The 67,730-nt window shown below is 41.6% G+C and overlaps 2 protein-coding genes across 4 annotated transcripts; one reads left to right on the forward strand and one right to left on the reverse strand.

Annotated features, from left to right (window-relative positions):
• Positions 1-327: 327 nt before the first annotated feature.
• Positions 328-26,863, forward strand: ACE2 (angiotensin I converting enzyme 2). Of its 3 annotated transcripts, none has more exons than XM_037377745.1 (19): positions 328-651; positions 3,638-3,796; positions 6,240-6,333; positions 6,956-7,099; positions 8,449-8,561; positions 9,103-9,211; positions 9,939-10,036; positions 11,552-11,721; positions 13,349-13,575; positions 14,379-14,523; positions 16,104-16,202; positions 16,869-16,991; positions 17,354-17,526; positions 18,491-18,549; positions 22,774-22,874; positions 23,826-23,942; positions 25,168-25,362; positions 26,002-26,136; positions 26,541-26,863. In XM_037377745.1, the coding sequence occupies exons 1-18, from the start codon at positions 457-459 to the stop codon at positions 26,120-26,122; spliced, it is 2,442 nt and encodes an 813-aa protein (XP_037233642.1). In that variant the 5' UTR covers positions 328-456; the 3' UTR covers positions 26,123-26,136; positions 26,541-26,863. The 3 variants fall into 3 exon arrangements, with proteins under 3 accessions (XP_037233642.1, XP_037233643.1, XP_037233641.1); XM_037377746.1 differs by having other exon boundaries at positions 26,002-26,125; XM_037377744.1 differs by having other exon boundaries at positions 26,002-26,863.
• Positions 26,864-29,613: 2,750 nt separating this feature from the next.
• Positions 29,614-58,645, reverse strand: BMX (BMX non-receptor tyrosine kinase). The gene is made up of 17 exons (XM_037377935.1): positions 58,508-58,645; positions 57,404-57,508; positions 55,055-55,136; positions 53,283-53,402; positions 49,739-49,800; positions 44,729-44,910; positions 41,607-41,666; positions 40,805-40,859; positions 38,938-39,017; positions 38,172-38,299; positions 37,682-37,756; positions 36,773-36,944; positions 35,641-35,857; positions 33,841-33,905; positions 32,799-32,917; positions 30,692-30,849; positions 29,614-29,688 (listed from the first exon to the last, which is right to left on the reverse strand). The coding sequence occupies exons 1-17, from the start codon at positions 58,643-58,645 to the stop codon at positions 29,614-29,616; spliced, it is 1,893 nt and encodes a 630-aa protein (XP_037233832.1).
• Between the last annotated feature and the right edge of the window lie 9,085 nt (positions 58,646-67,730).

The raw sequence follows: 67,730 nt of genomic DNA on the forward strand, positions 1-67,730 counted from the left end.
CCAACCAGGTACCCTACGTCAGGCTAACCGGGGTTTCTTCCTGCCTGGGAATTAGCATTCATGGCTTGGTGTTTCAGTGAAGTTTCTACATCACTGTTAAAGGATTCACAGATTCTGAGCTACCAAAGACATGGGCAGGCTATAGATAAAGTGACCAGCTGTATCATTGACAGCACATTTGGGAAACATTAACCAAAAGTAAAAGCCTTTTATAAGAAGGCCATAAAATGGCAGGAGTAATTATGTTTTTCCAAAGTTAATCATTGACTTTTGTTTATTTGGCTTTTTATAAAAAACTTTTTCCTTTCTCTCCTACAATGGATAAAACCTATAAAAGGCCCAGCAAACTGGATTCAGCCTTTTTTCTTCCATGCTAGCCATGCTTGAAGGCTGATGAGACAGAGCCTGACAGGGAAGCTTACCTGAGGAAACCTACTTCGTTGGGAGGTTCTCAGCATGGACATGAAGATGTTTGTCCACCTCTGGCTTCTCTGTGGTCTGAGCACTGTTGTGACCCCTCAGGATGTCACACAAGAAGCCCAAATGTTTCTAGAAGAGTTTAACAGGAGGGCAGAAAATATCAGCTATGAGAGCTCCCTCGCCACGTGGAACTATAACACGAACATCACTGAGGAGACTGCCAGGAAAATGGTAAGGGCTCTGTCCTGTGGGTTTTTACTGTTGCTTTAGGAATATGACAGCTACTTTCTGGTTCATTTTGGTTCCACTGAGGTTGGTTGAAATTGGAGTGCTACTTCTTTGGTAGCTGTGGTTTAGTTTCAGGAGGCTAGAGGGGCTCGCTTTAACGTCGCAATGCCTCACTGGAGGTGCCTGGGCCACTACCAGCCTCTACAGCCTAGGGCTGGTGCCCGGGCTGCCCTCGCACCTCACAGGGATGGCTGGAGCCTGGACTTGTCACTTGCCATCACCCTGAGTCACCCTGGTGAGCCGAGGGAAAGGCCAGGTTGTACTGCATGTTCGGCCCCACAATCTGAGCTGGATGGAGAGAGACGCTTTCTTCTGCTCAGACTCCACCACCAGCAGTGCCTCCCGGCATGGCGTTTCTCTGTGGGGCCCCTTTCCTCTTGGAGAGGGCACAGCCCGAAGGGGATGGTCTTCTCCCAGGGCCCAGGCCAGGCGCTGCCCTGCGGCATGAGGGAATGGGATTTGATTCTTGTGCCCACATGAGCTCAGGTCTCCCACTTTTCATGAAACTGAACTAACACCAGGCTTTTTACTGACACAGACAATGCCCTCTCTGTTGCTGGAATTATTTTACTTCTTGCTGGATATGCAACATTTTCTGAATGTAGACTTTCTATTAAATGTTTGCTGATAGCTTTACATAGCAGTCCACACCCTTTACCCAGTGGGATACCTTCCCCGTCATCCCCCATCACTCTTCTCATAGTCAGAGCTGTTGGTAGGCTGCCTGGAGGTATTAAACTGGGAAAAATGAAGTGAGATCACGGAATTCCAAACACCAACAGTGGAGTTCATAGTACAGTGGTCTAATACGTTGGTTTGAAACTCAGTTTCTATTTGCAGGAAGGACCACAACATTTGTACTTACGCTATCTTGCAACACAGTTCTCCCTGCTTCTCCACACCAACCTCTAGCTGTCCCAGCCAGCAGGGTCTCTAGGCAAGTACCATGTTTATCAAGAGCAGTCAGCCATGATCTGGCTGGTTACTGATACTGCCACACCTCAACCTAGCATCTCATAACCTTGAAGCCTTTCAGGGTGAAGAAAAACACCTTGAATTCTGTAGTTGTGTGCATTTTAAAGTTAACTCAAGCTTTAGAGAAAAATGATTCAGAGCATAAAAATTAAGCTGAACAACCTACATCTACTTTTGCATAATGGTTTAAGTCTTCCACTTTGTGATCTTATAGCTTAATTATAACATGGTTTAATTATCATATTTCTTAATTAAAGCAAGGAGACTGGTTGCTGGAAGAAATCCTAATGACTAATCATTGTCAATCTGGACTGTTTTCTGGGGCACCAGGTACTTAAACTGTAATGTTTCCAAACACGTAAAATGAAAGCCCCATATAGTACTTTCAGCATTAATGAGATGATAATAAAATACATGAGGAGATACCAGCAATAAGAGCCAATTAGTCCAGTGCTCAGAGAGAATGTTTTCTCTCGCTTGATCTCTTCAATAGCACTTGTAATAAACCCACTGCTTCCCCTCCTCCCTTTCTGCTGGAGGAGGAGAGTTAATGAATACTGTCCCTTCTGGCTCCTTTCCATCCATTTTTCTTGTAAATTGGGCCACGAACCCCATAACTATTCATCTGACTTAGCAACCAGTTCCTCTAATTGGGGAAAAATGAGACAGCAAGCTAACTTCTTTCCCCTGGCTTTTGCAGCCAAAGAGCCTCTCTTCTGCCCTGCTGCTCCTAAGGCACCTCTCCATCCCTGCTCAGGACAAGGAGTTCAGGAACAGATTTACACAGTGATGCTCTTCCTCTGGGTGTTTATCAAGCTCCTATTCACTGTGCTTTGCAAACTGCTGAGCAGCGTAAGGGCTGTTTGCTCCACTTCTGTAAAGGGAAGAGTTTGGAAAGCCTCCTGGTGATGGCTGCCTTCCCGCAGAGAGGCTGTATGGGCAGGGGGAGACACGGGGATGGAGCTGCCAAGGGCTTATGTCTGCCACTGCTTCTCTTTGCCAGAGCCTAAAGCAGTCACGGAGGGTCCTTTGCATGGGGCTGGACAACCCAGGCCTTGCCATGTGTTTGTACAGGGGTGAAGCGTGCCTGAAGGAGGTCTTCGGGCACAGTATGACACTGGTGTTTCCTGATGCCTCATCAGGGAGGGATGAGCCTTACAGGTGCCATCTCCACAACGCAGGAAGCTCTGGCATGATCACAATTAATTGAACTGTCCCACGGACCCAGGTTAATTAGTACTGTTCTTGTTGTCATTTGGGTGCTGGTGTGCTAAACTATGTACAAATACATTAAAAAAAAGTAAGACGTGCCCAAATCCAAATAATGTTCTTACAGTGCTGCTTTGTTCATGGAAATTTGGGAGTTTCCCGTGTCATGTTATGTAACTGCAGCAACAGTAAAAGCAATCTCATGCAAAATATCGAGGTTTTGCGTGCACACTTTAGGTGCCCATTTAGAGCCTCCTATGCCCAAGTATAATCTTTTATTTTCCAAAACTTCAGGAGAAAGTTATACTCTAATAATGTAAAGACTCAATAACAATATCTTGGCTGATGTCTGTCATTGCTACTGAGGCAGAAATGGGGAGTAACATCTGGTTTCTGTTAGGTACAGGTGGGTGAAGAACAGCACTAAGGGAAGCATACGTGGTGATTTAGAACAGCAGGGAACACAGCTAGGTGATGCTGGATCAATTATAACAAGCATGGTGTGAGAAGACAGTCCTGCTTTTTGCTGTTTCCAAAGAAAAATGGTTATCTGGATGTGTGAATAAAACAAAGCCAAAAAGTTTGCCAGCTGTTTCACCGCGCAGTGCAAGTGCTCAGCCCGCAATCCACAGGTGGTCTCCACAAATGAAGTTATTCCCTGAAGTAATATTTTTGCCCACTGAGTACATTAGGCTGCTACACCCTTTTGGTGGAGTAATTCAGGGTTTGTGTGAACCCCTTTCAGAATGAGGCAAGTGCCAAGTGGTCTGAATTTTACGACGAGGCCTCCAGGAATGCCAGCAGCTTCCCGTTAGCCAGCATCCAGGATGCTCTCACCAGGCTCCAGATCCAGGCTCTCCAGCTCAGAGGATCATCTGTGCTGTCACTGGAAAAATACCGCAGAGTAAGTTGCTGAATGTAGCTCATTTTCATCAGGTGAGTTGGGCTGCCTCCCACAACATCCCCAAGCAAGGGCGCAGTGCTGTTGCTACCCTGCTTGTCTTGGGACGATGCTGTCTCCCAGCATCAGTGTGGGGAATGTACCTGTACGAGGTGCTCATAGCAGTACAGGGCTGGAGGGGTGGTCTGGCTTAGGAAACTGGCTCCCATTTAAGTCAGTGGTTTTGCAATGTGTAATCCATGCCATGAATTTCAGATGCACACATGTGTCTGAGTTGTCTTTTCCTTGCAGAAATGGTCAGATTAGTCATAAAAGGAAAAGAGGACCTGTGGTTAAGTGCTTGGCTAAGTCCAGACATAGGGTAACGAACAGAAAGAGATGGGTGAAAGGACATTCAATGAGTCAAAAGGGTGGAGGTGGAGGAAGTCCTCCTTTTTCTGCACATGTTGCATTATTGAACTGTGAAAAAGAGGGAATGTTTCTATGTAGCAGGCACCCTGGGATGCCTGAAACTGGGCAAGGTTGGTGACCTCCTTCCACAGAAAGCTGCTGAAGGCCAGCAAGATTTAACAAGATTCATAGCGAGATTTGATATTTCCATTGACAAGTTCATGTAAAAGGCATGTGTTGGAAGAAGGGTTAGCCGGAGTCAAGAAGACGCTCAATACGAGTTATGCATCTTGCTCAACTTTATTAGTTTCTAACACTACTTATATAGAACCGATACACATGCATATTCGTAAAGCAGAAGTATAATTGGTTAGTAGTCTCTAAACGCGCGCGGTTCTCACACCCCTAATTATCATGACTAAAATGAGCATTCTATCCATGTAGCCAATTGTGTTGCTGTGCTTCAGCCTTGTAGTTTGTTACTCCCTATTTTCCCATACCGGTCCCCATCTTTCTTGGCCCTGCACCTGCTTTCCCAGCAGCTGTATCTTGTTACAGCCACGGCCTGTTGTCACAACATAATTACTTGGTCTCAGGATTCAAGAATAGCTCAAGGCTACCTTTCTTGTTAACTTCAGCACAGCAACTTCAGTACAATTCTGATTACAGGCCTATTCTAATACCAGGTCTGGATTGTGCAGATCTTCAGAGATTCTAAGGCCACGCTTCTGCAGCCATTCTTCTACAGGCATGTATATGCTAATGGCTATATGTGGAATTGGAGTAAGCAGATACATAGACTCAAAAAGGATTTATAACCCTTGAGGGTTAAATTATTTTTCTTTTGCTGAAGATCAAATTGAAACACAGCATTGAGTTAGGGGATCCTACAGTCCTGATTATAGAAGGATCCTGAGATTTTTCTGCTAATATCAGCAGTGTTAACCACCATGCAAGAAAAGCAGTGGACTGGCTGGACCTCCCATCTGATCCAAATGAGATGTGTTTCTGGAAAGATGAATTACCTTGGTGGGAATGCTGACAGTTCATACAAACATATTTATTTTGGAGCATAGCATTGACTGATGGTAATGTTGTCTCTGTTGAGGAGGTATTTTCTTCAGTACCTTCCCTGTTTAGACACTTGCAATTTCCTAGATAAATGGCCTTTGGGGCTGAAATTGTTGATTCTTGCTTGAAAAGTGACTTTGGGTACAGTCTGATGGGATTTTATAGGAATATTTAAATATTTTTCACTGATACTAAAATTTCCCTGGGCACCACTTATTTTAATGCTGACAGAGATAAAGTTAGAGCTAGTCATTAACTGCCTCTCCCACTGACATCTCTATGTAGTGCTGTTTTAAAGCTTTAAATGAGAAATAGCAAAGTCCTAAAGGAAAAGCTAAAAGTGGTACATGTTTTTCTTGAGGTATGAAAACATGAAAACATAAAAAAAAATAAAATCAGAGCTATATAGCATAGCTTCTGGGATGAAGCTGAATGATTTCAGATGCATTTGGCCTTCAGCTGACCCAAGACACGAACTGTAACTTCTCTGTAATTGAGTATAAGCAGATCTGTGCTATCAGCGTGACGTGATGTTAAAAACAACTACAAGCAACAGTCAGCCTGGCAGCCTCTGCAGCAGGGGCCCTTTTTGCTGCCATTCAAAACCATGACCTACCTGGAAAGTTTAGGTGCGTCCATGCTTATGGAAGTACATTGCTAAATTTCACTGGTTTATTACTGATGTGTATTGATAGCTCTCTCGTGACAGTCTGTGCTCATTAAATCCAGAGCTCTGTCTGACTGGATATTAAGGACCTGTAGATTACACCCTATATTTGGGAGATAATCTGTCTTTTCCAGCTAGGTCCTAGCTCAGTAATACATTTAGGCAAATTCTTTCATTAATCTCTACTGAGCTTAAACATATGCTTAAATGTTAAGCTGGTGGGTGAAGTGTTGAATTGAGGTCTTAAGGAATTAGCATAATTGCTGTTATTTTGCACAGAGTGGGTTTCTAACAGGCTATCTTGCATCTAACTTGCAGCTGGGCACTGTGCTAAATACAATGAGTACCATGTACAGCACCGGGACCGTCTGTAAAATCACTGAACCGTCTGAGTGTTTGGTGCTGGAGCCAGGTACGGTATTAACCACTGCCCCTATTGTGTCCTTTACACTGAAGGTTCAAAAAGAAAAAGCCCAAGGGTGGCTCCTAACTGCAGGAGAACAGGCTGTAATTTCAACAGATATAGCCTGCTATCTAAAGCTTAGTCATAATTGAATTGCACCTTGCATTTCAGGGACCTCCAGCGGGTCCGCTGCCCGTGAGACATACTGTCTCCTATTTGTAGTAGAAAAATTTGGGAATGACTGCTCAGATTGTGTGACAGCCTGCCTGTCACCTGGGGTTCTCCTACATCACAGAAAGTTTATTTTTTTCCCCTGACACCAAAGTCTTGTTGGACCAATGTTGTATTAACATCAGTCCCAAGAATGCTACCAGCTTAAGGGAAGCTAATGCAGAGAGTGCATTTAAGGAACTCATGATCTGCTCCATGTCCCTTAAAGAGAAGAAAGGGAAAACCTTAAATCAGAAAAGGATGCAATAAAATAATGGAATATTTCAGTATATCAAACAGAAAGTGTTTTCTTCTTTGTTCATGAAGTGTCTTTCTCTTTGGCTCATTTGCCTGCTGTGCTAGAAAAATAAAGAGATTCTACTATTTCAAGGGCTAGTACTAATTTTTTTGTTCTGACAAGGTCTGGACATTATTATGGCTTCCAGCACAGATTATCATGAAAGACTGTGGGCCTGGGAAGGCTGGAGAGCTGATGTTGCCAGGATGATGAGACCATTATATGAAGAGTACGTTGAACTTAAAAATGAGGTTGCAAAGCTTAATAGTAAGTCACATTCTTTTTTCTTTTTTTCCGGCTTCAAGAAATTAACATACTGCGTTTTTGCACAATTTGCACAGGAATCCAAACCCATACTTTTTAACGCATTGATGAGTGGCACTTTACGCATAATGTGCTCTTGATGAGCATGTTGCAAAGTGAAAGGCAATGCAGACAGGTGCCATTGACCAGATCAGAGGTTTGCCACCAGCCTGGAACAAATGGGGGAAGACTTTTCTGGCACCTTTCCTAAGTGCCGTAACGTATCAGTGCTCTTCATTACACACTACCTTAACCAGAACTGCGCTGCTTGTGACTTATGGGCAAGCACACTCAATTTAAACAACTGAGTGCTGTTGAGTCATGGCGACATCTCCTCTTTTCTATTGGCCTTGACCTTCTTCCACCAGCCACAAGCAGTGGTACAATTATAAGCATTATGCCCTGACTGGAATGATCAGATTTTGTAGACCTGGTCCAGCAGATACAGGCAGGTGATTAAAAAAGATTTTGCGCTAGCAGGAGTGTGCTTCCAGTCAGAGGTCTCCACAGAAATCATAGGGAACTGTATTTTCAAGGAACAATGGCAGGTGGCTGCTAATTTTCTTTGTTGGTCTTCTGAAATAGCTTCTGATGTAGTTACATGATCTGTCCCTTGGCCAAACTGCAGCTGTATCACCTACTTTCCTATACTCCTTGTTTTGTGAAAATTGTCAGGCTGGAACTAGACACCAGGAATAAGAAATTATATTCCAAATAGTTAGGCAGGAAAACCCCAAACATTAAGATATAGTCATTATGACCTTCCTCCATACCACTAAGGAAGAACCTCATCTATGAGCCATTTCTACTCCAGGCTTGATGGAGCTCAGTGGACTGGAAGACTTAGTGGAACTGGGAGCTGAATTTCAGTCCTGGTGCATACACCTTCCCTGGTGGTTTTCTTGCTGGGGGAGGGGGCTCATATTCAATGTTCACCAGCTTATACCTTCTGTGAAAACCCCTTAGTATCCAGCGTGAGTAGAGGCTGCCCTCCCTCACAGCTGCAGGAGCTCCAGTCAGGAGTGAAGATTTCCTTTGACTTCCATCTCCAGTTGGAATGATCCTAATTAGCAGATAACCACAACTGCAGTTTCTGCATTTCTTGGAAATCTCATGTACCTGCACATGTATAGGATAGAGCCTCGGGGGAGCACTCTCCTTCCCCCTAGACCCAAGAGCACCTCACGCTTTACTGCTTTGCTTTGGGGTAAAGGCTGCAGGTTTGCATGGTGTCAGCAAGGAGCTGCACTGCTCCTGCAGGCCTGAGAAGTGCCATGTGTGATGTCCTGATGTGATGCATCCATGCTTTACAGGTTATTCTGACTATGGGGATTACTGGAGAGCAAATTATGAAGCAGACTATCCAGAAGAATACAAATACAGCCGTGACCAGCTGATCAAAGATGTGGAGAAAACATTTGAGCAGGTAGAGCCAGGAACAAGCTCTCACCAGGGTTGTGTTTTGTGATAGTGGTCTCACATATTGACGTTGTGAAGGAAGATCAGACCTGCTCGAAGCTGGCTAACCTCAGTCTACATGGGGTTAACAGATGCTGGAGGACATATATGACATTTTTACCTCTGCAGCCATTCGAGGACCGGCTTGATCCTCTCAGGCCACACTGTGCCAAAGGCTGGGAAAGAGGGAGCTCTGCAGATCTATGTCTGTCCTCCAGGTAGAGCCCATGTGGGGAGGTATGTTTCCCATGGGGTAGACGGTGTCCTTGATACTCTGCATCCAAAATTAGCAATGCTCCCTCCCTTGTACTTGAGCAGGACTTCTGGGGCTAGGATCTGTACTCAGCGCTTGAGCCCCAAGGCAGGGGGCAAAGCTCAGATGCAGGTTTGGGGTCACTTACCTGCTGGGAGAATTTCATCAGACAGCTTTGAGGCTCTCTGTTTAGGAGGAATGAGTAGCATAGAGCAAAGAGAGAACAATTTGTTTGCTTCTCTTCCTCTGCCCCCAGATAAAACCTCTGTACCAGCAGCTGCATGCCTACGTGAGGCACCGGCTGGAGCAGGTCTATGGCCCCGAGCTCATCAGCTCCACAGGATGCCTCCCTGCTCACTTGCTGGGTATGTCAACATGGCCATGTCGCGCAAACCTGACTTTGTACACAGGACAGTCACCTTCAAGGCACATGGGAAGGGAGTAATCTGCTTGTTTGATCCGGATATTAACAAACAGGTTACAGATAAGAGAAGGGGAGAGGAGAAATGGAGAAGTCCCTGGCAGAGATGACACAGGTGCTTAGCAGCAGAGGCAGGTGGGGAAGGCAGGTGTCCTCATCCTTGCTGGAGCTGGCAACATCCAGCTCAAAGCTCCAGCTCTGGGCTGGGATATTTCCCTTCTCTCTGCAGCACTTGTTTTCCTTAGAAATGAGAGTTTCAGAGACCTGTTTTTTCTTTGAAATCTTATCCTAAGCTCACATATTCCATGACCTTGCTTTCAAAGCATGCAACATCAAGCTGCTGTAGCTTTAATATACACGAACATGGCAGTGGCAATCACATGGACTAATAGTATGGGGTGCTCAGTTGTGAATAGAGCTTTAGGAAGGTGATCAGTCCTGAAACTGTGTTGTACCAGGATAGCTGATCTTGGGGAGTAAAGGGATCTTTGATCTAAGTTTGACATAAGCATGCCTTTCCAGAAGTGCTGCCCTCCACATCTGGAACAGACCTGTTTAGATGTATAGGAGTCCCTATTTATGACACCACACAGTTCATAGAACTGGATGGCACTTTTGAACAATACATATTCAATAATTTAAAGTATTCTATGTTTCTCTCTTTTTTGAAGGTGATATGTGGGGTAGATTTTGGACAAATCTGTATGCCTTGACCGTTCCCTATCCAGCCAAACCAAACATTGACGTAACTTCTGCAATGGTTGAAAAGGTAAGACATGCTTTTATGCAATATGCATTATGCAACAAATCTAGACGATATAAAAAATTATACACTGCATGTCAGCTGCTCTCTAGAAAACCATAGCTGCCCTAAGGTGACACACCACCAGCAAAGCATTGCTTTCTGCATCCTTTTTTGCTCTTCCCCTTAATGTGTTCATTCATTTTCCACTGTACATTTTCCCTTAATTGTTGTCCTTTCTTTCTTCTCCACCCTCTTTGACTGGCTTAATCTTGGCTCCAAGTCAATTTTCCTCAGAGCCACCTATCTGTTAAGAGATGTATTTTGTACATAGAAATATTTCAGGACTCATGGAGTTGGCTGGTATTAAATATGACCTTTGCCAGCCATTACCATAATCAAATAGTTTGTATATTGCAGGGTGGGTTTTTTTGCCAGTCTTGTTTATTTGGATACAGCTAGGAAATTGCAATGCTGCCTGTTATCTTTTGATAACTGCATAGCACCATAAGGTCTGTGTTTGAGATTTGTAGTGCTAACAGCTGTGATAGTACCTTTACCAGACCAAGAACATGGGTGAAGATAACTCTGTAAGTCTTGCCTAAGCTTCATTCCTTTTATAAAATAAAAGGTGATTGGTGGAATTTGATTTTCGAAATGTGATTATTCACCTGAAATCTACCCTCCTCTTGTAGGGAGAACTCCATGCAAATGTTATGCTGGCAAGAGAAAGAATACGTAAATTTGATTGATAAGCAGTTTGCACAAGTCTGCATTAATGTCACCTCTATTTTAGAGTACCAACCCCCTTGTAGTCATACATTTGTGTATATTGAGGTACAGTTGTGCAGAGGGAAGTATTATTTACAGAGCCTCAAGACAAAGGCTGAACTCATCCTTCCTGGTGGATGTGCCCTGTTTAGGATTCTCATCCAGCTGAGCTGTCTGCTACCTAAATCTCTGTGAAAACTCATCCCAGTAAATGCAGAGCTCCTGCTATGTAGAATAATAAAAGTGCTGAACAACAAAAATATTCTGGACATTCACAGGCAGTTACAACCTGATAAGGAACTCCTCTAGACACATTTGCCAGGTTGTAGGGTTCTGGCCAAGATCTCCTTGCGTGCTCACCTGCCGAAAGTGCAGCTCCACTCCCTCAAATGAGTTGTCCCTGACTGAAGTGGCTGAAGGGTCAGATCCCAGATCTGACATGCTGCTGACTGGAATGCCTTTTTTATCTTCACTACATTATCTTTTATTGAGGGTTTCTCTGGTCTGGGTCAGGTGATACCTGTTGAACCTCTGAGTGCAGAAACCTATTTTGCTTGCAGGGAAAACACTTAATTCCAGTTCCCAGCAGAATTTACAGAAGTGCCAAAGGCAGACATTACCGTCTTACCCTCAGTAAGTCAGGTGCTGATCTCTGGGAGATAAATATGTCACTGGGAGATAAATATGAAGTCAGCTGTCCTGCATTAATCCGACCATCGGGTACAGGCTCAGTGCAGAAGCAGCAGTTAATGGTGGCACTGTCTCTCTCAGAAATGGGATGCAGTGAAAATATTCAAAGCTGCTGAAGCCTTCTTCACCTCCATTGGCCTTGAGAAAATGACCGAGGGCTTCTGGAATAACTCCATGCTCACAGAGCCGACTGACAACAGGAAGGTTGCTTGCCATCCTACGGCGTGGGATCTGGGGAAAAATGACTACAGGTACTGTAATTACTATGACCACTTGTCATGGTTTAGCTCCAGCCAGCAACCAAGCCCCACACAGCTGCTCACTCACTCCCACTCACAGTGGATGGGGGAGAGAATCAGAAGAGTAAAAGTGAGAAAACTCATCGGCTGAGATAAAGAGAGTTTAATAGGTAAAGCAAAAGCTGTGCATGCCAGCAAAGCAAAATCAGGAATTCATTCACCACTTCCCAAGGGCAGGCAGGTGTTCAGCCATCCCCAGCAAAGCCGGGCTCCACCACATGTAGCAGTTATGTGGGAAGACAAATGCCATCAGTCCAAACGTCCCCCACTTCCTTCTTTGTCCCCCAGGCTTTCATTGCTGAGCATGATGCCATATGGCATGGGATATCTCTTTAGTCAGTCGGGGTCAGCTGTCCTGGCTCTGCCCCCTCCCAGCTTCTTGTGCACCCCAGGCCTGCTTGCTGGTGGGATGGGGTGAGAAGCAGAAGATGCTTTGGCTCTGTGTAAGCACTGCTCAGCAGTAAATAAAACATCTCTGCATTATCAACACTGTTTTCAGCACAAATTCAAAACATAGCCCCATACTAGGTACTGTGATGAAAAATACCTCTACCCCAGACAAAACCAGCACACTCCTTTTTATACCATCTCCTAGAACATTTATATTTTCACTGAAGGTGCACCATGCTGGTTTAAGTTATAATTTTTCCCCCTTTTTTTTCCTTTTTATTTTCTGGCTGATAAGAGATGAGGACAAGAAAGCAGGGATCCTGTGGGACTGTAAACCTTTCTGTGTAATTTTTTTCTGTGAAGATCTAAGGATTACTCTCAAATTTAATCAGAGAATTGACTTATTTAGATGAATCAGAGAAATAATGACTTATGTTCTCGGGCTTAAGGAATAAGCAGAAATGTGGGTGCTTGTGGATGTCAGTGAGATCTGTGGACACCTGCACATTCTGCAGGAATGGCACAGGGACCCTGGGTAGCAAGTGAAAACCTCCTGAGAGCCCACTGTCTATCTTTAGCAGATATATCCAGTTTCATGAAAATCCATCTCTCTCTTCCATATTTGGGAAAGGAGAGGGACAGCAAGTTCATACACAATGAAGTCTCCTGGGGCAAATTCTGTTCCCTCTTTCAGTCCCTGCAGTTACCTGGGGAGAGAGGGTAGTCCCCAGAAAAGCCCTAGTGAAAGCTACTAGCCTTGCACCTCGCTCCTCAGCAGTCTGGGGAAGGTGAAAGGGAACAGTATTGGGAAGAAATTCCTTTATTAAATAGTACCTACACAAGGGTGAAGGAGCAGGAGTCACTGACATGCAGTTTTTAAAATATTTAATATTAACTATCTGCCTAAGTTTGACAGTGAGTGTCAGATGGCCAAGTGCCAGAGAGCAGCTGCTTCTCACAAAACAGCAATTTTCTGTAACTCCCAGCACAACTTCAACGCGGCTGAAAGTGTTTTTCTAAGTTCCCCTCTGAGTCTGGCTCTTGCAGGAGGAATTGCAAGGATGCGGCCACCCGGGTTTGGCGAGGGGCGAGGGGCTGCTTTGTGCCGCAGTTGTGGCAGGCAGAGCTCAGGCAGCAGCTGGCTGAGCCACCATCTCTCCGACCACAAACACTTTGCTCTGGTGTGCAGGATCATGATGTGCACCAAAGTGACCATGGACGACTTCCTGACCGCGCACCACGAGATGGGCCACATCGAGTACGACATGGCGTACTCTGTGCAGCCCTTCCTGCTGAGAGATGGGGCCAACGAAGGCTTCCACGAAGCAGTGGGTGAAATTATGTCACTTTCTGCAGCCACTCCTCAGCACCTGAAATCTCTTGATCTCCTAGAGCCAACTTTCCAAGAGGATGAAGGTAAATAAATGCATGAATATCATATATTTAAGTGAAAACACTTGCAGGCCTTATTTTGTAGCAGAAGATTGTGTCTGTAAACTGAGTGATCAACCAAGAGGCTTCCGAAAATCTTACCCCACTAACTTATCAGAAATATATTTTTTTTTCCCAGATCACATCATAAAGCAGGATTACTTTATAATGCTGCTACATAATTTAGAAATAAATAGCTAGCACTTCATTACCTTCAGTACTGAACAACTCATCCAAAAATCTTGATAGTTTGTTTAGATAAGCCTCAACAAATCTTCTTGACTTCTGTTGCATGAATCTGTACATATGTCTATCAAGGTATGTATTTAGAAGGTCAAATGAAACTGAAACATTGAGATCTACATCTCCTGCTTAAGTGAATATTGAGTGGACAGTGTAGGTGGGTCCTGATTATAATGCAGTTTGGCTTCTCTGGGTATTACCTTGTAAGGATGGAGATGCATATTTTGTACATTTTGAGATGTCTTCAGCTCAAAATTCCCCAGAACATGGGAAGGTTTTCAGTGGAGGATAGTGAAATGCAAATGCTAAAGGGCTAGATTATTCAAGAGGTATGGAGAAAAGAGAGACAAACCTGTATGTAATACCAAAGCAATCTTTTCTCATGTTTGTTTTTTAAATACTATTCTTCCTTCCACTTTTTCCTTAGTGAAAAATCTGTAATTCAAACCAGATGTAAGCATTAGCTGTAAAAGGAAGCGACTTTAGCTGTCTAATCAGATACTAATTGCTACCATAACCATTACCTTAACTGCTTTTCTCTTCAGAAACTGAAATCAACTTTCTGCTCAAACAAGCACTAACGATTGTTGGAACAATGCCTTTTACTTACATGCTGGAGAAGTGGAGGTGGATGGTGTTTAGGGGTGAGATTACAAAGCAGGAATGGACAAAGCGGTGGTGGGAGATGAAGTAAGTTTGAGAAACAAAGAGGATTTTTTGCAAATGAACCTGCAAAATCAGTCCTTCATAGTTACTCAACATACTGAGGTGCCTGTGCCCCTGTAGGGCAGGATGTGTCTCTCAGAGTGTTTCTACAAAGCCCGGTAGAGTGCCAGCTAGAAACACTCAACATGGTGTGGACAACATCTCACAGACCATGTATCCCCATTAACACTGTGTACAGCCCTGGGCAGTTTACCCTGCTTCTTGGCAGAATTTCTTCTCACTTCTAATGTCAGCTTCTCTGATAAAGACAGCCCATGGCCTTCACATGGGATGTCCAGATCCCAGGGTCAACATTGCCGTCCCTCTGATGCATGCCCCAAGACATCTTCATAATTTACGCACAGTGCTTCCCTAAGTCTCATCGGGTGTATGCTCTGATTCGCTCCCCACCTCCTTAAGGACAAGTGGGAAGTGAAGTTCATCTTACTTGCTAGCCTGAGATGCATACAGATCTCATTCTACAAAATATCTGTGCGCACTGCCCTGCTTTGTGTTTCCTCCCCATTCTGGAGTGGGTTTGGAGGCAAATTGTCTAAAAAACTCCAAACCGTTTCTTTCCTTTATTATGTATTAAGATACCACCTTTCTCGATCAAGAAAATACAGTTCCCTTGAGAAAGTAACATCCAAAGGTGCCTTTTCAGATTATCCCCACCTGCCAATCTATTTTCAGCACCCTGGAGCTCGAGATTAAAAAGCAGTTTGATTCAGATGAGTCTGCCATTTCTTGGGTTGGTTAACATGGGGGCAGAAAGATGCAGAGAAACCAAACAAGTCCCACACTGAGTCTGCACTCAAAGATGAACACAAACAGTGAGCCTCCATCACCAAACAAAATCTATGATAAAACTTGATACAAGCAAACCTCCTGACCCACTGTAAAAATCAACTTTGATTTATGCAAAAGTAGCAGAGATGTCAGAGAAATGGAGAATGACAAATTGTTTAGGGAAGCTTATCACGTCTGTTGTAGCAGCACTGCAATGCTTTCTGCTGGAAAAAGACCTTGAAATACAGGTTCATGGAAAATATTACCATGTAAGCTTATTACCATTTTCAGAATGTAGGGCATGGTTTTTTTTCCATAGTACTGCTCAGGAAACACACTCTCAGGAGAGGAAAGTAAGAGAAACCTCATCTCCAGCCCAGTGGCACAGCAGGGCATACACAGTTTGGGTCACCTAGTCTCTGCATGCACTTACCCAGCACCAACCCACCAAAGGTTAGTCTCCAACCTCAGGGTGGTGCAGGGCATGAGGGGTGTGTGTGAAGCTCATGCCTTGTAGATTATTTCATACCACTAAACTCCCTGCACACCTTGCTATCATGTAAATCCCTTCCTTGCACTATCAGTTTCAAAGCAGCTTCTTTTCTGTGGTCTCCAGCTGTGGAGCAGTACTCCTTTGGGGTTACTGGAAAGCTGTATGTAATTCTGTTTGGAAGTGAGAAAGGTGCCCATATTTATCAGACAGTAGAGAGGAAGAGCAAAGTCAGATTATTTTTCCTTATTATCTAACAGAAATCCTGTGTTTTTCCTTTCCCCAGGAGAGAAATAGTTGGCGTTGTTGAACCAGTGCCTCATGATGAAACCTATTGTGACGCTGCAGCACTGTTTCATGTGGCCAATGATTACTCATTCATAAGGTAGCTCAGTGTTTAATTTAATTAATGACTTAAGTTTTGGGTACAGAACATACCCCGACTACCTAAAACATCTACTGGAGAATCTCAGGACACAATCTTACTTTGTTTAAAATCCTGACTGAAGGTCACTGGTTTCAGTGGAAGTTTTTCTGCGGACATCAGGGGCTGCTCCATAGCAACCTCTGAGCAGCGAAGAGGCTGCCGAGCTTCTGGCTGAGCAGAAAAGCTTCATGCTGCCGTTACACTGTTGGGAGCACATCTGTATGAGGTGCTTGCCTTTTGGGGAGACAGCATGCCCCATATTACTATCACTTGGGCCACGCACATGCAACCCTGAAACAATTAACTCTGGATGTCCCTCCATGTCCCAGCCATCTCATTTTAGAGGACTCAGCTGGAGCGGAGAGCTGGGCCTTAGAAACCTTACTAGCTCCTGGTTTTTGTGGCAGCAAACAGATTTGGGGCTTTTCTGCTGCATTTATTCTTCGCATTTTGTTAAATCTGAGTTAGCATAGCCTATAAATATAAACTGGACTCTCTCCCTGCAGTGCAGCCTCCCAAGCAGGAGTGCCAGCTGATGCAGCAGAACTTTCCAAAGGGCTTACGAGTTTCCTTGCCAGACAACTAACAAAATATATTCCTTCCTTCTCCTTGCCCTGCCTTTAGGTATTACACCAGGACCATCTATCAGTTCCAGTTTCAGGAGGCACTTTGCAAGGCAGCTAACCATACTGGCCCTCTTCACACATGTGACATTACCAACTCCAGTGCAGCTGGTCAGAATTTGAGGTACAAAGCAAATTTTTCACACGTAATAAATCAGAATATAACAAAGCCTCATTCATCTTTGAAAGCTTCTGGACTCAATGAGGTTGCATCAAGAATGAACCTAGCTCAAAAATCTAGCACATATCTACTCAGTTTATTTTGACAAGTAGACTAAATTTATAAACACTGAGGATCTAAACATCAAAGGTTTAATTGCCTGTTAATGGGAAAACAATTTATTTTTGTTAATAGGAATGATGGGAGGAAGGACAAAATCCAGAAGCACAAAAAAGAAAACTTTGATACCAATCACAGATTGTTTTGCTAGATGTCTGGTTTAAACATGGCAATAACATATATTACCTCTCTTTCCACATACACAGACAATTGCTTGAATTAGGCAGATCCAAGCCCTGGACTCAAGCACTGGAAAATGTAACAGGAGAGAAATATATGAATGCGGCACCCTTGCTCCACTACTTCGAACCTTTATATAAATGGCTTCAAAAAAACAATTCTGGCAGATACGTTGGTTGGAAAACACACTGGACTCCATGTACGTATGGCTTGTAGGTGAATTAAGTACACTTGGTAGTCCTCACAAGCCCTATCAGCAAAGTCCCTCTCTCTTGTAGCTGTTGAAGGCTTTTCTCTTCTAAGGAAGCAGGGTTATGGGAGGTGCACACTGACAGTAAGTTTTACTCAGGGGAAGGCAGATTGGCTTCCTTATGGCCAAAGCCGGAGAAGTCAGCACATAGGAAGTTTGTCAGAGCCTTACCCAGTTTTCAGAAATAAGAGTTTATTTTTAATAGTGGCAGCACTAATTGTGTGGAATGGCTGTGCAGAGGGAAAAAAGACCAGAGGTTTGGACTTGCATGGCGTTTGCCTGAGAGTGGCAGCTCTGCAGGGCTGGGAGCCATCAGTCTTGGGATCCAGAGGACTGTGATCTGGGGTCATAGGGGCAAACCAATACAGAAGAGTTACTGCTTCCACCCCACCCCACCCCATCATGTGTTAGTGAAAAAAGGGAGCTCAAGGGGATGAAAAGGAGACCATGGAAAAATGCGTTTTTCAGCCTATTGTGGTGAAACTGAGTGTTGAACCAGCCAGGTTATATATGTGTAATCACTGTCAGTACTGGAGAGCAATGTAACTCTTGCAGTGCTTTGCCAGTCTCTAATGCTGGGATTCACCTAACCAGACACCAACATCCACATCTGAGCCGCTCATTCCCAATGGTGGAAAAAAGGCATTTCCTTCGGGAGATGTCTAAAGAAGACTAGAGGACTGCACTCTAGATGTGCTCGCTCTGTCTACTTCAAAGCCAGACTTGGGTGGCTGATGTCTCTGGTGCAGGTGTCTGCAGTAGAGGTGGCTGAAGGAAAACAAGATCAATCCCACCAAACTGGCCAGGGGGAGCAGGAGAACCTGTAAGGAAACTCTAGCCATCCCAGCATTTCCCAGGGACAGACTTTGTGTCACTGCAGCTCTGACACAGCCTTTGTTCCTTTTTAAACCAGATTCTGACAATGCCATCAAAGTGCGCATCAGCCTGAAGTCAGCACTGGGGGACCAGGCGGTAAGTGTGTTTGTGCTGTGGCACTCTTCCCATTGCTAGGGCAACCAAGATGTCGTGCTAATGGCTCTCAGAAAATAAGGCAGGGTAAAGCTGATCATTGTGTCTGAAGAGTGGCATCAGCTCAGGTGAAGGGTTATCACATAAAAGATGTCTTGTCTTGTGTTTGTGGTTAAGATTCCCTCTACAATGAGTGGAGGGACTGCTCCAAGGAGTGAACCTACCCATTTTAAGAAAGACATCTCAGCTAGATGAGTTGAGTTAATCTGTGGAGAAACCGATCATTTTTTACCTACTACAGGACAAGCCTGGGCGCTAGCATGGGAGAGCCCATGTACCTGTAAACGGCTATATTTTTCCCAGCTATGCTGATGTGTCTATGTAAAGCCTCTACCTAATTTCTTCTAATGTCCATTATCATGGCTGTGCTGGCTACCTTCAGAAGTTATCATTAGAGCAGCTAGTTCACATTTAAATGTAGTGCTGAAACAGGGGTTGAATCCCACTCTGTTCTCAAATGCTCTTGATTTCACACTGAAACAATTCTGTCAGCATTCCTTTACAGATTTTTGTTTGTCTGTTTTCTGTAATCTTTCCAGGCCCTCCTATGTTTGGCTGCCTCCCTGCCCTCCAACCCTTATGCAGAGACAGCTTTGTTATTAAGATTGCAGGGGGCAATGCAGCTGCTTCTGTTTCAGATGAGAAGGGCTTTCATTCCCAAGAGCTTGTCAGCTTTCCCTAGTTATACCAGCTTGTCCAATAAAATGTATTACAGCAACTGCAAAAACTCATCAAAGCCGAAGATGGCTTTTAAGATTTTAAACAGAGCATTGGCTTAGCCCATCTGCTTAACCCAGGCTGAAAATTTGCTCCTTGTTCTAGCTGTGCCTCTTCACGTTAATCTCGCAGAGGCAGCATAGAAGGCTAAGTGCAGACACTTCATTCCTGTTAATAGCCATTTTCACCTTACAGAACATTAGTAATTTTCCAAGAATGAGCATGTCATCAGGCAGGTCATTTAGATCTGCACGTCAGAGCCTATTGGGCTAGCAAGGACACAATACCACAGGCTCATTTTTCATATGAATTGATACTCTTACTTCTATCACTCTCTCACATGTAAGCCCCACTGGAGTTTTATTGCTTCCTAGACTGCTGAGTCGAGTTAGATACAATTCAAAACTGGTATCAACAGCATGAAAAGATTCCATATTACAACACATTTATTAGTCATTATGGTTAATGTTTAGCTTAATACCATTTTTATGTCTGCCTTTTGCCATCAGAGTCTTTTGTTGTGCAATTGAGCAGCTGTAAAACAATCTTATACAGATTACTTAATTTGAATTATTGTATTCCGAAACTCTGAAGAGCGAGCCCTGCATTTTCCTTTCAAAATCAGTCCACATCACCTATTTGCAAGAAACCTTTTCCATTCAGTAGCTTTCTGCCGACCCACAAATTTCCCTTATGGCTGAGCTCCCAGGGGTGTGACTCTGAATGCTGGTATGCCAGCAGTGGGTAATGGTACATGCATGAACTGGCATAAAGAAAAGGCAGGAGGAACCTCGGGCAGGAATCTCAGCCCAGCTATCCAGAACAGTATGTTTTGGCTGCTTTATGTGGCTCACAGCACACAGAAGCTAGGAATCTGGTGCAGCTGTTTGTTTAAGATGTATTTCGAGCTGCTTTGCACTGTTAGGACAGCAGAAAGCATTCTGAGTATGCCAGCAAATTTTTTTGTATTTCGGCTCTTTAATACTGGATAGAGCAGAAAGGGAAAGAATCCACCCCCCCTACACACATACCCCCCCACACTTTCCTGCAGCGGGAGAGCTGCACCGGGGCAGCAGTTGGGGCAGCTGCAGCTCATGCAGGAGCTCCTGCCCCTCTCAACTACACAACCCGGCTGCTACCAGCAGGGAAGTTTCAGTAGCCCAAATATCCTGGCAGATAAAGCACCCAGACAAACTCAGGGATAGGTCTACACCGGCTGTACCAGAGCATGCGCCGCCGCAATTACCCTGCTAATTGTTTTCAGGCTGATGGGATTAAAGCTGCAGCTGGAGCAATCACCAGAGTAGCTGATGAGGCTGAAACACCCACAGCTTTGCTTCAGCAGGGGCTTTGTGAAAGTGCCCTCCCATGGGAAACTGCTACAAGACCCCTGCTGAATCATTTGGAGTCTGAAAATGAAGGCTTCCAGGAGCTTCAGTCCCCTGACCAGCACTTGGAAATGCGACCCCCCCTTTCAAACATTAATTCAGAATTCCCCAGTGGATCAATATCCTATGTGTGATGACATTGTAAAAGGCTGACATGCAAGATGGTGTTAGGGAATGCTTGCAGGCTGACAGCTCCGCATTTAGATGTATTTTACAATGGGAAATCCTTTTTGAATCAGGGGCAGACTTACACTATCTTTCAAGTCACATGTGGGATCTTGGAGGGAACGTGCTATAACAGAGCAGAGGTGCTCGGCAGAGTTCATTTTGCTCTGAAAGCAGAGCAGCCTTTGTAGTGACCAGTGAGCACCAAGATGGGTTTCTGAGGTGCCTGGGGAAGGCATGTGGGTAGTCAGTCATTACTGAAGCACAGATCAGAAGCCAGCCAGGTACTTCCCACCCACACAGCCTGTAATGGTATTTATAAAGGCCCTTGAAAGGCACAGTGGCAATTAAAATACATTAGACTGAAAAAGACAAAATATATGCTACGGAAATGAATAAATGATTAAAAAGCTAAGATGTTAAGTACAGAAAGCAGCAATAGAGGAGTCAAGCTCAATTAGCTCCTGATTAAAAAACCAAATCAAAACACTGCAAAGCCTAAAGATGCTGGGAATAAATGAAAAATTGAGACAAACACCCCCACATGGTCATAGGCTGTGATGGTGAACACTGCCAGCTGCCGGAGACAGCGGCAATAACAACGTGAAGTGCTTTGGCGCAGGGCTTTGCTTGCCCCTCAGCCAGCAGGAGAAAGCCAGGGGCATTTGCCAAGGCCAAGGTGACTCGGAGCTCCAGCCCTTGCTAGCGGGAACAGCCAGAGCTGGCACAGCCCCTGCCCTCCGCTCGCCGCCGGGGCTGCTCGCCCAGCAGTGGCTTTGGGTCACCTGCACGTCTCCCAGCGCCTGATGCTGCACAGGCTGACAACAGTGGGCTCTTTCTGCTCTTTCCTGCCATGCGTTTCTCTCTTCATTTATCAGTGTCAAGAGGAGGCCAGGGTTGAAAAATGCAGCTGGGTTTTATAAAGCCTGTTGCAACAGAGCTGCCTTCTACCACACCTTCCTGAATGATACCGGAGAAACTCAGGAGCAGTTGTAAAACTATCGCTGGCAGCACTTACAGGCACTCCTGCTCAGGCACTATAAACGCAATCAAATCTCGGCCTTCAGGGGATAAAAAAAAATGCCACCGGAGTTCAAACAGGAATTTTCCCTTCGTGCTCATGTGGGGTTGCACAACAGACCAGGCTGCATTATCAGCTGCTGTGGTGGTTTTTGCCCCCTGTACAGCGCTCAGTTCCTGCCCAGAGAAGCTGTTTTTGACTTCTACTGCAAATAACTTCGGACTCACAGGGCAGGCCAGGAGAAGCCTGCACTGGGCCAGTGCATATTTTTTAATATCACGTATCTATTCTCTAGGGAAAACCAGCAAATATATCCCTGCTGCAGAAATACTGATGCAAAGAGTTTTTTACCAAAACAAACCCCAAACAAAAATCCCAGCTCATCAAGCAAATAAATAAGCCACCTTCACGCAGCAACCCCACCCCAAAGTTTCTCCTTCTTGAAAGAAAAGGTCTGCAGATAAAGTTATGTGATTAAAACACGATCTAAATTATGAAATCTTTAGACTTCAAACAGAATGCACAATATTTATTAGGAGTAATATCGCTTCTGCTGTCTTTGCTCCCCATAAGGCAGTGAGATGGGCTGGGACTGCAGCATTTTAGGCAGCCACTTGTAACAGTACCAGAAATTGCAGAGGGACAGCATGGTGCAGTGTCTGGCAGCAGGGATCCCTGCTTGCTTGTTCTCCAGCAGAGCAACAAGATTAACGGAGCTAAAGGGTTTGAGTAGGTTCCTGAAGTGCTATCATGGCACAAATAAATAATACTGAAGTGCATGCCAAGCATTACAATTGCTATTCCTTTTTAGAATGATTTGCTTAGTGTCAGATAACTTGCCATCTCTGATGAATTTCTCTTGCGCTATTTTTGCAGTATGAATGGGATGAAAATGAGCTCTTCTTGTTCAAGTCATCCATTGCCTATGCCATGAGAAAATACTTTGCAGAGGTGAAGAAACAGCAAGTTAACTTTCAGTGAGTGGCTTGCTTAATTGTGCCAGCTATGTCTATATTGCTTCTGGTTCACTAGCGTCATGAATTGGTGGAATTAATTGTACCTTCTGTCAAATGTAAGGTGATAGCAAACAATGTCAAACATCAGCTGGCTGTAAAAGGCAAGATGCCAGCTTGGTTATATGCTATCTTTCCACTCAGGAGTCTGAAGTTTAGGAGTAACATGCTAAAGTTAGATAACTTCAATGGATGCAGAAGGCTTTGTCTCCCACTGCTTATCAGTGGTGGAAGTAAGCCTTGAGAATTTGTACCTGACACCTATATGGCAATATCAGGGAACATACATTGACTTGAAATAAAATTTCTAACAATGTATGTGTGTGATACTGAATATCCAAGAGGTTTTGGGCCAAGGAAAGATAAACTTACTGATTATAAAGCACTAGAATTCTGCGCAGACATACTAATCTTACCTAGGTTGACTTACAACCATAAAATCTATCATCTGAAATGGATTTTGGTAAGAAAAACAACATTTTATTAGGTCTCCAAAAATTTTCAGAAGCTATCTACTTAAGCTATTTGATATTACTTTACAGAACATCAGTCAAGCAGAATATAAGGAAGAATATATATTTTTTTTCACTTGGTACTTCATAGATCACCTTATTCATGAGGCTTGCTCCAAACACTCTCTGTTCTGCACCTGATTATGTGCTTTGTAAAATTACGCCAAGGATTGTCTCAGGTATTGGGTAGACTTTCTCCATCTAAAGTTATGAATTAGCACACAGAAAAAAAAATTCTGCCAGGAAAATTGATTTCACTTCCCAGTTGAGGTCACTAGGAAGCATTCACTCAGCATAAACTAATCCCTTGGCATTGCTGATCAAACACGAGTGTTCACTTGCCCGAATTTAAAGCTAGTGTCATCTCAACTAAAAAAAACCTTCCCTTTTGTTTCTCATTCAGACTTACAGACATTCATGTTGGGGAACAGACGCAAAGGGTGTCCTTCTACCTAACTGTCAGCATGCCAGGTAATATCAGTGATATCGTGCCCAAAGCTGATGTGGAAGATGCCATCAGGTGAGATTTTGCTCTCTGGGAAAAAAAAAACAACCAACAACCATGTGGAAGAATGGAAGGGAAAGAGCTGCTCAAGTCAGCTGAGGCAGAAGGGGTGATAAGAAAGTCAGTTCTGCAGTTAGCATGGAAATAGTGTGACGAGAGAAACTGTTATGACAGAAGGAAAACAGTCCATCTATCTGATGGTGTCTTGGACAACAGCCAATGTAAAATGCTTCAGGGGGCTTGTAAAACTTAATTGCATCATGCCTTGCCAGAAAATGTCATTGCTCAAACTTGAACAGGAACGATCTTATATTCTGAAATACAGAGCACAGTAATGGTGTGTGCATGCATGCACATTTTCTTCCTCTCACTAGCAAAAATTTAGTGCAAGAATCAGTGTTAGCAAGGACTCCAGAATAATGGTGTATTAGGAAGACGGTCAGATGTATTTGATAATACAGAAAAGAAGAGGTCAGAGCAGGAGCTGGTTTCCACTTATGGGTCAATGAAGAGGTCTTTTATAGCACAGTATGACACCACTGCAAGTCATTGCTGTAAAAATGGTAAGTAAAACTGCAGCTCTGCAGATGGTCATGGATACTGTATAGTGGGAAATGAAGAGTGCACAAATCTAAAAGCAGCAGCAACATGAGATGGGGTTGAAAAAGCAGTGAGGTAAGTTGGTGAACCAAGGGAAAAGAACATGGCTATGAAAGTCACTGTCTGGTTAGCACTCAGCAGCAGAAGCAGAAGTTCAGGGGAAAACAAGACACAGAAAACACACCAGGGAAAGGAAAAACACAAGAATCAAAACTGTGGAAGGCAGTAGGGGGGGAACAGGTATAAAGATGCCGAAGATGAGGTTTTCTGTCATGTGTCCAAGAAACTTGCGGGGAGCCAAGAAGCTTAGGGTAAAGAGAATGAGAGGCAAAACACAAACAGAGAGGGAGATCAGAAGGCAGTTTGCCTCATTGTGATAAACGTTAAGGCTGAGCTTAAGAGTTCATACCGTGTCTGAACATGTCAGTCAAGCTGCAACAGGTTAAGGGCTTAAATTACTGTGGCTGTCACTCACCGCCCCATCCCAGAAGGAGTGAGTTTAGCAGTACCTCCTATGCAGCCTTTTCAGCTGAGCTATTTAGGGGAAAATTGACACACTGGAGATTTATAAAACAACTGAAAACTGTTTATTTCCTTCTGATAAGCCTGTGAAAGTCTTTGCATTTGCTCTTGATGGCAGGATGTCTCGGGCACGAATCAATGAGGCTTTCAGACTGGATGATAACACGCTGGAGTTTGTGGGCATACTTCCAACTCTGGCCACACCTTATGAACCACCAGTCACCATCTGGTTAATTATATTTGGAGTGGTCATTAGCCTTGTTGTCGTTGGAGTTATTGTCTTGATCATCACTGGGCAGAGAGATCGCAAAAAGTGAGTAATATTTTTGATACTATGATCATGGCCACTGGGAGATGGCCCAGTGATTGAATCATCAGTGTGCTTACAAATATGTTGCCAAATCTAACTGAAGGAAGTTATGGAATTAAAGCATATTATCTCCCTCCCATCAACAGTGATAGTTAAAAGTTCAGCTCCCTGCCTTTCAGTGCATGGCAGGTTTGGCAGCTTAGTGCAATTTCCCCATCAGCGGTTAAACCAAGGCAGCTGGATGCTGTGGCCACAGGGAGCCACAGTGAGGCCAGGCTTCTGCCAGCCTCACTGCAAGGTGGATGGAGTGGCCTGCTGGGAACACAGTGCCTTCCCTGACACCAGATTTGGTCACATTCATCAGCACCTGCAGTTTTCAGTAATCTTGTTGGAGGCTGTCCGGTAATGTAATTTTCCTTAAATACTGTATTAACAGCAATATAGCTGGGTTGTTTTTTTTATGTCCGTTAACGGGGTTTCTAAGAACGTAGTAGGTTTGCTACAGTTCCCCTTAAAACCAACACAATTTCTTTTACAGAAATACTCCCAGTTGAACACAGGGTTTTTTTACAATAGGGGATTCTTGGGATCTAGAAGGACTTGAACAGAACAGAAACTTCTAATATAAAATTTTCATTACAGGAGAGCAAGAGAAAGTAGGAGTGAAGCAGGTTCAAACTGTGAACAGGTGAATCCTTACGATGATGTGGGAAAAAGCAACATGGGTTTTGAGCCATCTGAAGAGACACAAACATCATTCTAGAAGGTGTGGGTACAGTAAGGATTTCTGGTTTGGTTTTTTTTGTTTTTCATTTTACTTTTAACAATGGTGCCTAGCAAGGACCAAAACACTATGGATGTCATCAAACATAAAGTCTTCTGGTTGACCATTAATCTACCGGTTCAGAGACAGCATCACCTAAATGTGCTGTTTATGCGGTAACTAGAAAACATGCAAAACTTGAAGATATGTATGTCCTGTGGCTTTTCCATGAATTATGTGCATAATACTACACACTATTTGAGCTGCTTTTTGTAAGTATGCTGCATCCAACTTCTCTTTGTTTCTTCTGTAATAAGATACAAAAGCTTGGAAGTATACAGTTATATACTGTTCAAGACAGACATAAGAATAACTCACATACTCCTAATACACATGAGGAATGTCTTGAACTTTCCAGATGGAGACCTCAAAAGTGTATGTAACAGACTGTAAGAAAAAAGCCTGACCACCAGAAGAACCTTAGTGGTGAAGAGCTCAATTTGATATGAAATAACTGCAGTTTTTGCAACCTCAGAAAATCTGTATCAATGTGAAGTGGATACTGGCTGAAGACTAACACTGGAACTTTGTTAGGAAGTTGTAACATAAATTATTTTTCTAACTGTTTGCTTGATAAGTATTGTAGAGGCCAAGTAGCCCATGATCCCTCAAAAAAAAAAATTAAAAAAGATCCGTTTTATGTTGTAGTCTAAAAGTGGAATAAACTTCCTTAATATTAAATGATCAAAGTTCTTTTCTTTTTTTCAGTACCTTAGCTATTGCCTCCACATACTGTATCACAAATTCTGCATACTACAAATACAAATTGCACTATTGTGTACAAGGGAGTAGATTGAGCCTCCAGAGGTTTCAGGTTGCACCTGAAAAGGAAAAGCTATTCACAGGGAGGGTAGTGCAGCACTGAAACAGGTTGCCTGCTGCTCTGGGAGGGGTTGTGGGATTTCCACCTTTAGAAGTGTTCAGAGCTCAGGTAGACAAATGTATGGCTGATTGAGCGGTGGGGACAGTCCCACCCTGAGTGAGAAGTTTAGCTAGATGACTTCCAAAGGTCCCTTCTAGGCAGCATTTCTATAAATCTGTGTCTTGTAGGTCCTGTGCCATACTTGCCACCATGCCAGTGCAGTTGTTCTGTACACACCAGGGTCTCTGAAAGGCACAAAGCGTCTACTCAGTTCTGCATTCTGAGCCAGCAGCAAACATGAGCCTGCATGAAAAACGGTCAGCAAATGCACAGGCTCTTAAACTCATGGGCCTCCAAAATGATCAGAAACTGTAGAAAATGTCAAATATATCTGAAAACATACAGCTGGACTTTGTGGGCACTATTTGCTAATGTTCCGCGCTTACTTGCTATTTAATAGACAAGACCCTTAGATGAGACGGTTCAAAATGGTAGGCAGATGATTCTGATCAACTGCAAACTAGAAAGGAATGTAAAGGAATGAAAATAATTTTTCTTTAAGTTGCCTAACCACACCACATATCCCATTGCCATAACATCCCCAAACCTTAGTACTTTAGCTGAACTTTTAAGATAAATAATTCAAATAATGTGGTCTTCCCACTTACTGTGCAATAACAGAAAAAGGGAAAGGCAAAGCTGGAAACTGTCAAATAATGCAATTATTCATGCCAGCCATCTTCAGATCTGTTATTGAGATTAACATTTCCATTAAGGCAAAGCTTTTATTTCAAAGCAATTAATTTTAAAAGCTGTGCTGTGAATCAAAAACAACAAAAAACCCACACCACCATTCAGAATTATCAACTCATAAAGCCATTAAAAAATATAGCAGGATGTTTGAAGAACAGAAATAAAAAGACAATGTTTATATTAAAAAAAATTAACTGCATGCATTAGCCCCAACAATACCTCCCTCCCTCTGTGCTGGGGGGTGGTCCACCCATCCTCCTCTTCACCCTCGTCTCATATTTTATCTGTCAGCATTCCTTCCTGACCCTTCCTCTGGATCACACACCTTGGCACAGCTTGATGTACAGGCAGCATCATACCATGTCCTACGCCTCCCTCATGTGCAGCCTCCCATGGCCCCCCAGGCCTGTGTAGATCCCCACAGTCATTTGCATGACCCCAAACGATGCTTCCCCTCAAACGTGCACAGCTCCCCATACAGACAGGGATGCATTATTCTTCCAATGCAGGGACTAGGCAACACCAGCAAGCACAGGCGCTGGAGCTTCTGGCTGGCCAGAGACCTTCATTTCTTCCCCTCTCCCCACATTTGCACTCTACATTTTTAATGCCTTAGGTTCAGGTGAGCTCAAACTGGAGCTTCAGAGATGTCCATGCTAGGGCTGGGCCAGCTCTACTGGGGAAAGGGCAAGCAGACATCACTTGGACACTTAGAGGCATCACACATGGAACTAGCTCAAATACAAGGAGAGAGGAGAGGGTTTTCTCAGACCTTATTTTAATTTAAATCCCTTTTATTTCCTACATATTAGATCAGAATTTTACAAATGTCAGTGTCTAAGTTTAGACACCTCTGCTATAGTTAAGTAGCTTCAGATGTGTTTGGTATCTCTAGACTTACTGCAGTTAGTCCTAATTTGTGTGATGCTATGCACATTTGAAAACTGGGTGTTCTTATTTAAACATTAACATAAGGAGCTGAATTCCAGCTCCTCAGTACTAAAATATTTGGATAAGCAATTATATTAATAGCATTTTCAGTTCTCTTCAAATGTTTGCTTTCCAGATTTTATAGAGATCAGCAAATTTACCATTTACTATTGCAATGACTATGAATTTCTGCATAAAACTTTTTTGCTCTATCTTTATCTGTAGCAGTAAGCAGTAACACTTTAGTTAACACCTCATAAATTGCTAAGTTGCAAATATCTTAGATATTTAGCTTAGAAAAAATTCCAAATCAAATCTATACCCTTAGGGCCAAAACTAAAGTCAATAGTACTGGTAAGCAAACTGATGTAATATTTTACCAGTAGTAATTTCAAGGTAATTGAAAGCAAGACTATAACTATTTGTGCTACTGTCACTTGTAGCAGTTCTAAATTTGGCTGCAGGCATCAGCTTCAAGTGATTACAAAGAAAAACATGTTCAGATAAATTATGATAACCAGAAAACCTAACAAGCATACATTTCCCTCTTTACATTTCCATTTAAGGCTAAATAATGACAGCTTGGAAGTACTGTGGTACACAATTGGTATACATATCTCAGTGTCTGAGAAGTCTTTTGAGACAATGCTAACAAAATTAATTATATTCTTCCACAGTATCCTTCAAAATTCTGTCACCCACAGAGTGTCACAAAGGCTTTCTCCACATGCTTCTTGGTCAACTCCCTGATTAAATGAGAAGAACACGAATATATACAGAATAATAGGGGTGTCTAATGTCAGGCAGGTTTCAGATTTAGCTCTTGTGCAGAAGACAGGTGATATGGAACCAGTGTGCACAGTCATCTGTTTCTGAATCTTCCTTTTCAAGCTCTGTTATCTTCTCTCAGTGCCTCAAAAAATGATAAGAGCTGATAAAAGGCAGGGCGCTTTTCTGGTAGCTAAATGAAGCAAAGATGATGGGTATGGTTATTTAAGTTTGAAGTCATTCAGGAACTGTAATTTGCATTAGTTTTTTTTGTATTTAGCATGCAGAAATTAGTAGAGGCAGTGATGATTGTGAGGCAAAGAAAATTAAAGTTACTTTTTCTATCTATCTTATCATATGATAGTTTGATCTTCTTTCTTTGCATTAACATGTCCTCAAATACAAGTTATTTTTCTCTGACAATTATATTAAAATAAACCCCCAAACATAACTGTCATTTCATGGTATCACCAATAATATATCCAACAGTTCTTTGTTGTTGGTGAGAAACAAGTCATGCTCCACAGACAGGTTACTAAATTTTAGATGAAGAGGAACAATAAATCAGGATAATTCTTGGCACAGAAGATGCAGTTCTCTCAAGATAAAATGAGCATCATCAGCATTTGACTTATAATTCCTAGAAGACTCACAGATAGGGTAACACATCCCTCTCATTCTAAAGGTGGGATTATTTCACACAACTTTTGCTAGCTAAAAAGGTAGAGGTCTCATCCATGTTTGCTGTTTAAGATCTCTGTATAGGAAAGCAGATATCTTTTATTCTGTGGTGACTGACATAAAAAGGATGAATGACAATGGAGAGGTACCAGTAATGGTCCTGTCATCATGGAAGAAATTTAGACAATTAGTTTAGTTCAGCACCCAAATTTGAAACCATAAATATTAGGTGAGAAGAATCTCATCCTGTATATTTTGTCAATTTGTTGAAGGGTATTTTACGGTTATTTGCTTAAATACATGGTTCTGAAAAGAAGGGAGCCAACCTTCCTTTATGCCCTGTTTCCTGTACTAACAATGTCCTGAACTAGACTGCTGTATAGAATGTACTACATACAAGCAATGGCTTTTATAAGGGATATTTTCCACTATGAGCACTAATACAGCTATCAACAGGGACTCGTAGCGACTCCTGTTTTTTTCTTTTTCCAGTTTGTGTGTGCAGATATAAATACCTCATGCCAGCAGTTGTACATTATCTGGTAGATGATGTCTGAAACTAGTTGTGGTCTATAAAGTCTGTATCCTTGAGAAACTTTCTCAATCACCTGCATGTCATCATAAAGCTCATAGGGCTGCTTTCCCAAAGTGAACACTTCCCACATTAAGATACCTGCAGAAATATTTGCAACAATAGAAGACAAGAAATGAAACTCAATACATGCAAGATAAACCTTTTTTCCTGGAATAAGACATATATGCAACATATAACCTATCAAACTCCTCACAGAGAATATTGTCCAAAGGGAAGCACAGAGATGACTGACAAGCGTCATTCTGTACCCAAATGTAAACCAACACCTACTGCAGAAGAAGGGAAATTCTGATGATAAAGTTAGTTATAAATATATTTAATGTGGACAATGATGGAGAAAGTCCAAGACATAGCTATCCATGGACTGATTTTTTTTCACGAAATATATACAGACATCCCCTTATATAAGTATGTGTGAGAGAGGGAAGGAAAAACAAAATGACGGTTATAGGTATCTACGTTTTTAGAGAATAATAAGATTTTTACTGTTTTTTTTAAGTGAGTGGGACATATACTCCTCTGGTGTCAGAAAGATTTCTGAACAGTTTATAGTGTCATCTACACATACCTATAAAGACTGGGTTATACTGAAGCAACAGAAACACTGGATAATATCATAATCATTAATTCATCATGATAGCTTTGCAAGAAACAATTTTTGTTGTAACTGAACATATGTGATAATCATGCCAACCATAAAGTAAAAAAAAATACTGTGAAATATTTATTTCACAATAATACATAATTCTGGCAGTAGTGGTTGGTTTTGAGAAAGAAATTAATTGTATCTTTGACTTCCCTCCAGCTTGAAGACTGGAGCATTGTAGCATCACAGCGGGATCAGAATAAAATGGTACCTGAATCCCAGCTTTCCCCGATGAGAACATTAAAAAACAAGATTATTTTTTCTCTGACTTCTGCTTTTGGGATAGGAATACATCAGTTCAGTTCTTTAACCCTTTAAAGACTCATCAGTTAAAAACAACCAAACAAGAACTGATGGATCCCACTCTTCCCTTGCTTCCACTACATCAATGGATAGTGTTAAAATGAGAAAAGAACTTCTAAGGAAAAATAATGTTCCTCACTGAAGTTAATGCCAATATTGAAGTTAACAACAATAAAGCCTGGAGCCAGAATTTCATCAATAAGAGCAAAAAGAAAATGTATCACTAGAAAATCCAACTTCTGATTTAATCATATATGTTATGAACAACTTGTAAAGGGCATAAATTAGCTGCTCTCTGGCAGAGTCGTTAATATTGGGAGACTAGCTGAAGTTAAAGATAAGAAGCCCAGCAACTGGAAACACTTCCGTCTGCTTTATTCACCACTGTTCAATGTCAAGAGCAGTGCATTGCCAATCTTTCATCATCTTGACAGCTGCCAAAATTTTCCTACTGGAGGAGCAAACCCATGTACGTGGAATTTAAGCCTGTTCACAAAAGGCTTGCTTTCCTTTGACACCTTTTGCAGACTTTTAGAAACACTGAACACACTCCGTGGATTTGTAAATCATATCTTGAAAACCACGGAAGGAGAAGTTCAAATGTTTGAAATTCCTGGGTAGAAAGTGATCTGCAAGCACATCTTATTCTTGCTGAGATACCAGTTCCAGCTCACACTGACTCTCTTCCACAAGTGGCTTATGCATAGAGTCTACTCTGACCTCCACGACTAACTGAAAAGCTCTTTTGACCTGGGCAGCGCTGATTTATGGTCTAGATACGCCAAAGATACCATCTGATCTCCACTGCCAACAGTTTAATTTTCCATATTAAACATATACATAGCAAATGGGGAGCAGGCAGAGTTTCTATGTACCTAAAAGGAAAACTGTAGGGCTAAAATAATTCAGAGAGGATAGGGTTTGGATGCATAAAAACACTAGGTAAGAACGCAAGCTATAACTCCTTTTTACATTCCTTCAGTGTGTAAATCTCTAGCATTTCTGTTTAGTAAGCTGAGGTAATCCAAACGTAAAGGCATATATGCATGCATATTTATATGTCAAATTCCATACATACCAAAGGACCATACATCTGACTTGCTGCTAAATTTCGCATAATGAAAAACTTCTGGTGCTGACCACTTCACCAGAAACTTGGTTCCTAGTGAACTTACATACAGGTCATCCAGAACATACCTACAAGGCAAGAACTTGGTTGTGACCGAGTTACAGTGAAATACTATTTACTGTTTCTTCCTTGTACATCACAAAGTTCCTAAGAAAAGCCTTGGCAGAATCCCAGATTCCCAAAGGATGCCCGATAGAGGCATTAGCTATAATCTACAGAATAGATCATTGCTATCAGCTTAGAGAAATAATGCAGAATCATAGAAATGCCTGTTGTAAGCCCAGCCTCCAGCTCAAATAGAATTACTCCCAACACGTCAGCCACAGCTCTCTGTAGCCAAGTCTTAGAAGCCTCCAAAGGTTGCAATCTCATAGTCTGCCTGACTGGCATGTTTTGCTGTTCCACCGCCTTCCTGGGGAAAAAGCCGCCTTCTGTTACTGTCCAGCTGGAACTTCCCGAGCTACGGTATGTGGCCGATATCTACTGTTATATCATCTGGCACTGATAAGACTTATGTGTCTCCATCAGCTTTGTAGCTGTAAGTAGCTATAGGCAGTTTGTAGATCTCCTCTTAGCCTCCTCTTCACCAGATTAAGCAGCCTGCTCCCTCAGCCTCTTCTCAGAGGACATGTTCTCTAGGCTCCTCATCCTCTCCAACTTCTCTCCATTGAGGCTGCTGATTAAGACGTTTGGCCCTCAAATTAGGTGAAAATCTTGCACCCAAGGTAAACACTGAGGTTTCTTTAACAAACACGACTAGTGAAATCTCTCAGCTGTGATTGGCCTTTAATCCTTATTTTTTTGAGGCAGCAGAATGAATTTATTCCAACCCCATAATGGCTTATGATCATTAATGGACAGGAGACACAAAGAGCTACATCACACCGTGTGGCTTATCTTTCCTAAGAGCCAAATGCTAGATGATCAATGCCAGTAAACTATATGTACACTAACATCATAGCGTCACAAGGCACCCCATTCTTTTGCTTACCTGGTCATCCCAAAGTCAGATACTTTCACAGTAAGATTGCTGTCAACCAAACAGTTCCTAGCAGCCTTCAGTAGAGAAATGAGAAAAGACATGAGTAGAAAAAATGCAAAGAGGAGCAAATAACATCATGTCTTGGTAATTTGCTAATAATAATTTCTGTCCTCTAACATTTCAATGAATAATGACATTCTTTGATTGAAGAAATTACGTTTGGAACTGTAAGGGAACAGTAAGTAGCTTTCTTATTTGTTTGTGGTTTGTTTTTTTTTTACTATTGACTGAAAAACATTTTTTACCATTATTCTAGCTTTACAAAGAAGGGCATTGAGCGATGAGGAAACAGAATTGAGAAACCCACATTCCCTTACAAAAACAGCAACAGAGCCAGAAACTAAACCCTGTCTTTCAAATGGTGTTCTACTCTAGGGTCCTTTTCAGTAGTCTCAGAATTTACGGAGGCATCAAAAAGTGAAAAACATTGATTGGATTATTCCCAATGCACTATAAACAAAGTGGAGCAATGAAAGGTGATTTAAATAGCTTGATTTATGAAAAGTTCAATATAAACCTAGTTCTGCCAGTGATCACTTGAGAACATTTATCTAAGGCTGTATTCTCTGCCTGCATGCTTATTCATTTTTGTGATACAGTTTGCATTTACAGTTTTCAACTTGAAATCAGGCTCAGCTTTTATTTCTGTTTTCCCATGGTGCACATCCAGTTTTCAGGAAACTGACTTTACATTTACAACTCAATTTCTGCTACTTAAGTTGTCTGATATTCCTGATTTTTGAATCAGGGTGTGAAAATTGCTGAGGTATGGATTTAACAACTTTGTTTACACATAAAGACAATTCTTTGAATTGTCAAATAATGTCATCAAGAAGACATTTAAAATGCTACCTGAGGACACTGCACCTCTATTGGAAAATAAAGCAAGTCTGTAACAGAAATTGTCACAAACCTTCCAACATTTTTTTGTCTACAGTTACAAAGCAAAATACTGCTACTGATTCTGAAGCACAGTGCACCAGAAATTTGGCCAGCTTAATTTTTAATATGCCAATGAAATAACAGCTTATTTCTCCAAAGAATGCCAGCAGTCTTGAAAGCTAAATTTTGTATAAACCTTAGGTACAAGTCCTTGAAAGGACTGGTCCCCTCATCAAAAGCAGCTTGAAATACTTGCTTGAAAACTGGCAGATAAATGTATTTAAAAGGGCTGGGCAGCTGCAGACTAGACTTTCAAGTTCTGTTCCTGCTAATAATACACCCAAATACATTCCAGTTTATCCTAGCAGGGTCTACACTTGTTTTAAAGAGAAATAGTCCCAATTAGATAAATCCTTAACTCATTAAAAATGATCTATAAGTGACCCAGATCCTTAATGTTACATCTCTTTCTTCTGGAGGACTACAGCATCATTGGACAGAACTCTTTACTTCAGTGGACTGATTTTACAATTGCACGTCTGTGCTGCCAGGTGGTCCACAAATCCTTGAGGCTAGAGCCCATACGTGCAGGCAGCACTGCATGCGGTGCTGTAGACCTGTCAGCTCAGCTCTGAGGCAAAGCAAACTAGCCTATGGGCAGTGCTGTTTTTCTTGTGGCGTTAGTGCTGCTCATCCAGACCTGCCTTGTACTGAGCCAGCTAAGAGTCTGTTCAGCAGACCACAATGTTTTTTAGGGTGAGTGCCAACAGAGCCAGGGGAGCTGTGGCTGATCCTGAGGGCAGGACTGCCTAGCGTTAGGTCATCTTCCCACCTTCCCTGTTCTACTTCTCCTGTGGCATAGCTTACCAAATCTCTGTGTATGAACTGACAGCTCTCCAGAAATGCCATAGCATCACAAACATCATAACATATTTCCAGAAGCTGAATGGGTTGTAGTTCCTTCCCATGACTCCTTAGGTAGCTAAGCAAACAGCCATTAGCCATGTATTCTGTCACTAGATAGATGGGATACAATTTTGAGCATACACCGTACAGTCTAACAAGTTTGGGATAATTAAATTTCCTGAAATAGAGAAAAAAAATTTAATGTAAGAATAAATGGAGATTATTGTGCATTTCTGTGTTATGTTCTTCAAATGTCAATACAACGTACTGAAAGAAATTACTGAAACTGGATACTGTCCCATCTTAGACTTCAAATATTCCTTTTCAAGGACTGAGTGTCCTTCTGCTCATTACTTTGAAAGTCGGTAATGATGACAATCAAAAGACGACTCAGTATTGATGAAACGGCAATGTTATAGTCAAAACCTGAAATAGGATTTAGCAGCGCAGATGTGCAGCCTTAATGTTGGGAGAAAATGGATCTGAGTTGGTGGGGTGGACCTTAGATCTTAAGGTTTTCTACTAAAACGGTGCTACAAAATTTTCAGATTCAGAATCCTGGTCATATCAGCTAGTTAACTGACAGGAATGTCATGCATTCCTTCAGGATATGAGATATCTAAAATATTATCGAATTTGTGTGCTTCAATTATCATCTCATGGAATTTCACTGGAAATTCTAACATCTTTACCTCTTCATAGTCAGAGTCTAAAACTTAAGTCTCATGTTCATGTTTCTGGCATTTCCTAGTTATTTCTCATTCCTATCTGCAGGATGGCAAGAACAGCTTTCTAACTGTTTCTGTATAAATGCTAATGAAGCATAGTTTTAAGTGACATATGTGGAACCTCTGAAGTTGTGGAAGAGATGTTAATTGAAAACTTTGTAAATGACCCTATTAATCTTTGTGAAGTTTTTTTGGTAATACTTCAACTACCCTATGTGTCTACCTATTTAGCCTGTGCCTAATGTACTAACCATTATTAATGCTATTTTTAAGAGGAAATTCTCTTTCCCGTATGTGCTATACATTACTGATTAATGTTTGGAGAGATCATTATTTCCAAATAATTAAGCAGTGCCATAGCTTACATCATGGTCTGAGCTTCTTCTATGAATTTATCTTCTGACATTGCTCCCTCTTTAATCATCTTTATGGCCACATCATATTTTCCCTTCCACTTTCCCAGATGCACCACTCCAAATTGACCACTTCCTAGCTCTCTCATCAGGACAATTTCTTCTCGTTTCAGCTCCCAAATTCCTAGTGGGACAAAACCAATTCTGTCAGAAAAAAAAAAAAAAAGAAAAAAAAAAGACAAATGCAGGTGTGGTATGCCCCATAGGCAATGCTGTTATTTTCTCAGGAAGGTTGCAGAACCATGCAGCACTGAAGCAACTTACCTGTCTCTTGGCTTTGTGTTTGAGTTATGGAAGGAGACCACACTTCCTACAAGTGTTGTTTGCTACTGCTGAGGTTTAAGCCTTATAAATAGATACGAGAAAGCTTTATGCATTAAATGATGATACATTTTTATATAGGAGATTGGAGGACAAGAATTACTGTGCCAGGTAATGTGGCAAAGGGAGAGAATGGCCATGACTCAGATATGCTGGGGAAGGAAACATGCAAAGTCTTGCACAGTTGATATAAGACCTGACTTAAAATGCCTTAAAACGGGTACAACATGGAAGTTGGTATAAAATACCTTTGCATTCACCTTGCCCTGGATGTAGACTAGGTGCACTTGTAGGGAGGGATACCCTACTACATAGAACCGTAAAGAACAAGAGGAAACTATGGAAGAAGCTAATGACTGAAAGACCTTCCTTCCCAAATTCTCACATTGCTTCCTGCATGGACAAGTGGAAATGGCCACCAAACAAAAATTCTGTAACCTCCTGCAAGCGTGAAGGCAGTAAGAGTCACAATTGTCTGGTTATTCTTTTCTCGACAGCCAAGACTGATACCAGTTTCAAAAAGGAAGGTTATCTTCATACCATTTCCTAATGAAGCTGTGGTTGGGACTTTATTTACTTGTGTAGACACTGCATGCCGGAGCCTTGTCACCATACCTACAAAGAAAACCTGTTAAAAGTCACAATATATGCATGAGTCTTCTGAAATCAAAGAAAATACAGGGAAATTAATACCTTCCTCTGCCTGCCATATTACAACCGCTCAGGTGATGAGAGATATTCAATATTCAGCAGCTGCTGCATCATGACACAAGACTGAAAATTTTCTGTGCTTAAGGGCTAGAGCATCAGAGGTATTGCAAGAAGAGGTGGTGCAACATAAAAAAGCACTGTACAGCAAAGGAAAGCAACTGTATTTGTTGTGAATAAGTTAGATCAAGTTCCACCCAAACTCTCCCAAAAGATGTTTCAGTATTTAGAGTTTTCAATATTGGAATAGATTCACTATAATGCTGAGAAGTCCAGAAGCCTAAGCCGAAATCAATCAAGTAGAAAGAGCATATAGGATTACCAGCTGAGTTGAGCTGATGGTAGTGTATAAGCTTGGGAATTGATCCAAAACAGTAGTTTTCAGTGAGGTAATACTTGTTCTGAGGGGTTTTATGCACATGGTAATGCTTGACTGTTCCTTTTCTACTTCTGAAAAACATCACAAAATGCAGTGCATGTCAAAGCCTTGCAAAGTACCTTCTAGCCCATGTATTAATAGATTAGTTAGTTGTTGAATGAACTGCAACACTCCAACTGGCCAAATAACAAAATATGTAGTAGATGTCACCAGGAAGACTGTTACATTTGCCTCAGTTTCCCCTTTAACATCTGCTGGTCATGTAGTACAGGCTCCTAGCACATTGGAGACTTCTGCTGCATACTCTAATGTAGTCTGATGGTTAGTGCTTGTCTCCCAACAGTTACATCTAGAGCAAATGACTCACATACTGCCCTTGCAATGGTTCTACATCTAATTTTGAACACTTTCCTTTCCCCTTGCTCTTGCCTTTGCCCTTCCTTTCCTTCTCTCTCATTCTTGAAACTCTGCTGTTCTCCTAGTTTATGTGCCTGTTACATGTCCATGCTTAGATGGGACGATTCTGGACCTCCTTTTCCCTGTTCATGAAGCCACTGTCATGCATGAATTCAAATAACTATATGGCCCGAATATACCCAAGGTTCACCTTCAACGCAATGTAGAGATTTTGTTGTTGACCGGTCACACATATCACACAGCGCACCCATAGCATGCTCATAGAAATGGTACACAGTCTTTGGATACTCACTCAGGAAGCTTGCTGAATACAGACACAATATACATTCCTGCTTGGCTAGATTTCCAAACCATAAAAGCACCTTCTTTTCCCTAATGAAAAAAACCCAAAAAGTTACAAGGAACAATGAGGTTGGGATTCATGTCATTGAACTTCAGGCTTTTACACCATAATGTCCACAAAGGAGAGGAAAAGATGAGACTCATCTGACTTCCTTTATGGACAAGATGAATTATGCATGAGAAATATTTATTTATTTCCACTAAAAAGAGGGTCTACGTAACTGGTTTTGGTGTCCCACTGTAAATGTTTAAAATTAGATGAGTTGTACCCAGCCCAGACATGAAGCAGTTAGTTTGCAGTGTTGTTTTGGTGCATAGATACAGATTTATAATTGGGGAGATGAGGAATTGTTAACCCCCATCTCCTGCCTCATGTCCCATCCAGAGGCAGTACACATTATAGGACCCAAATGCTGCCACATATGTCCCATCTAAATAAAAGCTCAATCCACCACACTCAGTTCCTTTACATAATGTTTTAGACTGATGTATTTTCTGTTGCCAAAGTATTTCTGAATTACTGAATAAGCAGTATTCACTGCATTTTATTATACTGAGACTATTTTTTGTCTTTATGTGGTACTCCAGTCCTAACTTTCACTATCCAGTTTTACTTCTGTTAATGATTTCCATACTGGGCTCAAAATGCTGGTTTTCAGAGTTGTTTTAACAGCTACACCTCTAATGTGCTAGGAATGGCTATTGCAGGGAGGAAAGAAGACATCTAAAATCTTACATAAAGGCCAAGTTTCATTGCTGTGAGGTTCAAAATAAATTTAATGTCCCCTTAAAGTTAACTGAAGTCAGGAGTATCCAACACCTTTTGGTACTGGGACCTAACTGCCTTTCTCCAGTGATTTGCCAAACCTGAATTTAATTCCTGAACCTACGATGCAGTGGTGCAGGTATAAAGGAAAGGACATGGAGCCAAGGCTCCCAAAGGGTCAGGTTATATCAAAGCTGTTAGTGGCTGAGTACCAATATGACTGGCTGTGAGAAAGCAGCAAGCCACAAGAGGAAAACTTGTTTACACAGTGCATCCAAGAGCAAAGCATGGCTGAGGCTGAGACTCCTCCAGAAAGTTACATGAACAAGGGTTTCTGTGGTTGTCTGCTGTAAAGACTTGTACAGCTGACTAGTCCTATGGTGCTATCCGTCCTTGCTCCTAGTCAGCTGCATTAAACCAACTGTCAGCAGGCACAGCACTCAGTTTGCTCAGAGTTGTCTGCGGATGAGCTTTTACTCCACATGTGTATATTGTAAAACCATCACAGAGGATTCCTCTAGACCAGAGGTCCTCAGACTTTTCAACCAGGGTGCCGGCGCGCGGATGCAGTGGCAGGCCGTCATCTGCGGCTGCTTGGTTTCCCCCCCCAACCCCCGGCGGGGTGTGTGTGTGTGTGGTGTGGTTCTATAAACACCGAGGGCTGGATTGAGGACCCTGGGGGGCTGTATCTGGCCCATGGGCCATAGTTTGAGGACCCCTGCTCTAGAGTGACTGGTAGAAAAAGCCACACTGAGTCAAACAACACAGGCCTAGAGGTAAAACCGAAAAACAGAGCTTTGAGGGGAAATGCACTCATTGTGGCTTTGTTCCAAGCCTATTTCAGAGGTATGTAATTTGTTCATTTATGTAGAAGAGGCATTTTTAGAGATCTGTTTATCAATATCAAGTTAGCATGAGAATTTCTAGCACTGTAATACTACAGCTGTTTGAAGAGCATCAGCATCCTCTAGCTACACAGTATAGCAAAGACAACAGACACAGAAACATATCTATGGTTGTTCATATACAAGTGATAAAGGATATGTAGGACCTTCTGATGGAGCAGCTGTTCACACTGCACGCGGGAGACATAACCAGCATACCAACTGCAAAGAGAAATATTTGGCTAACTATTCACAGGCTGATTTCTGAATAAGGCACATCAGACATATAAAAAATGCCAGACATCATAAATATTTCTAAAACTGCTTTTGAAAGCCAGAGGGTAGACCTGGGACTTGTCCTGCATGTGTGATTTTGGGCCATGAGATAAAAGGGAAACCACTAGTTCCCATCTGCTTCCTGTCATCCAGTGGCTCTCCTTGCCCTGAAATATCTGGGCTCACCCTGTGACTGACTTTTTACAGTAAATCCTTACATGAGGATCCTGCTGCTCTAAAGTTATGCCAGGAGCTCTACTAGAAGTAGTTTATTGTGCCTTCTGCAGACACAGCTGTCCTAAAAGCTGGGAGGTGCATAATTCTCCTCTAACTTTGAACCTTCTTGTTGTCATAATATTAACCAAATGGAGGAAACAAGCCAAACATGCTATGCCAGATCACTTCAGGGAGCTCCAATGCAGCCTTCTTAATAGCAGTTCACTTTTATGAAGCATCCATTTAGTGTAAAAGACTGATTTGTCTAAATTACTTTTTTGTCTGAAAGCAAATACATTCATGCCTTTGGAAGTCTGTGGAAAGTGATGTTGCTGATAACAATATAATTATTATCACTATTATGACAGCCACACATAGGATACCATTGCTCTAGGTATAGTGGACATGTAAAGTGGAAAGGCAATCTCTGCCAAAAGAATCTTTAGGTTCTTATAAAGACATATTCTATATACTCACTCATGCTTAGCAATACTCTGCTCTTCTGCCAATGTCTGTTCACTGACACCGGAGTTTTCCCTGTGAAGACAAAACAACATGCTGAAATTGTGAAAAACTAGTTATGAAAAAAACCTTCCTTGGGTTAAAAGTCATACTACATATATTTTTTGAGTAGTTATGCCATGGTATAAGGTGAATATTTCAAAAAGTTGAGACATATTTAATTGTCTGGATTTTTTTATGACTTGGTAAACACTTGAACAGCCTTTCTCCTCCACTGTGCAATGTGTTGGAAAGTCAAATATTCTCTGTGCATGCTGTAACAGGCAATGAAACTGCATATCCCTTTAGTGACCTTATGAAGAGAATGCATCTACCCTTTCAAAATTTCATGGAAGATTTCCAAAATTCACAAACCTAGACTTTCCAAGACAACAGGAACTCATGTGGCAGAAAAAGAGGCTTCTAAAATACCCTTTTGTACAGAAATAATAATGATTCTTATTTATGCTGGCTTTTATAGGATACTGTAAGAGTAGGGGAAACCTCTGAATCTTGTTCAGTATGGTGTACTGTGAGGCAATCTATTATGTTTCTGTGAGATTTTCAGTCAAATATTTAGGCACAACTTTAATGCTTACAATGTTGTGTCATCTTACTAAAAAGGAAAAGTTGGATCTGATGTATCAGTTTGACAGACCGGGGCTCCTTTTATCCTGTACTGAACTACTCACATACATATAAAGGCACAAGAGTGCCAGCAAGGCTGATTTAATGCTGAAATAAGAGTAAAAAGATTGAAATCCAAGCATCATTCAAGTCAGTGGTGAAACTCTATTGATTTAAATGAAACCAGGATTTTCAACTGATGTTTTTTGCATTAATGTATGAGTCGAGAAGACAAATTGTATCTGATTCTGTACCTTTCAGGAAACTTATGCTTAGTACTCAGAAAGTTATTTAAGAAGAAAAATATTCCAGAAATATTGCCTAATCTTTACTAGAGTGGTGAGGAAAACATTTAAGCAGTGGATGGCTGCATATTGACTCACCTTGGCTCATCATCATTCAGAGATAATTTTCTCAAGTAAGTGCTCGGTACAAAACCTTCATTCCTGCAAAATAAACAGTTCACAGTTTAGCTATCATAAATTGCATCTTAAATTTGGTCACTTAACATAGGAAAAGGGATTAATCAGAGCCACATTTTAGAATGCCACTAACAGAAATGCTCATGGTTAAAACATTTCTGCTTTTACTTACCATGTAGAAAAATACAGAAGTAATTTATTTTAGAAAATTACATTTCAAGGAAGTACTCTTTTTGCTAGTCATTGAAATGGCTTCCTCCTCCATGATTGGTTTCATCATATGGAAGATTGGAGCAGACATTCAACAATATCATTACGTGCCATCTCAGTTGCTGTGATGAAGGATGCCAGTGACTAACAGGTGCCAGCAGAGTATCCAAGGTTGAATGCAGAAAGTCAATGGGTAGGCTCAGCACTCTTCCCAACACAAAGCCAGATGCAATTGAGAAGCTAAACTAAGTGAATATGGACAGCTGAGCTATCACTTAAAAGCAGCTGACAGAATGGCATGATGGACCTATATTATGGTGGCCAACAGACATCTATAATTGTAAGGGGGTGGGCTGTATGCTGTGCCCGTCAGGAAAATAAATGGGAGGAATAAATTGTATGTTTGAATATGGATGGACATAGAAAGGAAGAGTTTTTTTAACATAGATCTTCGTAGAGTGAGAAGAAGACTGAGGGTGCATGGAAACAGGTGAAGCAGGTAACTCCTGATGTTTGTTCCTACTACATCCAAGAAAACAAGATTTACGTTTTTTTTCAAGCAGAACTTAAGAGTTTTGTTACGATGTATATGTGACTTGTCCTTGCAGAATCAATACTGCAAAAGTCTCAGTTTCTCAAGCTAGAGAAAAAGCTGTAAATGCCCCCCTTTCTCTTGATGTCTCTCTGCTCCTTCATTCACCTTGGAGCCCTCTACTCAAGCTCAATAAGCAGAGCTGCCTGTACCATATGCTTTTACATGGCCGTAAACAGTCCAGTGAAGGCATTTAAGAGCATATCTCAGATTATTAATTTATTGTTGTCTTTGAGTTACCGGGGTTGTGTGCTGGTTTCTTCACCCAGAACAGTATGCCAATCTTGTGAGTTATAAAGTGCAGATACTTTAAGTTAAGGTTGCTTTATTTGTTGGTTTTCTTACATTGTAAACTTAATTGGTGAATTCAAGTAACCAGTGGTTCAAGCAATTTCATTCTGTTTCAAACCAGTTTGGGTATCCCCTAGCTCCAAAATTGTTCCCTTCCACATTTCTATCAAGTACATAAAATCAAACTCAGTTAGTATCCATCATGGAACAGACAAGGAATTTTATCTTTTCCAGGCAGCTCCTGTTTGTTGCAGTGCCTTTGTCTCCAGTGTACGCCTAAAGCTGTTTCTCTTTTAATAACTTGGGAAGAGAATCTCTTTTCTGCCTCAGCTGGATATTAATGAAAAATACCTTGTTTTAAATTGCTGAAGGGGATTCCTCCACTTCTGATCCTCAAAGAGAATAATTAAATGCTGTGCAAGATGGGGGTGCACTGTCTTTGTGGAAAAGTATTGCTAAAGCTGGTGAGAGACCGAAGTGGTAAGTGATTTGTGCCTCGGCCGTTCTCACTGTTTTCTGTGCTGTCACTGCTATTGCAATAGTAGTGGTGTTGGTCTAAAGATGGTTTGTGCATACAAGAGAGGCAACACTTGTAAGGTGAGATTTTATCTTTTCATTCACGTAAACTAAATGATTGGAAAAAAAATTTGACAGCTTCTTTGAACACAAGGCCTTCTTCAGGCACATATCAAAAATCAGGCCACTGAACACTATCTTGGCTAGTATACTAGGCAGTGAGTGTTCTAAATCTTACTCAACCTGGCAGCCAAAGATGGTAATGAAAATGGAGTTGTACAGAAGACAATGAGGCTTCTAGAGCAATGTTTAAAAGCTACTTAGGTAATTATCGCACAGATGCTGAAAGATACCAGGACTGCCTGCAGCATTGTCTATGAAGATGAGATACGTGGAAGACCATGGTCATGGAACAAAAGTATTCTGCAGGGCATACTTACCCTTCCAAATCCCTTACTTGCCACCAGCCAGAATCTTCCTCTTGCAATACATAGTATTTATTGCTTCTGACAAGCCGGAAAGCTGAATTTCCTTCAGTTTCCTCCCAGTTGCATTGGGCCACAGCCATATTCAGGACTGACTTGTCTGGTGATAACACCTGAGGCAGGCTTCTATGTTTCCACTTTTGAAGACAGAGGAAATAAAATGGTAAGGAGATTACCATTGGTAATGGTAAGAGGTTAAGAACAGTGAGAAATAACATGTGACATGTACACGATCACTTCTATCTTCAACATGCATAATGATATTTACAAATTAATCAAAGCTAAGATGATGGGCACAGACGAGCAGCTTTTCCTTATCCATTTAGAAGCCCAGTTCAGATACTGTTTTCCACATTTGTGAGACAGGTGAGAACAGAACCAGGTTCTGTGATAATGACACCAGAAGCAATTAACTCTCAGTGGAAGCTGACACTGCTGTAATAGGAAACTCTCATTACCAGAATTACTTGATACACTTGACTTGTATCAAAAACCTGCTACCTATTTGAAGCTGATACTACTTAATGAACCGTTGCAATTTGTGTGCTTTGGACACTGCATGACCAAATTGTGCTTTACTATAAGTGCGATGATGTCCTTTGTATCAAAAGACCCCATCACAGCACTATAAAACAACTTTAGGTTTTTTTAATGGCTTTTGATAAGCAGTAACATTACCATGAAGCACAACAAGCATTAGTCAATTGTTACTACTGATCACTGAAAGCAAAACACTATTGTAAGTCTAAATCATTCCCTTTCCTTACTATGTTTTATTGATGTTCCTCTGCTAAGTATATTGAATATAAGGAATCTCACTCCTTGGTGCCTAACTTTCCCTGAGCAGAGTTAAACAAGCGTAGGTATGTAACCGTGAGATTCACCTTACCCAGCTTTGACCCATGTTTTACTGTGAAATATGTCATCTTACAGAAGTATCTACCTCTCACCACTGATTCTTGAGGAGGTCTACACAAATTACTTGGATGAGAAGCCTGACATTAAAGTCAATGAAATCATGGGCAAAAAAGCATCCAAAATTAAGGCACTGAAATAGGAGGAGTGTCATAACTGAGGAAATCTAGAAATCACAATTCTTTAAGAGCAGGGAAAACTTGAAACACTGACAGCAAAGAATGAGGGAAAATAAGACAAGCTTAGGAGAAAAGGCTCCAAATGTCACCTATTTATGATTGAGAACCACTGTAATACAATGCCAGGGAAGAATGTCAACTGTCCTGAAGCAAGCTGTGATTCCTTTAGATCAAGTCCAACTGACCGTGTGATTGTATGTTTGCTTCTTTTCTCTTTATTGACATTTCTTTACTTAATTTAAACAAGGAGAAACCAAAGAGCCACCTGAATGCCTGATTGATTCCACTGAGCCAGAAGACACACATGATCTTTTCCTGCAAACACACCAAGTGTCAATCTGATCTCACTAAAGCTCCAGTGGAGATACTCATTCTTGAAAGAGGTATCACTCACAGCAGAGTCATCATCATTTGACTAGAAGTAGGTGTATTACTCATCAAGTACTACTACTTCAATCCAATAAGGGTGGTTCTTGTTGGTCACACCTGACTTGGGTGGAAAGGAGCTTATAGCTTGAGGCCCTGTGTTAGGCAGGATTCAAGTCTTAGACTGCCCATTTGCTTTGTGGAATAGTGAAAAAATTAGAGTTGCCTGAATTTGTCAGAATGATAGAGAAAATTGTAATACAGAGATTAAGCTGTTTTCTCTTTAAAGCATCTAGTGATGTTAGAGCAAGCTGATATTCAGTAAACGTGTTTATGAGCTGATGTGCACCTTGATGTGGCCTTGGTAATGTTTGGAGATCTAATTGTTCTTTCTTCCTTTCTTCATTTCTTGTGTTTTGTTTGTGGAATGTTTAGAGTGTTCTCTGAGGGAGTTCTCATCTTTTTGTGTGAACAGAAGAAATAGCAAAGCATTGGCTAAAGCAAATGGTATAAAGAATTATCACTGGAGGTTGGACTAGATGACCTCTAAAGGTCCCTTCTAACACAAACCATTCTATGATACTGTGATTATCACTGAAATGAGTTTTGCTTTGTCCATCCTGCCAGAAAAAAGAACCAGCCAAAGATGAGCACATCAGATTTGTATCCCTTTGGGTTTCACTGCTGGATGTGTACTTGTCAGTTGCAATATTCTGGATGGACTTCATTGGTAACCTGGTACAGATTAATGTCCTGATTTGTGTCCATATATACAGGTTTCCATTTCCAGCACTGGCAGAAAGCCCTGGAGCATTTCCTAATAGTAACTGAATGGTTATTATTATTATTTCTGGCTGTGATATTATTGTGGTTTTCATATTGATGACTGTGCCGCTGTTATCTAGAGAGAAACAAAGGTGACTGTCTGAGATTCAGCTGTGATGTGCATAAGGGGAATGGTTTCTGTCTGCAGAACTAAACCCCTGCCATAGAGCTGGAAGCATGGGCTGGCTCACTTTAGCCTCTATAAAACTTGTCCAATACATAATCATGAGAAGATATGTGCACTCAGTGGACTTCCGTCTGTTCTACTGCAGTATTGGTCTGACCTATCATTTTCCATTGCAAAGAGTGGATGCCAGCCACCAGCAGAGGTGAAAGTGTTTCTTAGGCAAGAAGCTCCTACTTCCTGCTGTTACCAAAGCACAGGGGAAGTGCCCAGTGATTCCCATGAAGGGACCTTTGTGCCCGCTATTCTTTGTAATGGCATCACTCTTTAGGAACCAGTTCCTCTGTGGGAGACTAGAGGCATAATGCTGAACTGATGAAAGGGACAGAGGCACCAAAGGTGCAGGATGTCGCATGCAAAAGTAATGCCTCATGCAAAATGTAACACCTCTGGTCAGTTTTGCCTACACGCAAAAGTAATGCCTCTGGTCAGCTGGGAAGAAAGCAAGGGAGCAAGACTTGCAGAGGCTGGAGAGGTGGGGGACATGAAATGAGAAGTAGGCGGAAGGAAGGCTGGGGGTATGGTGATACCTCTGATGACCAAATTGAGTAGATGAACGGGCAAAATAAAAATGCACTGACAGCTTATAGAAATAGCTCTGTGGCTAAATGTATAGTATTCCTCACCATGAGAAGGCAGTGTTAGTTTTCTTAACCTGATTATATTATATGGATTGGGAAAATGAAGTCAAGTTGTTCTAACCAGATGTGGTAGTTATATTTGCATTTGCTGAACCTGATTTAGAAGTACCCATCTGAAAACTCATGTCTTTGCTTTCTAAATTTGCCTTTCAAAACATCTTATTTGAACTCAAGCAGACAATAAAAATAAATCATAAAGGCCTAGAAGAAGCCATCATGTTCAGCAGTGGATTTGCATGACTGATGATCTCTCTGGATAGACAAAGCATCTCCTCACGAAAGCCAGGCAAAACAGACTGTGGTATGCAAAACAAGTTACACTGTTGCATGTTCACAATGCTATGACTTTCAAATCTCATTATCAGAAACAATGTCAAAAGGTTCTTTGTTCATAGCTTCCTTTCGAGGCTTTATTATTCTTTTTCTTGAAAATCCATTTTACAGCTCTTGTGATTTTATCTTCTGTCTCTTGATAATCTACATGTTTCTTAAAGCCCTGGCTGTTGGCATCAACTGTATACATAAAAGTTCCAGCTTTTTTTTTCTTTTTTCTTTAAGTTACTTTTTGATTAAGAGTAGGAAGCTAAGAAATAGACCCAGTTCTAAAGATACAGAACAGAATACAAATCAAAATAAAGCAGGAAACAGAGATATTAAAATCCCATGCTTTGAAACCCAATCTGGTTTAATTTGGAGGAGGCTATATCAGACTATATTGTTAGTCCTTTTTTTAAGAGATAAAAACATAATAACTTAATCCACGTTGGTCTCTTCTATTCTCATGTAATTGTTACCTCCTTCCCACCTACAAATGTCAATAATTAAGCTGGGCAGTAAAACTAAAGTCAAAGGTACCACTATTGCCTTTGTGTTTGTACAGGAGATAGATGAGAAGGTAAGCAGAGAAGCAAATCTTCTAGTTTACTCTTATTCTTAACCCTGCCAACAGTTGACCTTCAAAAGCAACTGTATTTCTAGAGGACTCAGGCTGACTCAAGAACAAGTAGTACTTTTTGGTATCCTGGTGTCCTGTTTGTCTCTTTGGGACTGTGAAAGCTTGCCTTTCTCAGATGGACAGTGTCCAGTGGGTGCTGGTGGGACACCACCTTCCTGGGTTTCTTCTGTCTGATATAAAGTGAAGATACAGGAAGGAGCACATTAAGAGATCAGATGTACTTCCCAGTTCATTAATATAGAGGCTGCCTCTGTAAAGTTGGGCTAAACAGACATTCCTAAACATGCATCTGTACTCCTGACCCAACTGCAGAAAAGAGCAATTTGGGGTTTGCTTGAGATAAGTGCAGTTCACCCACCATTTTTCACTTATGCAGAGCAGGTATATTTGTTCACATCTTTAGTTACAATATTTTCTCCAAGTACTATGAGCACCATTTTCACTAGTGAGGCTGATGGAGGGGAGATTTTGGCATCTCTAGCATTGGGACCTCCTACACACTAGAGAGCTAATTTTGATGGCAATTCCTGATCCCACTGGAAATAAGTATATAAAGTAAAAGACATCCCTGCAAGGGCTGTAGCCAGTACTGCCACCAGCATCTTAAAGTGAACTGAACCTGGCTGAGGCTTTCCTGGTTTGCCACATGGAGGAGGGAGATGAATCTGTCCTTCTGACATGCTGGTGGATACAAGGATGCTGAAGCCGCACTGCAAATTAGAGGTCTATACCAGCTTCTAGTGAGTGGCTGTTTGCAATTCTCCACCCCATCCCACAGCGCTCCCTACTGCCCTAGGGCCTTTTTCTGTAGGGAAAGGGTCTTTCCCTTTTTTACAGTGTCTATGTTCTACTAGATACTACAGATAGTATATAAATAGTTACTCAAATGTTTTTACATACCAGCTTTTCAGGACCTGGAGGCAGTGGTTTCACAGACTCAGTTGTACAACACAGAGTGACATCTACAAGAGGGAGAATTAAAGGAAAAAACATGAATTTAATTAGAATGTATCTCTTGAGGCTTTCTCACTTGCAGATCTATGCACTAGTAGCAACAGCATCATGGCAGCTGATATTTCACTTCTCTGAGGTATTGATGTGCTTTAGCTCTGTATTTTCTAATCTTTTACTTCAAACACCCTCCCAATATTTAAAAAAAACCCCATCAACCATGTTTTCGTCTATGTCAAAATATGAATTCAGGGAAATTTGTGGTTGTATTTAGCACTGTGGTTTTCCTAGTTCTGTTAGCTTATTTAGAATCATAGATTAGTTTGTTGGAAAAGACCCTTAAGATCAAGTCCAACTGTTAACCTGGCACTGCCAAGTCCACCACTAAACCATGTCCCTAAGTGCCACATCTACACATCTTTTAAATATCTCCAGGGATAGTGGCTCCACTACTTCCCTGGGCAGCCTGTTCCAATGCTTAACAACCTTTTGATGAAGAAATGTTTCCTCATATCCAATATAAACCTCCTCTGGTGCAACTTAAGGCTGTTTCCTCTCATCCTGTTGCCTGTGACTTGGAAGAGACCTACCCCCAGCTGTCTACCTCCTTTCAGGTAGCTGTAGAGAGTGAAGAGGTCTTCCCTGAGCCTCCTTTTCTCCAGGCTAAACAACCCCAGCTCATTCAGCTGCTCCTCAGAAAACTTGTACTCTAGACCCTTCACCAGCTCCATTGCCTTTCTTTGGACACACTCCAGCACCTCAATGTCTTTCTTGCAGTGAGGGGCCCAAAACTCAAAACAGTATTCGAAGTGCAGCCTCACCAGTTCCAAGTACAGGGAGACGATCACTTCCCTAGTCCTGCTGGCCACACTATCTCTGATACAAGCCAAGATGCTGTTGGCCTTCTTGGCCACCCGGGCACACTGCCAGCCTGTATTCAGCTGGCTGTTGACCAGCACCTCCAGGTCCTTTTTCATCAGGCAGCTTTCCAGCCACTCTTACCCAAGGCTGTAGTGTTGCTTGGGGTTGTTGCGACCCAGGTGCAGGACTTGGCACTGAGCCATGTTGAACCTCACACAACTGGTCTCCGTCCATCAGTCCAGCCTGTGCAGATCCCTCTGCAGAGCCTTCCTACCCTCAAACAAATCAACACTTCCACCCAATTTGGTGTTGTCTGCAAACTTACTGAGGGTGCACTTGATTCCCTCATCCAAATCATTGATAAAGACATTAAACACAACCAGCCCCAATACTGAGCCCTGGGGAACACCACTTGTGACCGGCCGCCATCTTGATTTAACTCCATTCGCCGTCACGCTTTGGGCCCAGCCGTCCACCCAGTTTTTTACCCAGTGAAGAGTACACCCATCCAAGCTATGTGCAGCCACTTTCTCCAGTAGAATGCTGTGGGAAATGGTGTCAAAGGTTTTACTAAAGTCTTAGCAGACAACATCCACAGCCTTTCTCTTATCCATCCGCTAAGTGCGTCACCTTGTCATAGAAGGAGATCAGGACAGTCAGGCAGGACCTGCCTTTCACAAACCCATGCTGAGTGGGCCTGATCACCTGCCTGTCCGGTACATGCCGTGTCATGGCACTCAGGATGATCTGGTCCATAACCTTCCCTATCACTGAGGCCAGGCTGACAGGCCTGTAGTTCTCTGTAACCTCCTTCTGGACCTTCTTGTAGATGGGCGCCCCTTTTCTAACCTCCAGTCAGTGGAACCTCCCCGGTTAGCCAGGACTGCTGATAAATGGTGGGAAGTGGCTCGGTGAGCACTGAGCACTTCTGCCAGCTCCCTCGGTTCACCTTTCAGCTCATGGGATGGCCTGCTCCTGCATCTTTAAGATTTCCTTCTTGCAGAATGTCCAGCCTTCCTGGCCTCCTTGCCCCCGGGGACTGCCTCCCCGGGGACTCTGTCAGCCAGGCCCTACACAGACCGAAGTCAGCCCTTGGGAACGCCAACGTAGCAGCAGTGCTGCCGACCCCCCTCCTCACTTCCCTGAGAACTGAAAACTGCATCATTTTGTGATCAATTTGACTGCATACAGAGGGAAACACATGTATGCTTTATTTTTGAAATTGTTTCACTGACATTTCTGGTCTATGATGCCGTGATTAAGATATATTGCTTTCAATTACCCAGTGGTTACAACACTTACACTGTCTGGAACCATCCTTACATACACAAGGTGTACTCCGCAATCTCTGTTAGCAGCCTCAGGAACTTATTTAGGAAGAAATTTAGAGTAGATACAGCACATTATCCTGCATGCATTATTATCTGAGACATATACAAAGCATTCAGTATACAAAAATTCTCTTTTTAATTCTTCTCTTGGTTAAGCCATACGTGACTGGTAATGAAGTATTTCCTTGCCCTTGCCACTGATCAGGGCTTTCATGGCCTTACTTACTTTTATAACAGGTGGGTTTGAAGCTAGATGAAGCTATTCAAACTACCATTACAAATCAGCTCACAACTCTTCACATTATTTAGTGTTCCATAATGATGAAGCCTGTAGTAATTGCAGATAAACCTGTATCATTAATTTCAAATTTCAAAAGCAAATGACTGTTACAGACAGTCTCACAGAACTAAATGAGGTTCCTAACTGTTTCCACCTACATTTTTGGATTTAACTTTTAATTTATTGTGACTGAAAATGCTTACAACCAAGATTAAATCATGACTGAAATCAGTGGATCTACCAGTGTTCTACAATGCCAAATAAACAAGCTTTAAAAGGCTGAAGCCCAAATACTCATAAACTTCAGTATCCTCTCCCAAAAGTGGCCTTTTGTTAAGCACGTACACAAACATGAGATATTTCACTTCTGAAAATGTGAAGTCTGTGAAGGTCACAAATTTACAGATTTTCCTCTTTCAGTCTTTACATATAAAACCTAAACTTTACATAAAACCCCTAAAACTCCTAAATAATTGCAACTAAGTTCTAAAAAAAATAGTTTAGAAAAGCATATTAAAATAAAAAAGTGCTGCAAATTAAATCACACTGTTTATAAAACATCATATAAATATTATATATTTATATAAGAGTTTTACTTCTATTTATTTATGAAACTGTATTGTTTTACACTCATCTGTACACATCTCGCGCTGAGCTTCTATTCCTCCTAACCATCCAGCTTACAAGACCTCATTACTAGAAGAGCCTTACAGCATAATACTACAATTTAGGTAGAATCTGAAGAATAGGGACAAAAATAATCCCATCTAGTTTATTTTTTGAGTAAAAATATGACTAATTTTCTGACCAAACAGCAGATATAATTTAGTGTATTATTTCCCCCCGGTATACAATAAGCTACAATGTATAGCTGCTACGATGATGAAAGGAGCTTAGCATATACACGAAAAGGTTAAGTAGATAGCTTTTATAATCATTACACTGCCTTAAATGTCCATGTGATTTGACAGTATTGTTAAAAACATCAATGAGTAATCAAACAAATAATAGAACACATTACATTTCTCCCAAATTGTACATCCAGGGGCTGCTTTACATGTCTGGTTGCAACAGAGAAACTTCCCATTGATGAAGAATCCTTTGTGGTACTTGTTTAGTAAATCAGAATTGTCTTTAATTTCTGGAAAGCACAAAGAAACCAAAGAGAACATGACTGGCTGCAAAATGGGAAAGTTCCTTATGATCAATAGTCTGCTTCACCCAACCATGGGACCCCAGAGTGCTTACCAACTACTAGCTGTAGACATACCATTCTTATCTCTATACCATGTTCCTCTATGCAAACTCAAACCTGAAATCCATAACCCCCAGCTACCTGTCTCTCTGAGAAAGAAACTGAGCGTAAAGAAGGAGATACAATACAATCCAGTGAAACACCCAAAGCCAAAACAGGATCCAACAGCTATGATTCAAAATCATGGATCTCATAAAGATTTCACTATCAATAATAAAAGTAATTAAAGGAAAACATTTTCATATATCAAAATATGCCGAGTATTTTCCTAGAACTATCTACTGTAAGAAAATTATATTCACTGATACTTAACACACTATATGGCAAATCAAACTAACTTTTATCTGTTAAAATACAGTTCTTATTTAAGCACATCAAAAGGGAACAGCATCACAGAAATATTTATTTCATATCTGAAGGACTGCATTACTTTAGAATAATAGCACCAGTAGTATCACTGTGCTAGTGATTCATTAGTTCTGTAAGCTGTAATAGCAGTTTTGGATTCAGAAGGTATCTAGAAGAAATGTTGAAGCCATAGAGTAAGACTTTAAAAACTGGTTGTGTCAGGACAGGTTTTCAGTTGTGCTGCAGTGAGCCAGTGTAAACCCAAGATTTCTGAACATGCAAGAGTTCTGCAAAAGGATCAGGACACCCCTTTATGACAAGTGCTTTTCATACACTTTTTAAAAGGCTTGTAGGCATTTGAATATTTGTGCTATTTGTCTCATGAGCATTACAAAATATATCACTTACACAACCTTACTTTTCACCAAAAATATTACTATAAAACTTGGTTTCTAGAAGGCTTGGTGTAGTTTGTTGAATGCTTCTGGTCCACATGCTTCGTAACTTTGCTAAATTAATTGACATATCCTCACTTCCGTGTGTGCAAAGTGAGTCACAGAGAGGTAGCTCATACACAGCCTTACTAGTAAAATTGAGGAGAATATTTGTTCACAGCCTATTTTTGTTCAGACAGCCTGTTCTGTTCCTACAATGGCTGGCATGCCTGAGAGATGCCCTATTCGATGTGAGGCTTTTGCCTTCACTGGAGTTACGCAGGGACACAGTTTTCTGCTTATAACTTACGTTTGCATTACTGTGATTTTGCTTCATTGAAAACAATAGAAATTTCCTTGAAAAAAAAAAGAGGAAAATACAAAGGAAAAAACACTAATAGTATTGGTTATCAAAATGGCATTTATGCAGGTAAGCACTATACTAGACACATCAGGAATGGTTGTGCTCTATTAATCTGCATCAGCAAAGGCTGAACATATGATGAAGATTAAAAAATGCCCATTAAAAGTAATTTAAAAAGCACTTTATTTTGCTTTATTTCTCACTGAAACCTTCAACCTTTAAAATTTCTAATCCCTTCTTGAAAGTACCATGCATTTTAACCAGTCAGTGCTGAAGTGTGAGAGAGACTAAAAACAAATTACAAAGAAGGGCACAACATGATGAGGCAGGAGCATTTTCCTATCTCTCCTCATGTTATTTGAATATTTTGCTACACAAAAGAATACTGTTACCTTTATGCAAAGCTGCAAGCCACCGCTCCCGGCTCTCTTCATTAGCGGCATAGACATAGAGAAGTCCACCCTTGTACACAACCTGGAACAGGTTGGGAAAGCCAGCATGGTGAGACTGTACTGCCTGAAAGCGGGAGGGGAGAGGAAAAGGGGATGGGAACCCAAAAAATAGGCTTTGTGGACCCACATCAAACTCCAGCAACTTAGTAATGTTTCTCAGAGGTCACATATTATTGCCATTTCATATAAATACTTCATATTTCATATAAATATAAATATGTACTGCCTTAACCAAAGTGGTTCATGCCCGAAAGCACAGTTGCAGAAACAAAAAACAGTACCGAATATTTCTGGATATTGCCATCTTCTATGTACAGAAGACCTTACAGCCCACATGCAAACTCTTTCTTTGCACTTCAGTTTTTCCACATTCATCTTCCAGCTTCTGGCTTGTGTTACACAAGGCCAGACCAAAGGCTCACCGAAGCCAGGAACCTGTCTCTGACAGTGTCCAGTAACAAATGCTGAGGCAAAGTACATGCTTAGGGCAGCTGCACAGTAATCAGAATCCTGATCCAATGCATTTATAATTAATGGCCTTTGAGAGGTGTTTTTCTTCTGAGAATTCACTCAATTGCCTTTTTAAGCAAATAACTAGTATCTACAACATCCTGCAGTTAGTAATCCTACATCTCAGCTACACAATGTCAACGGTCAGCTTCTTTTGCTTGTTTTCAGCCTACCTTCTGCTAGCTTTGTTTGATGCCTACCTAATAATTGCTAACATCTGCTTTGCTTTTTGGATCATGTTTAGTACTGTCTGTCTGTGCGTGTGTCTGTGTTAGGTCAGAGTTTCATTTCCCTCGTGTACATTGCTTTTTAGTCATCTGCACTGAATTTCAAATGCCACTTTGTTGCTTTTGTTTGTTAGACTGAAGAACTGTTGTTATTAAATGTGTACTCCCACTGGTAAGTATATACAACTGATCAATTTGTTTCCTGTCTCCTTTAGTTAAATGGTGGAGCCCTGTGAGCTTTTATCTTTAATATGTTATTCATCCAATCTATTAGTCATTGTCAAGTCTCTCCTCTGACCTCTCTTCAGTTTACAACATCTTTCTTCAATTATAGTCACCAGAACTAGACACAATATTCTCCTGGTGATCACAGTAGTGTCAAAATACATTGAGTGCTTTCACTCAATATTGCCTGCTTCCATGGCCAAGGATGCCATTAGCTCCTTTGGCCACAGTATCACACTGGGAATTTATGTTCAGCTATCATGATCCTAAGTAATCTTTAGAGATCCTCCTTCCCAGAACAGACTCACCCACCCTGTATAAACTATAGCATACACTTTTTCCCCCACTTAATTGAATTATGCACTCCTGACATAAATACACTAATTTAACATAAATGTGCCATTCAGTGCCATAAAACTGGGAGAGGGAGAGGGAAAGGAAGACTGGAATGACACCTAGGATCAACCAGGCAGTGAAATATGAAGTTTCTCTCATGAGGTTGCCCTTGGGCATGGCAATTATTACAGGGTCACGAATTAACGCACTATTCAGTGACCCTGCTATTCACTCTAGCAGCCTGCTGCTTGCAGTTGCACTGTTTGGCAGTGGCACTCCTGAAGGGAACCTGCGGCCACTTCTCACATCTGCGTGTCCCATTGCCCATAGAATCGAGATTGATGGGGGGTCTAGAAGGAACCCAAGCTGGGCAACTGAAACGGATGAAAGGCAGCAAATTTGAAGTTATGGCTTTCTCATCACATTTAATTCTTAAACGTGTGTAGAGCTTTGTGCAGCTTCATCTTCTGATAAAAGGTGTATGTAGCCTTGGATTTTCTGACTATGGCACATTTGAATGGTAATCGGGCAGTCAGGAGTCAAATCTTGCACTTAGTATTGTAGGCCAAAAAAAACTAAGTTGAAAGAGGCAGTGAGAATTAAAATAAGAATTTTTAAGTGCTTAATTGTGCCTTAAAACAAGTGATAATCAGTGTAGTGATCTGTATCTTCCAGATAATATTAAAGCAAATGTCTGATAGACCTTTGAACATAAAAGAAACAAAACTTGATCTAAAAGATATCACAGTCAATTAAAAAATATTTCAGCAAGTCACACCTTCAATGATAGAGACTGATTTTCTATTTGTTGTAATTATCAGCAGCACTCAACAGTATTAGGTATCACCACTCAGGACAGGATTAGTAAGTGTAACTTTAGGATGACTGTCATATTTCATAGAATCACAGTATCATTTTGTTTGGAAGAGACCTTCAAGATCATCAAGTCCAACCATTTTGATATGTAAATGAAACACAGTCCATGGCTAACCTGAAAAGGATATTGTCTTGCAGGAGGTGTTGTTTCCTCAAGATTCACTGTCTCAACACATCGGATTTTCTCAATCTCAATGGATCCCCTTTTGCTTCCTTTTTTCTAAGAGAGAACAAACATAGCAGATGGTAAACTAATCTTAACACAATAAATATTATAGTTTTACTGTTTTGTACAGTTTCATGGTTTAAGCTGTATAAGCCATAGCTTCAGGTCTGTTGAACTTTAAAAGAAAAGTGGTTAAAAACCTCCTTGGTACCCTACCTGCATCTAACATATCAATCAAATTCCTTTATAAATCAGTTACATTAATTACAGGACACAGCCCTACATCTGAGAAAGCATCTGCTGCAACTGCAGGAGTACAGGGAAGAAGAGAAGACTAGAAGGAAAAAATGGAGGAGGAATTAAGAGGAAAACACCTTAAGTGCAAACCAGAAGCCAAACTGTGGCATTCATAATTTTGCTAAGGTAATGCAGCTTGTTCTCTCTGAGCTTCCCTGCAGTTTTTTAATGGGATGTAACTCACAGCAGGAGTCCAAATCTACAGATTGGAGCAAAAACTTAAAAATAAGTTGTCTTGGACATATATTTGCATTCCTGATGGGAGATCTGAGTGGAAAGCCATCCTTTTGTGCTACACAGTCACTCCTTATGAAACAAAGATAGTTTAACCATCTGCTTTGGGCAGCTGAGGGATGAGATTCTGAACCAATTATGCCTCATAGAAGTAACTTCTGAAGCCAGTTATTTACATCAGTTCAAAGGTAAGCCTGGACAAGGAAAACATTGCTGTTCAAGACAATGTGTAAACATGCCGATGTTAATTACTTGCTTAAGTTCTCCTTGGAAGGACACAAACAGATGCTCAATGGTAAGCACAACTGTAAGACTTGTTCTGAACAGAGACAGTCCTATGCCTGCAGCTAAGTGTTTTCATGAACTGAAACTAGGATATGATATCCTATAATTCTACTCAAAACGAAGTACACCTGTTGTTCTAACACATAATGTCTGGTGAAGTTAAAGAGAAGACAACTAGAGGAATAAGGTGACACTGGAAAATCTTAAAACAGTTTACTTAAAAAAAATACTTCTTACCCCTTTGTTATATTCATAATAAGAAAGGTTTGCTTTCGTCAGAACAAACAACCTTTTCTTGTAATTAATTGGTGATATCTTTTTCTTCTGTTGTGACTTCTTTAAAAGAAGTTCTTCTAGAACTGTTTTCTTCTCCATTATATTTCCCTAAAAGAACATCATAATTATTTTTATTACTACTATTAATAAATATAGAATTGTAATAATTAATATATTGAGTCATTCTCCTCTGTTTCGTACAATTTTACAGTAATAAACGTTAAAAAAGCATGTGTTTAATATTGCTTAAACAAATGAGGTAGTTTAGCTTATTCACTCAGTAAAAACAATCATAGTATACAAAAATTAAGCTACGGATATAGCATAGTTCTAAACAAGGTGTCTCTGTTATCCTTTATCATCTGAGGATCTCTCCTTTTAAAGTCATGCACCCTTTCTGGCAAAGAGCAGTCTGCTCTATGCACAAATGCATTACATCTGCAGCATAACATGGAACTCATTACAGCAGGGAAAAGAACAACAACAAAAGAGAAAACCCTTCTATTTACAGACCAGAAAAACATACCCAGTGCTGACAGGTGTGTTCCCTGAACTGTAAATTTCCCATTTCTTTCTTCCAACAGAAACAAACGCACTTTTATGGAACAATGACAGGGAGAAAAAATCTAAAAGTAAAAAATGTTCTTGTATGGCATATATGTACATATATATTTATCTATTTATTTTTTCTTAGCTTTGATAATCATACAGCAGTAAATGACAGCAATCACACAATCACAGAATCACAGTAGCAGTTAGGTTGGAAAAGAGCTTTAAGACTGAGTCCAATCATTTACCTAATAATGCCGAGGCCACCACTAAACCGTGTCCCTACATACCATATCTACTAACCTCCAGTCAGTGGAAACCCCCCAGTTAGCCAGGACTGCTGCTAAATGATTGAAAGTGGCTCGGTGAGCACTGAGCACTTCTGCCAGCTCCCTCAGCACCCTTGGGTGGATACCATCCAGCCCCATAGACTTGTGCCTGTCTAAGTGGTGCAGCAGGTCGCTGACCATTTCCCCATGGATTATGGGGGCTTCATTCTGCTCCCCATCCCTGTCTTCCAGCTCTGGGAGCTGGGTGCCCAGAGAACAACTGGTCTTACTGTTAAAGGCTAAGGCAAAGAAGGCACTGAGTACCTCAGCCTTTTCCTCACCCTTTATTGCTTTTTCTTCCTGCATCCAGTAAAGGACAGAGGTTCTCCTTAGCCCTCCTTTTGTTGCTAATGTATTTATAGAAACTTTTTTAATTGTCTTTTAAGGCACTAGCCACATTAAGTTCTGGCTTAATGTGGGGCTTTGGCCTTTCTGATTTTCTCCCTGCATAGCCTCACAACAGCCTTGAAGTCCTCCCAAGTGGCCTGACCCTTCTTCCAAAGGCCATAAACTCTGCTTTTCTTTCTGAGTTTCAGCCAAAGCTCTCTTCATCCAGGCCAGTTTTCATTCCCGCCAGTTCACCTTTCAGCTCATGGGATGGCCTGCTCCTGCATCTTTAAGATTTCCTTCTTGCAGAATGTCCAGCCTTCCTGGCCTCCTTGCCCCCGGGGACTGCCTCCCCGGGGACTCTGTCAGCCAGGCCCTACACAGACCGAAGTCGGCCCTTGGGAACGCCAACGTAGCAGCAGTGCTGCCGACCCCCCTCCTCACTTCCCTGAGAACTGAAAACTGCATCATTTTGTGATTGCTATGGGCAAGATGACCTCCAACCATCACATCACCCACAAGTCCTTGCACAAACAACAGGTCCAGCAGGGCACCTTCCCCAGTTGGATCCCTCACCAGCTCTGCCAGGAAGGTCACTTCCACATACTCCAGGAACCTCCTGGACTGTCACTTCTCTGCTGTACTGTATTTCTAGCAGACATCTGGTAAGTTGAAGTCCACAACAGGAACAAGGGCTAGCAATTGTGAGACTTCTCCCAGCTTCTAATAGAATATTTCACCTGCCTCTTCATCCTGGCTGGGTGGTCTATAACAGACTCCCACCAGGACAGCTGCCTTGTTGGCCTTCCCCCGATTCTTACCCATAAACACTCAACCTTACCATCACCACATTGAGCTCTAGACAATTAAAACACTCCCTCACAGAGCTACCCCACCGCCTCTGCTTCCTCTCCTACCCCTTCAGAAGAGTTCACAGCCATCCACTGCAGCACCCCAGCTGAGCGAGTCATCCCACCATGTTTCCATGTTGGCAACCGTATCACAGTTTTCCTGCTGCAGAATGGCTTCCAGCTCCTGTTTCTGCCCACGCTGCCTGCATTGGTGTAGATGCACTTAAGTTGAGGTACTCATCCTGCCACCTTTTTGGGGGGAGAAGCCCTAATTGCTATGTGACCATTCTCAGGCACTTCCATGGCTTCTAAGACATCGACAACCCTTGCGTCTTTGCTCTTGCATGGACCTCCATCCCCTACCTCCACTGAGACGGCAGACCAAAGCACCTTGCTAGCACACCATTCCTCAAGCATTGTGCTGACCCCAGGCTTGCGTCTAGCAAGCCTGGTTTTATCCCTTTCCCCCTTCAAATCTAGTTTGAAGCTCTTTCAATGAGCCCTGCTAACTCCTGTGCGAAGATCCTTTTCCCCCTTTGAGACAGATGTATCCTCTGTTGCCAGCAGGCCCACTGCCATGTAAACCAACCCATGATCAAAAGACACAAAATTCAAAGGATGAGATCCATCATATTTCTACAAGTTTAGAGTGGTTTCAGGTTATCTTACCCAAACGTGAAGAAAATAGATCACGTCCTTTGCCTTGTATGTTCTGGAACTCCAAAGGGAAGTGTTGTGCTAAGCAGCCCACTTTGTTATGTTCCTGTTCACTGCGGATAAAGAAAATTTGCATGACACTCATCACACCCACTTCATCTATCCACTGAATCCTACCTGAACCCAGAAAGTAACACATACCTAGTAGAAATAGTCTGAAGAGGAAAAGGGGGTTTTTACTAGCCATTACTCCACCATAGGCATCTGGCCACCCTTCCCGTGGACAGGATGCCTACTTACACTTTCCACCAACTCACTTTTGGACAGACCAGTGTTAGTGCCACTGGTGAGTGAGCTTAAAGGTAATCTTGCTGTGACACACGACATATGAAGGAGATATGAGCTTGGGGTAGATGAAGTAGGAGTCGGGACTGAAATCTTTCTATTGAGATGTCTGCTCTGATGTAGGGGAAAGGATGAGTGTCCACCCCACATTAGGAAACTTTTCAGGCATTATAGGGTAGGCACTTGCCCTGACTGACTGTAGGAGTAACTAGCATGAAGTTAGGAGTTAGTTCAACATAGCTTAGAGAAGCTGTCCTTGGAACTAAAATATTAGGTTTGATAGAAAATGTAAAAAGCTTGTCATTCCCACAATGGAGAAGTAAGAACTCCTGCTTTTTGTAACAGCATGTGGCTTTGTTTCCTTAAACGAGGAAACATCCAATCTTCTGCTACAACCCACTGAAGTTCATGGAGCTCATGGAGGTACTGAAGGCCAGAAAAAAAGATGGGTGAGACGGAATTTCAGCTACTTTATTTTAAAGCATTATTTTCAGGTCATCTTTCTGGGGTCATCACTGTGTGACCTTTACAAAATTTCTTAACTCACTGCTGCTTGAATGACTCTGAGCAATTACCTGAACTGCCAGGACTGATAACATTGCTCAAGTGAGACTAGGTTTCTAATCCACAACTGCTCTAATGCTGCGGCCACTGAGAGCCCAGAGAATATCAGCTGAAGCCACACAGAATGACTACAGTCTGCACTTACTGTGGCTTGGAAAAAAGGTGAAGTACCACCATTACTCCTTGTAGAAATGCTAACAAAACAGCCTCTGGGTTTAACAAAGTTGTGCCATGAAAGCACACCAAGAAATTAGTAGAGACAAAAGGGTTTATCACAATATGTAATTTCAATTAAACAATAAAACATTTTATTCTATAAACTGTACCTTGCAACACCTACTTGTTAATAAACAGTACTAAAAATACAGAAAGAGATATTAAAAATACAAAACACAAATTATGAAATAAATAGTAAACTTCTACAAGATTACAAAATTATAATTGTTACACCTTTGTTTTCTGGATATGGGAAAAAACACATACTCTTCTTTCTGAAGTATTTAGCTAAAAGCAATATTCTGTTAAATTTAGGAACTTGATGTCTCTGGTTATGTCCTTGCATAGTAAATGACATACTGGATCACCTTGTGATCTAGTAACATGCGTTCTGCCTTGTTGTCTGTGGACCTGTGCAAGAACCAAGCAAACACATAGCCTAATTCTAAGGATGTAACAGAAGGTATAAAGGTTAAAGGTATAGGCTGAGAAATGCTTATAAGACTCAAAAAAGCCTATAAAATTATTGCATCCCTTGGTTTCTCTGAAACAGAATACTGTGTATTCAGCCTTTGAGGGAGCAGCTGCCTCCACTGCAGCCACTTCATTACTGGAGTGCTCTGACTCAAGTTTAAAAAAATGTTTTCCAGATTTTGACTTCTCATTACTATTTGAGATAGAAACCAATTTCAAATCCTAAAAAAAGCCTTGACAGCAAAACTACATCCTGTCCAGATCCACTGCACAGTGTTCTTTTTTCCCCGTTCATGGAAAAGAAATGAGAACAGTTGAAATTATGCCAAGTGAAATGTTCAACTTTTTTTTTTTTTTTTTTTAAAAAAAAAACCAAAAGCAAAACCCGAGGTTACAGTTGCAGTTGCACTGCCTTTTCACTGGCCAGGCTGCCCTTCCTCTGTGAGCAGACTCTTTTGTGCCGAGTCAGAATGTGCTTGCACTAACCACTCAGTTGTGCTGAAGGAATGATCCTTCAGTGCAGAAAGTACAGAGAGTGGCCTGTGCTGTGCACAGATTTCTGCCTACCTAGAGAATTGCAAGATATGGTATCCTCCCTCTTTGCTGAACAGACCTCAATTCCTTCAACTGTGAAATCTAATTTCTCCCTGGAAGTAAATAAAAAGCCATATGGAATTAGCTTACTGTAAACATTTGTTCCATATGATTTGAAGAGACATGAAGGATCTGGGGATCTTTGATTATTTTTCCACGCTTGAAATTTGTGTCTTATGTCCCGAACAGTTGTGCTTGTACTGAGAATATTTGCATTTTTTTTGCTTTCCGTAACGCAGAGACAAATATTAAAGGCTCGTTACCCTGACAGATCTTTAAAGTAACCACCCTGTCTTTCAGAAAGAGGACTGTTGTGAGACAGTTTATCAGAACAATACTCAGCAAGGCACAAGCAAAGGACCTCCTGGAGGCTAGAGGTACTTCCTCTAGCATTAACTGCTGCTCCTGTTTACTTCTCTGGCAAAGTGGTTTGGATGTGGTGGTCACTGATAAGCATTTTCTAATGGTAGGCTGTAATGCAGCATGCAAGCCAGAATACCTGGCTCCTTCCCTCTTGGTAACCTTTATCTTCAGAAGAGTGAGCACCTGGAAAACTGAGAGGGAAAGGGACAGCAGTTGTGACAGAACAAGCTTGGAGAAGAACCTGACTAAGCTATGGTGGCTGGGGAAACATGGTGGAAGCATGTCTCCCACCTCAGAAATGATGGCAAGGAGGAGCGCCTGACACCCAACCAAGCAGAAACACGTCCTCTGCCCAGATGAAGTAAGCAAACTTGTTGGGAAGTGCTTGCCACTATGGCTTGGCTCCATATTCTCAATAACATGACCCAGAGGCGTAGGCTGGGAGTGGTGAGGGTTGATGTAGGGGGACCAGGACAGGATGGTGGGGTGGGGTGGGTGGGCTGGAAGAGATCAAGGATAGTGATGGGTCTGGTGGAGAAGGCAGGACAGCAGGGAGCGGGGTAGAGTTGGGGAAATGGGACAGAAGAACAGGTAGCTACAGGAGTATCTGCCTGCAGCAGGCACAGGCTCTGTGGGGGCAAAGGCAGGGCCTTGTGCAGCCCTAAGCAAAGACTTGGAAATCTGGTGGGGAAGGTAACATGGTCCTGGGCAGTGGGTGAGGCAGCTGGCAGGGTTCTGTGAGGCTGTTGGGGCAGAAAGTAGTTACTGGGGTAGAAGGTATGGTCTGGGGCGTCTGGTGTGGTGGCAGGCAGGGGCTTGGTGGGTGTGCAAGCAAGGTGTCAGACAGGGGAGGGTGGCCCAGCAGCTGGCTGGGGACAGCAGGCGTGGACCTGGGCAGCTGATATGGTCACCGGTTAGAAGGCAAAGCAGGGACAGCTAGTGGGGCAGCAGGCAGAGGCTTGAGGTGGGGCAGGGAAGAGGAAGTGTTGTATGGCCACGGGTAAGGGTGTGGGTGGTTGGTGGGGAAAGTAGTAGGGTCATGGTCTGGGCAACGTGCAGGGCAGAAAATGGGGTCTAGGTAGGCAAGAGAGGTGTCAGCCTCAGGGTGGTGGGCACATGACAGTCAGGATAAGCTGTTGCAGAACTAGATTACTCCCATTCTGCTACATGGACCATCTTTGAAGAAAGATGCCATCATCTCCCTCCACCCCTGTCCCAGGGGCATGCCTATTGGTGTGAGGACACCACAGCAGGCTTTGCTGGCATTCCCTGTACAAAAGATGGCCAAACACCACTTCATTTCTTAGAAATCCTGCACCTTTTACAGGTGTTCTCTCCCACAGGTTCAGAAAGAGCTTTTTCCTTCATTTCAGGTGAACTATTTCAGCTCAGTGAGCTATTCATTCAGAGCTCCGAAACAATCCAGGATTTATAATAATACAAATTTTCTTTCTTCTTCCAAATAAAGTATATGTAGAGGGTGAAAGCTACTAATTATAAAACTTTCAGTGTGTGTGTAGACGTGCAGAAACACTCATCTCTAGTTACTTACAAATTATATTAGCCTTGCTAGTGAACCATAAAATTTTTAAGTTTGAAAGTTTTGATAAACTGACCTTTTTCCAGTCCACCATAGTTGAAATAGATTTTAGTTGATTAAACCAGTTGTAAAGCACTACCTTGGTATTTAAAATTTATGATTAAGGTTTCTTCAACACAATCAGTGAATAAAAAGCTATCGGAAATGAGGCAAGTAATTAATTTTAATATAAAAATGTAAACATAAAAAAGTTGAATACATTTCCATTAAATCATGTTATTTAAATACAGATATTTATGATGCTTCCTCCTGGTATTCACTTTAGCAAGTCACGTTTAGGCTAAGGGATGGAACTGTTTTCTGATCTAGGTGTAATGAAATCCAGTGAAGGAGACAAATCAAGTACATATGGAAAATAGTCCTAATTGTCTAAAGCTTTTCTGTCTTCTAATTTTAAAATTAATTTAAAATGGTAGTTAAAATTATCCTGCATTTCATCCCTCACTTTTCAGTGAAAATTATCTATGTGATATTGTGTATTTTTCCTCACATTACAAGACATGTGAAATCTTCGCAATATTGTACTTAGTGTTTTGTGTGTTAAGTGGCAGTCTAGTTTTGCTACATACAGGAGACATATCTTTCCCTCCCAGAAGCTCTCCTGTTCCCTCAGTTTTTTTCTGTGCAATTAAAATTTACTGAAGGTCAAAATTTTTTGTATGCAGGATATAAAATCAAAGCTACTTTTTTTGGGCATGCCACAATAATTAATTGTTTACAAAGGGGATATTTAGCGGGATCTAGCCTCAAGTCCCTTAAAATATTATTACTGAAGCATCTTTAAACATGTATTTCATTTACTCTGGTTTAGGATTAGTAATTTGTTTCTAATTGTTGTGGTTTAACCCCAGCCAGCAACCAAGTACCATGCAGCTGCTCGCTCACTCCCCCTCACCCAGAGGGATGGGGAGGAAAATCCGAAAGGAATGTAAAACTCAGGGGTTGAGATAAGAACAATTTAATAGGTAAAGCAAAAGCCATGCACACAAGCAAAGCAAAGCAAACCCAGCAACAACTAAAACCATCAGTGTCCTATCAACATTGTTCTCACACCAAATCCAAAACACAGCATCGCACCAGCTACTAAAGAAGAAAATTAACTTTATCCCAGTTGAAACCAGGACAGTAATGTACCAGTTGACTTTTATTTGAAATGGGATATTATTCCATAGGGTGACAAATTGCATACCTACTTGCTCACATTGTGATGCAGTTGCCCATAGCTGGACCTGTGCCTTGAGTAGGAGGTTGAATTCAATGACCCCCTGAAGGTCTCTTTCAAACTGAACTATTCTGTGTCTGCTTTTGATTGTTGCTAACATTACTCCGTGTATCTTGCAGGAATAGGTGAAAACCTACTTTCTTGTTCAAAAGTCCCATCAGCCCTCCACTTGGTGGAACAAAGCTGCAGCTGAGGGCCAGACCTGCCTTGCAGGCATTTAGTAAGTGGGGCCATGTTCCTTAAAGGAAGTAGTCTAGTCATCTTATATTTGTGACCTGAGCTTGGTCTGAAAGCATTATGGACTTTATATATGTAAAATGCACAGTCTGTTATCCTGATAATGTGTCCTTAAATTGCTGCAGGTTTTGCAGTATTTCTTAATCAGTGATCACTTACCTAGACAAGTAAAGCTAACAATATAAATTATATGCATTTGTAAATATATGTATCAGGGATGAAATAATATCTTCATATTATTGCCAAGCAATAAAAGTATCAGCCAGGTATCAAATGACCATGAGAGTAAAAACAAAAATAATTTTAAAAGGCTTTTTTTGATCACCTTCAGATCACTTCAAATCTTTTTATACGAACTTGGAAGCTAGTTTTATTATCAATGAGAACTGATTATTTTCACATACATGTCTGATTTCAGTAGCTGAAGATTTAAGCAAACCACAAGGTGCTTTGGCATTATTCTACCCAGGTTTTAAACAAGGCATTCATGATGAACCTATGTATGTGGTAGCCACCAGCACTGGCTCTGTCCCAAAGAGCAAGGCTGAAAAGGCACACCACCAATAGTAATATCAGATTAACTGGGGACTGTCTGTACAAATTGGAGATAAACATATAAAAAAGGATTGTGGGACCTGTGGGGATGTATTTGAGGGTGCTAAGGGCTTGCTGATGTCATTGCAAAGTCACTCTACCATTTTTGAAAGCTCATGGAAACCAGAGAAAGATCCTGTACAACAGGAAGAGGACAAATATTATTCCCATCTGTGAAAAGAAAGAACCAGGAAACTGCAGAGAGGTTTGGGAATGGTATGTAATGTCCTCCTACAAGCTGTTTGCTTACATGTGAAGGCAA

This window comes from Falco rusticolus, chromosome 2 (assembly GCF_015220075.1).
Source record: "Falco rusticolus isolate bFalRus1 chromosome 2, bFalRus1.pri, whole genome shotgun sequence".
NCBI classification, from domain to species: domain Eukaryota; kingdom Metazoa; phylum Chordata; class Aves; order Falconiformes; family Falconidae; genus Falco; species Falco rusticolus.

Bases quoted from the DNA above. Each gene is read 5' to 3' on its own strand.
- ACE2 (XM_037377744.1), top strand. From the start codon at position 457: ATGGACATGAAGATGTTTGTCCACCTCTGGCTTCTCTGTGGTCTGAGC. The intron at 10,037-11,551 runs GTAAGACATGCT...TGTCTCTCTCAG, and splicing joins CTTCTGCAATGGTTGAAAAG to AAATGGGATGCAGTGAAAAT. The intron at 16,203-16,868 runs GTAGCTCAGTGT...CCCTGCCTTTAG, and splicing joins AATGATTACTCATTCATAAG to GTATTACACCAGGACCATCT.
- BMX (XM_037377935.1), bottom strand. From the start codon at position 58,645: ATGGAGAAGAAAACAGTTCTAGAAGAACTTCTTTTAAAGAAGTCACAA. The intron at 55,137-57,403 runs GTTAGCCATGGA...AACCTGTTCCAG, and splicing joins CAAGACAATATCCTTTTCAG to GTTGTGTACAAGGGTGGACT. The intron at 29,689-30,691 runs GTATTTATATCT...TGCTTCATTTAG, and splicing joins TGTACAACTGCTGGCATGAG to CTACCAGAAAAGCGCCCTGC.